The sequence below is a fragment of the Haliotis asinina genome, chromosome 1, assembly GCF_037392515.1.
Source record: "Haliotis asinina isolate JCU_RB_2024 chromosome 1, JCU_Hal_asi_v2, whole genome shotgun sequence".
Lineage (NCBI taxonomy): Eukaryota > Metazoa > Mollusca > Gastropoda > Lepetellida > Haliotidae > Haliotis > Haliotis asinina.
In genome coordinates, this window is record NC_090280.1 from 86,760,375 (window position 1) to 86,832,463 (window position 72,089).

The window sequence follows — 72,089 nt, forward strand, 5'->3', positions numbered from 1 at the left end:
GTTCGTTATACCTGACTTTTTGTATTTCAAAAACTCCGCTATAATCTATAACTCCTATCTTCATCCCTGTTATAACCAAAGTAACCCGGATGTCCATTATGTTAGATGCGCGCAATGTAAGCTATAAACTTGTTTTATTCTTTCTTTCGCCTCGAGACTACAGCCTTGTGTATATAAATACGGCTACCGGGGTTCGCAAAGGCCGGGAAGCACGTCGTCGCCAGCCAGTCCTGCAATAGGAGAGGCTTCGTATTCATACTTACACCATCAGCGAGACGGTGCAGGTCACGCCTGACAGCTAGATCACCTACTTGATCCGGGTCTCGGTGACATCAGGGTGGATATTGCTCAGGATGGATGTACACTTGGTCTTCGGAGCATTTATTACGTTCTTGGGTAAGTTGATTTATTTCAACTTATGTAGTGTGTCGTTGTTTTGTTGGATACGTATTGTGCATTTGCACGTTGAAGTTAAATATACGTATTAATGTGTGCTTGTATCGACAATAGGCTATAGAATGCAGTGTTCGGCAGATAATGGACAACCTTTGTCAATTTTTTTGTTTGTTTTGCGAAGAATTTCAGAATATTGAGTGTACGAAAAGAGGCATAAACATACTGCTCACAAACAGCGTGTATTCATTGTTGATATGAATGTGGAACATTCACGGGTGTAGAATATTCAAGAATGTTGAATAATGTGGAACATCCAAGAATGTAGATATATACGAATGCTCAGAATACACTAATGTTGAATATACAATAATGTATTACATACACGGATAGGAAATATTTTGGTGTACATACGGAAGTAGAACAGGTACACGAATGTGTAACAACGTAATATATAAACGGAGCTGTTTACACAAATACAATCTACATTCACTGTTCACACTAATAAACAACATATGCATTCACTGTTCACACCAATAAACAACCACATTCACTGTTCACACCAATAAACCACATTCACTGTTCACACCAATAAACAACCACATTCAATGTTCACACCAATAAACAAGAATTTCATTCACTGTTAACACTAGTAACAACATCAGCATTCACTATACACACCAGTAAACAACACCTACATTCATTGTTCACACCGATAGAAAAAACTCTATATTCATTGTTCACGTCAATAAACAACCTCTATATTGACTTCTCGGTGACATCAGGGTGGATATTGCTCAGGATGGATGTACACTTGGTCTTCGGAGCATTTATTACGTTCTTGGGTAAGTTGATTTATTTCAACTTATGTAGTGTGTCGTTGTTTTGTTGGATACGTATTGTGCATTTGCACGTTGAAGTTAAATATACGTATTAATGTGTGCTTGTATCGACAATAGGCTATAGAATGCAGTGTTCGGCAGATAATGGACAACCTTTGTCAATTTTTTTGTTTGTTTTGCGAAGAATTTCAGAATATTGAGTGTACGAAAAGAGGCATAAACATACTGCTCACAAACAGCGTGTATTCATTGTTGATATGAATGTGGAACATTCACGGGTGTAGAATATTCAAGAATGTTGAATAATGTGGAACATCCAAGAATGTAGATATATACGAATGCTCAGAATACACTAATGTTGAATATACAATAATGTATTACATACACGGATAGGAAATATTTTGGTGTACATACGGAAGTAGAACAGGTACACGAATGTGTAACAACGTAATATATAAACGGAGCTGTTTACACAAATACAATCTACATTCACTGTTCACACTAATAAACAACATATGCATTCACTGTTCACACCAATAAACAACCACATTCACTGTTCACACCAATAAACCACATTCACTGTTCACACCAATAAACAACCACATTCAATGTTCACACCAATAAACAAGAATTTCATTCACTGTTAACACTAGTAACAACATCAGCATTCACTATACACACCAGTAAACAACACCTACATTCATTGTTCACACCGATAGAAAAAACTCTATATTCATTGTTCACGTCAATAAACAACCTCTATATTGACTGTTCGCATACAAAAACCTCTATATTTCCCGTTCACATCAATAAACAACATCCATATTAATTGTTCACGTCAGTAAACAACCTCTATATTCACTGTTCACACCAATAAACCTCTATATTCACTGTTCACACCAATAAACAACGTATGTAATCATTGTTCACGTCAATAAACAACCTCTATATTCACTCTTCACATTAATAAACAACATCTAAATTCACTGTTCACACCAGTACATTAACAACTAGACTAACAACTTGTCTCTGAAACGAACATATTTTACAGAAAAAAGCTCATAGTAAAAAACACAATATATGTATAATGAACACGTCTCTAATAGCACTGACGACTGTTAACTCGTAATCAGTCTGAAACACCTCTGGAGAAAGTACTGAACCAGTTCTTGTTCCTACAGTGTCCCTACCTAAATCATCTAACGTACGTCTGTTTGATCTGTTTAGGAAGCTATACTGTCAGAGTTTATCATTTTACCACTGACAAGAAAACGATGACATTAACCATTTGATATATTGTAGGCGATATAAGGTGTTGTCGAAATGAAGGTAATCCCTATTCACTGTTCATACCAATCAACAACACCTGCACTCCTTTGTAAGCGTACTGTTATGCTGATGTTCATGTTTATGCAATATTTATTTTCAACGCATTGTATTCAAAGCCCCAGGGTGCCGTTGTTCAAAGCGACCTCAGCGCAGAGGTTGTTTTGTACAAAGGCGCACATGTTTGCATCTATTTGGGGAACATGAAACGGATGGACGGACGGAAAGACAGTTGATGTAGTACTTCAGGCTAAAGGCACCTGGTACAAACACAGATACAACATTTGCCACTTGTACATGCTGAAATCTGAATTGCTGAATTCAGCAACACTGTGGATCATATCTAAATCATCAGGGTTTAAAAAATGTAGCCGGTGATGTTTCAGTAGGAAGAAATTTATATATCAGAACATTAATATTCATCCTTGACGTCGCTCTAACACATCATGTAAAACGTACGTGGGTTTGGTTCAGGCATTCCACAACTCTCGTTTAAAGTGTAAATACTGTTTTCATTTCATGGATAAGGTCACGTGTACCTGTGTAAGGCCTTGTAATGGGCCTCTGAGGGAAGGGCATTGTAGCTCGGTCACTCGTGTTGATCTTTCGTCTCTGAAGTAAGACAGTGCGTGACAAGACAATGTTTACAGTGGAAAACCACCCGATTTTTTATTTACGCAAGCAGTAATGGAGAGTCAGATTGCAAGTCAACATACAGATGTCCCTTGGGAACTAATGATGTGTCAGGTGGTTTACACATTCCCACCCCAACCAGATACCTGGGTCAACGTGGACACCTAACTCAGACACTGCATACTGAGTCCTTAAACTATAAAGATCGGGTTAGAATTGGTCTTCAGCAATCCATGCTTGTTTTCGGAGGCGACTAACAGGATGACATTGTCGTAAGCGACTTACAGGATCTTGTGGTCAGCCTTGCTGACTTGGTTGACTCATGTAATCGTCTTTCGTAACTACTCGTCCCTTTCCGTTTCTGGTTACGAGTAGTTACGAATGATGTCATCGTATACCATATGTTTTCTCATTATGCAGCATCGGAAAGGTTAACACGGTGTTCAAACATTGGAACTAAAAAGTGTTACAGCTCACTGGAACTACTTCCATTTCATTTCAGCCTTCAGTCAGACATTCTAGAATGTTTTTTTATCATTCTGTATCTAAAGTGTGAACACAGAACTATGTCAAAATATGTTTTTCAAAGGGTAGCTTGGTTCTGAACTCTCTAGTTTCACACACGTGCCGTTTGTCTCGAGAAAGCTGTTCTGATTTGTCGATGCCTTGTTAGTTATTTCATTGGTCGGCCAAAGTTGCCAAAGTTAACACCACGTGGGTACGAGATACTGGGATTCCCTCAGTTTGTTGTTAACGTTTAGAAACAGACTAACCACTAGTCTCTGAAATGAAGGTTTTTTACTGACAATAAGTTCATAATAAAGAAGTAGACATAATGAAAACGAGCCCTGAGACTTTCTTCATTTTCAGAAACTGTGGAAATCTAGACTACCCTGAACTTCCTTGGATGTATTTGTTGCAGGGTCTGTATGACAGACTAGTTTAGAAACTAATATCTGATTTTGATGAGCATGAAAACCATGTTTATGGATAGTCAGCTCCTTTACAGCTATGAGTGTGATGTCGCGGTGTAGGTATTAACACCGTTATCATGCAGGTGAGCGGTGATAGTACCCGCACCTTTCCTTTCAATCACTGGATGTCCATCACAACTGCACATCGCATTTTCAAACTCCTTAGGGATCATAAACTTTCGCTGCCTACTAGAAGGCATCGAGTGAATCTGACTTTCCCATCCTTTCGAAGTATCCACAGCTGGGCGGTCCGGGACACATAGTCACAGTACTTGTCCGATTTCACGGACGTATCCGCAACTAGGTGTTTGCAGGTATTCATGTGGCTACCACCTGGTCATCTACTAATGGATCCGTGGGTTCTGCACAGGGTTGTGTACTGTACACTAGGGGTTGTGACAACAGTGAAAGAATCTGCCCACAAAGGTGACTCCAAGGTTTGTGACACTCAGTCATAGGTGGGCTCGATCCCAGCACCTCCAAGCTCGCTGGATTACTAGCCTGGCGCCTCAGACAGCTCGCACCACGAGGTATATTACTATGTGACTCGGATTCCAGCTAGAGTTATCCTTCCTGGATTGAGGTGACTGTAACACACACCCATTCCACAGAACAAAATGTTGTTTAATGTTCTAACTTGTTGGATTTCTTGACTGAAAACTATTTCTTGATGTATTCGTGGGATGCTTGTATTTCCAATCATGAACCATTGACTTTCCCCAAATTTGACAGGTTTTTGCTAAAGTGGGTTTCAACACTACGCCTGACAAACCACTTGACAAACGTCAGTCGTAAATGAACGAAGTTCCGACATGATCAAACAACGTTTCAGTTGTTATTGAGCTCTATGATATTGCATTTAAAAGATCTTAACAAACTGTGGATAAATTATTCCATAAAAACATATTTGTGGTGTATTTTAAAGCGATTTTACGATGTACTATTTTCTATACCGTAGTTATGTTACTAGAAATTAGGTTTAATACGCGCATGAACACGAATCAGCTGTTTGAGGTCACAACTGTTAAGCCTTGTCCCCGGATGTTTTTTATTTCGTGATTTCTTTTTGAACTACACTATGGGTAGCAACAGAGAATACTAAACTTTATCTTACCTCATACATGAATGTCGCTTTCTAACTGGCTAAGCGCTATTCTATTATTTTCAATGTACCCCGCTTACAGGCGTACACAGCTGGGAGTTCCGAACTCTTCTGGCGCTTCATGGTAGTACTTCTTTGTCTCGAATACCATTGAATCACGCATGAAGCACGGAAATTACCGATGTTTTGCGATTGAATATCAATGAAAGGGAGATAACTCTAAATCTGTTTGCCTTGTGTCGTCTGTAAAATGGCGAATCGCCTCCCATTCAACAGAGGTGCTTCAAACAGTTCAAAATTAAAATTCAGGTGTTCGGTAAGATATAAAGTTGTTCACTGGTCCCTCGGGGGCCATGGGCTCAAGGAACATAAACAAACCTCGAGGGTACATAAGCCCATGCCCCCCTCGTGCCCAGTGAACAACTTATAATGGTCATAGAAGGCGACTGTGCTTGTCGTAAGAGGCGACTAACGGGATCGGGTGGTCAGGCTCACTGACTTGGTTGACACATGTCATCGGTTCCCAATTGCGCAGATCGATGCTCATGTTGTTGATCACTGGATTGTCTGGTCCAGACTCGATTATTTACAGACCGCCGCCATATAGCTGGAATATTGCTGAGTGCGGCGTAAAACTCTACTCACTCACTCACTCACTCACCTGTAATACCATATTTATGAAACTCGTGAATGGTTTGGTATCGATACCGATACCATTCACTCGTTTCATAAATATGGTGTTACACGGGACATAGTTTCGTATTTTATTTATTACTCATACAACATTAGAAAACGCAAAAAAAAATTAGAAAGAGCAAAGTACTTCTTTCCTCTGACTTCAAATGGTGTGGTGACACGCACCTTTCCGCGAGTCAAACAAGGTCTAATACTATTGTGACAGATATTAGCATTGTGACGTCATAACTGTAAATCACTTTGACGTCATACGTGCGGCATCACGCGATGTTATTACACAATGTGTAATAACTTTGTAACATTACTAAACAGTGATATCTTCAGCGGATGAGTAATAAAATAGATAAACCATTGAGGTGATTACGGGAAATATGCCCTTGATCAAATAATGTTCAGTGCCTCGCCAAGGCTCGGCTCTGTGAACATTATTTCAACTGAGCACATATTATTTTTGCTTTGTAACTACTGTCTCTATGTCGTCCTCTGTGACATCATCAAACAACTGAACCTGACGCCAATGAACAGGAGAGTACAAACTTGCTTACCGTGTTTTACTGCACGTACATGTAAAAAGGGATAATAAAGAAAGCCACACGACTTATTCAAAGCGAATGTGCACCCGTTTCATATAACTTGTATCCTCGTGTAATAGTCTCCCTTCATACAACGCTGTTGATTATACCAAAACTGTATACAAACGGGATCAAAACGCTGTTGATTATACCAAAACTGTATACAAACGGGATCAATTAGAACTGATTGCACATTCAGAGCCATGCAAAAAGTATTCGGACACTTGACGTAACTTCCATGGACTTACATGTTATTTTAGTGTAGCCTAAATAAGTTCATGAATTTAATTTTCGTAAGACCCAAGTCAAATTATATTTTGTGGGAAATCATCTTACCTATAATCACATAATTTCTGTTTAATTTTCCGTTGCTTATTTATCGAATGGCAATTTACTCAACATGTGTACAGTGCCGTGAACTCCTTCAACATGGCGGCCTATGGGATTGTGCCTTGTTGAACCATACGTAAGTTGATAAATGTGATGTCATTAGTTAAACAGTGGTCGGAAAATTGAAGTGCGCAGAGTAGAGATGATTTCCAATTTGCCAGTCTCATTTTACAAAAATCCACCCAAAACTCACTTCATGAAAGTTATTTATGCTACAGTGAAATAACATGCAAGTCCATGGAAATTACGTCAAGTGTCAGAATACATTTTACACGGATCTGTACATATTCCTTACTTCTCGCTTACAAATATTGCCGTTTGGCCTCGCGTGGACTTTACAGTCATTTCTTTACAGAAATATGTGCCACAAGATGTCACATTCCTGTGCTGAACATTCTCACACGTCTCATTCCCAGCATCCGTCTGTGTGGCAAGATAACGTACCTCAGAGGATGCAATTTGATATCCATCTTTTTTGGTATACATATTTTTGACACAGATTACAGGGCGTGTTGTATGTGATTGAACAGGGGTCTGTTTCGTATTTTCGCTGATGTGACCATGAGTGAGTTTAGTTTTACGCCGCTTTTAGCAATATTCCAGCGATATCACTGCGGGACCACCAGAAATGGGCTTCACGCATTATAGCAAATCGATCCCCAAGGACATTTTTGTGTTAGCTGGGTGGTGGGGTAGCCTAGCGGTTAAAGCGTTCACTCGTCATGCAGGAGACCCAGGTTCGATTCCCTACATCAAGTAATGTGAAGCCCATCTCTCATGTCCGCTACCGTGATGTTGGAATGTTGCCAAAAGCAAAAGGGTGACTTGGCCCACTTTCAGCGTTAGGCATGCAGGTGGGTTGACGATCGCCTCCGAAGTACTGCTTGTCTGTTTCTGTATCACTATGTAGCTGTAGATCAGAAACGGGAGGTGGGGTAGCCTAGTGGTTAAAGCGTTGGCTCCTTACGTTGAAGGCACGGGTTCGATTCCCTACATGGGTACAACATTAGAAGCACATTTCTGTTGTCCCCTCCGAGATATTACTGAAAGATTATTCCTAAAAGTGGCGTAAAATTATTCTCACTAAATATTAGACATCGAATGCGTGAGTGAGTGAGTTTGGTTTACGCCGCTTTCACCAGTATTCCAGCAATATTACTGCGGCGGACACTAGAAATGGGTTTCATACAATGTACCCATGTGGGGAATCGAACCAAGATCTTAGGTATGAAGTGCGAAAGCCTTAACCACCCTGCCACCACAACCCCGAGACATCTGATAGTGAGTGAGTGAGTTTAGTTTTACGCCGCTTTTGGCAATATTCCTGCAATATCACGACTGGGGACAATAGAAAATGGGCTTCACAGATTGTACCCATCTGGGGAATCGAACCCGGGTCCCTGGCGTGACGGGCGAACGCTTTAACCACTAGGCTACCCCACCGCCCCAGACATCTGATAAAACACAGTGATGGATACTTGTGTTTGAGTGACTGAGTGAATATCGTTGTTAACGCTACTCCTCCAATATCATTGCGGGGAACACATGGGGTCCTGTGTTTAAAAAAACTGCGTGGCCATTATTCAAAATATCAAAATTGCCATCCGTCCAGATAGGTAATTTGATGTAGGATGGAACTGAAAAAAAAAGTTTTGTAACTTGCTTTGTCTACTCTACTGCTGAATGTCGTTGATGACATTATTGTAGATATGTGGAGGAGCTGTGCCGATATCATTTCCGAGGTCGGTGAACGCGGGCGGATGTTTGACTGAGATATGCAGATCTCTGATACTTGCCGTGTACATAACGCACGCAGAGACTGAATTGGATAACAATGGATATTACACACGTAATACGGACCAAGCTACAGTAAACTTTATAACTGGCACGATTATAACGGATATAACGAACTCCATTTTTGTTGTCGGCCACTTGCTACCTATTGCATATAACAAACCACGGTTATAAAGAACTAATATTTGCGGCCCTGTGAGTTCGTTTTAACAGTGGTTTTGTTGCATCATGTATGTACTTTGCAAGTGAACAGTTGCTCCACATAAGCAGGGAATCTTCTACGACCCGACATTGTTGTGTTTGACATAAAGGATATTATATAAGTGCACATGTCCTATAATGTTTACGGCACGGGTGCTCTCCACGGGAAAAACCGTTATTTGGGCACGAGTGTTGTAAACACAGTATGTGATGGGCACGAATGTAATAGTCTATTTATTACCGAAGTCGTTGCGTTGAGGAAAATAAACCCAAATCTACTTTCAACATGAGCTGAATACCCGTAGTCTCCGCACACATAGAGGACACTAGAGGATATGTTCCATGTAATACCATATTTAGAATCAGATACAATTCACGAGTTCAATAAATGTGGTGTTACACGGGACTTAGTTTAGTATACTCTTCAAAAAAGGTAGGGGAACTATACTTTCAATGTACGATTGTTGAAAATTGGATATGTGGGATTTAATCAATGTTGATACAGTAATAGTGAATGATTAGAGAATGCATCACCACATTGATATTATTCAAAGCAAAGCTGTTCGTTCAGTTATCCCCCTTGCCAGCGTTTAGTTCTAAGAGGTGTCATATTGTAAGTGACTGAAAATGGAATTATGTAGAAATAGTCTTTATGTTTTAGTCCAAATATGTTTTACCTATAACAAGTATCCAGTCAGTAGGGAATCACCACAAATAACAATAGTATACACAGGATGTATATATTGTACTTGCACGTGACTGTCAGTAATGGATAGTAACAATTCTAGTAACTAGTATTTCTGCATCCTCCTTAACTCTGGCAGGGGACTGTACATCGTATACCAGCATGACTGCATTTACACCTTGCCGTCCCTTCCCCTACAACAACTGTGTAGGAGGATAGAACAAGCTGCTGAAGCATCACTGGGGGTAGTCCATGGAGGTTGCCGGTTATTGCTGTCGTCTTTCTGCCAACCCCAATCACTGAAGACGGGGATCCTGATAAGCAATGGTTGCCTGCTCCCAAAAGAAACTCTTCTGCAGATCAAATTGTTTCAAATGTTGAAAAAACGCAGATTGAGTAAGCAGGAGGTTTTCCAGTGACCTGCTTCCGGTAGTAAAAAGGCGATGTCTTGCTTCATTCAGGCGTAGGGCTCCACAACTTCTGCTGCACTTCATACAACAAATCTTTCATTCTGTTGCATGTGTCTCGATTCAATCACGAAATGTTCAGGATCCTCTGTGAGGGCCACTAGTGTCTGGTAGACTTGTCACGTAGACTTGTCCAGGCTGTGAATGCAGGCTTCTTTCCACATGCAAGAACATGTGAAGTTGTGTTACAACCAGTAAGACTGTGGAAGATGGGTAATGCCAAGGACTTTGATGGACCAAGGTGAGAGTACATATCATGGATTGGGGTGACTCTGTACTTTTTACCAGTTCCAAATCCTACCCAGAGTTCACTTAGACTTGAGGTTTTAAAGCACTTTATTGCCAAAATCACAATATCAACAGCGCGAACATAGGCTGATGTTTGGCCGTGCTCTGCAGTAGGATATAGGACGATTCTTGTGTCAGCCGCGGTGTGGTTGCATGGCTGTAGTGTACCCAAGTCACACTGTTGGTTTGAAAGCACATTTTCTTCAGGAAGTTCAACCATGTTACGTACATGTACTGGAAGCCAGCGTGCATAGTTTGTGTGGTCCAATGCGTAAAACCAATCACAATGTTCGTCACATGATTGTGCATAAAGATGGAAGTCTCCATCCCCTAATGATCTCACAAAACGAGCAGTTTTAGTTCAGTGATAGTAGACAGTATTTGAACTGTGGAAAACTTCTGAGAACGTTGATGCCATGTGCTGAAAGATTCCGGTGGACCCATTCAGAGTATGCATTCTGCTTGAGGATGAAAACCAGGTGGGCATATCTTGTGCGCTTGATGTGATGCTCATTGAGAGTTGACTTAGCTCGACCAGATGTGAGAATCTCTGCTTGGGTTAGTACTGTTGTCCACCCTGAGTCACATAGCAGCTTCCCCATCATTAGATGCATCTTGCCTTCATAACAAAACCCTTGTCATCTACGTAAACATCTGGGGACCGCCATTGGAGGAGTTTTATAATGGCGTATAGAGGCTGATCTGCTCCAAGTACTGCGGTCTGGCCCTCGCTGGATACCCACAGCATGTTTTATAGAGGAAAGCAACAAAACGTAATCTGGAAAATAGTTCCTTCTCATGTGGAAAAAGGCACATTTAAATTGAGATTTCAGAACATAATTTAGCAATTCCGTGTGAACAACAATTAAATATTCAACAGATCTAGAGGCAATTATTTTATAAAATCCCCTTTGGGAAAAAGTGTTTGTCAAATATATTTAGTAGCTATCCATTTGAATCATATGTGTGTCCGAGAAAGTAGTATCTCAGTAACTGAGTTTCATGGAGGGAAACTGGAAAGTAGTGCATAGTTTAGATAATATATCACACTTTTTTATTATTTCTTCGTCATTTTGTATTTTTTCCTTTCCACGTGCACTTTATCTAGCAAAATAAGTACAAAATACCAAAATACCAATTCATCTCAAAATGATTGGTAAAGGTAAAATATCTATTACTATTAACAGTTGTGCTTGCACCGTCTCCATGGCAAAGATGGCCGACTACATACTACTTCCCATTATGATGGTACAACTTATTGCACTTAAGTAAAAATCAGAGCATGACTTGATATCATAGCAAGACCATGTTATATTTCTTTTTCCTAAAATGGCATTTTCATCATAAATCGATTTCAAACTATTAAAACAGATGTTTTTAGATAAAGAGAGAGGATATATTTCTTCGTTATTTTATTGACATTTTGATGTTTTGGGTCCTCTAGATCTTATTTTTCATCTAACTTCCTTATGACCATCCTCACAAATTTCATTTATATATCATTGTAAAGGTCATTTTATTGTCTTTTATTTTATATACCACATGATTATGTATAATTTATAACAAAAAAGTTCTTATATCGGGGTGGCGGCCAATTTGTTTTTTGTCCATTATGGCTCTTGTGGAGGGTGGGGCCTATGTCGTTGTCTAGGAGTCGCTTAAGAAGGACACGGTGTTGTCTCTGTAGTCGGGCAGTAGGGTCTTCCCTACTGAGAAAGGTGAGGTGGTTTCTGGTATGGAGGAGCTTCTTCTCTAGGTCATTTAGCTTGTTGATGGCAGTAACCGCCACGTCTCCTTGTAGTCGACGTATGACATCTTTGATAGGCATTCTAGAAGTTGAGTAGATGAAGAATGAGAACTATGATTTATAGATATACAGCTTCTTTTAGATCGAACCAGATTGAACCAGCGATCAACAGAGGTGAGGGCTACCAAATTCCACTCGCATATCATCACTTGTTAAAATAATTCTGTACTTCTATCTACTTTTTTATAACAACATATACCAATATATACCATACTCCTTATTAACTTCCCATCAGTTTGTGTACATCAACCCCATTAATTGTATAAACAGCTCCTCTTCCTCTCCTTCATTGTAACAACAATTCATGTATATATTCCTCCAAAATTATTACCCTGTAACATTTCCTTGACAACGACTTTAGTGTCTATGCCGAAACGTCGCACTCACTGAATAAAAGAAGTTGTATATCCATAAATCATAATCCTCATTCCTCATGATACTCGCAGATTAGTGTACGAATGACTGCGTTTAGTTTTACGCCACTATATGTAAATAATCGAGTCTGGGCCTGATAATCCAGTGATCAACAGCATGAGCACCTACAAGCGCAAATGGGAACCGATGAAATGTGTCGACCAAGTCAGCGAGCCTGACCACCCGATCCCGTTAGTCGCCGCTTACGACAAGCATGGGTACTGAAGATCAATATTTTAACCCGGATCTTCACGAGTCCAGTTTTGAGCTAATTGTGGACATCTGTCTATCTGTCTAGTTCTGTTTGTCCTCTGAGTGTACGTGTCTGTCTGTGTGTGTCCCCTGTCCATAGTGGTTTCAATGTGAGTGTGACATTTCGATGTGAGTTCGGGATTTCAATACTGTAAAATCTGTAGCGTTAATCACATGCCTTGGTCCATTTCATGTGTTATTGAAAAGGCATCACTATCAGATATTGATGCTGTTAATAGCTTTCAGTCAACGCTTCCTTTTGAACCGCAAGTGGCGTTGCGAGCAGATTTCCCCCTTCAATTCGCCTTCCGCACGGCAACGACGGTAACGTCGTTTGTGTGGACAGTGGGCGTATTGTAGGTCTTTAAAAATAACTTTTAAATTAGAGGTGTTGAATTTGTAGGTGTTGTAGGGTAGCTCAGTGGTTAACGAGTTGGCTCGATACGCCGAAGATCCGGGTTCGACACCCGAGTTCATCACATGGGTACAATGTGTGAAGTTCGGATTTGGTGTCCCCATCGTGATAACTCTGGTATATTGATATAGCAGTGTACAAAAAAATCCTACTTGTTTTTACCGGGGCGGTGGGTTAGACTAGTGGTTAAAGTCGTGATGTTGCTGGAATATTGATAAAGCAGCGTACAAAAATGCTACTTGTTGTTACAGGGGCGATGGGTTAGGCTAGTGGTTAAAGTCGTGATGTTGCTGGAATATTGATAAAGCAGCGTAAAAATGCTACTTGTTGTTACCGGGGCGGCGGGCTAGACTAGCGGTTAAAGTCATGATGTTACTGGAATATTGATAAAGCAGCGTACAAAAATGTTACTTGTTGTTACCGGGGCGGCGGGCTAGGCTAGTGGTTAAAGTCGTGATGTTGCTGGAATATTGCTACTCACTCCTGACGTTTAACTGTGATATGCGGTAGTACCCTCAAAAGAGCGGCATTATTCAGGACCATACATTCAGCCATGCACGTGCACATGCACGTGACTGCATCCGCGTTATTGACATTCAGAACTCGACGTTAAGAGTGTTTTATTTGACTTCAAGTCATTACGGTTATCTTGAACCAGCCCTTGCATAAGGTGCAAGGGAATGAAGAGCGATTCTTGGGGAATGTATAATTTGATAGCAAGTGGATGTCTTCGGGAATCCAAAGCGTGCAGCTTGACTGGAAACATTACCTCATTAACTTGACTCTTAACTTGAGGCGACGCGAGGCCCTTGTATTAACATAACTAACGTTAGCCTTTCCCAGTCCTGCATGAACAGAGTGCTTTACACTCGGAGTGGCCGGATCTCGTTAGTTCCTTCCCATTAACTCTCACTAGTTACATTACACACACGCGCGCACACAAAAACAAACACACCCGATCGTAAACACATAAACGCACGCACAAACACACATATAAACATGCACACATATACACGCATTCACATGCACAAACAGGCAGACACACACGCATTCTGGCTCACAACACGCAGACACACACACACACACACACACACACACACACACACACACACACATATATATATATATATATATATATATACAGTGTTCCCAGAAATTATTGAGAAAATCTTTGTTTTTTTCTAATGATGCTAAGATTGGAAAAAGGGCTTTCACTATGCACTAAGCATACTAAATAAGGGAGACAACTCTTGAAGGCTTAGAAGGCAGCTCATTACGTCAGGAGTTATCTCCCTTGTCTGAGCAGACGGCTTCCTGTGTTGACATGGCAGAATTTACAGCAAGAGAGAAAAGAAAGCTCATTCTAGATGATTTTGAAAGGGGTGAGGCTGATGCTAAAGTGTTAGCTTTTAGACATGGTATTCCTCTGTCTACAGTATACAGAACTTTGAAGAATATTCAAACAGGAACTGGGATAGAGCACAAAACAGGGGCAGGTCGGCCTAGGAAATTCAGTGTTGTGGATAGCCGAAGACTTGGGCACATTGTGAGTAGGGGCAAATTGAAAAGTGTTGAGAACATCAGAAATGAAATGATTAGCAGAGGAAGTCCTCAGGTATGCAATGAAACAGTTAGGCAGGAATTACAGAGACTTAATTGGGTGAAAAAACGTGGAATTCCCTCGCCGTTGATGAAAGATGCACAAAAGGAAAAACGTTTAAACTGGTGTCGGGCTCATGAAAATCAAGATTGGGATAATGTTTTCTTTTCGGATGAAAGTTCTGTTTGGCTTTTCCCTAATTGTGTGAAAATTTGGACCAAAGATACTGTCAAACCTATCTACCAGCGACCAAAACATAGCCCGCAGTTTCACATGTGGGGTGGCATATCGGCTCGCGGAGTGACGCCATTGTGTGTTTTCACGGGAAACTTGACAAAAGAAAGATACGTTGACATTCTAAATGGTCACCTGCTTCCGACAGCACAAACATTGTATGAAGATGATTGGATTTTCCAGCATGATAATGACCCAAAACACACTGCGCTCTACACAAAACAGTGGTTGTCGGGCGAAAATGTTCAAGTTTTAGACTGGCCCAGTTACAGCCCAGACCTGAACCCAATTGAGAATGTGTGGGGAGTCATGAAGGACAGAATAAACCAAAAGAGACTGAGAAATATTGAAGATATGAAGGCCGAGGTGGTCCAATATTGGGATACCCTGTCACACGATTACCTACAAACTTTGGTGGGTTGTGTGCCTAGGCGTATTCAGGCATGCATTGCTGAGCGAGGAGGTGTAACAAAGTACTAAAACAAGACTGAGACTGTAAAAGGATGATGTTTTAACATGTTTATGTAAGTAAAACGCCAGAAGTTAATAAACGTTATGAGTTACATGACGCAACATGATTCTCAATAATTTCTGGGAATACTATATATATATATATATATATATATATATATATATATATAGTATTCCCAGAAATTATATATATATATATATATATATATATATATATATATATATATATATATATATATATATATATATATATATATATATATATATATATACTTACACGCATAAACTCACATACAGACACAAAACACGTACAAACACACACATACTTTTTGTCACACATCTATCTATCTATCTATATATATATATATATATATATCTATAGCACACACATACATTCATCATACCGAAACATGAGTCTCATTACCTAGACAAGACCTACTTTTCACCCGATCACCCGATTTTCTCCTATGAAAGTGAAAATAAACACCACAAACAACTCTGGTTACACTGAATTCCGAGTTTCATAAGAAAATGGAATTTACAAATGAATTTGAATTTTGAGCTTTAATAACACCATATGTCTGAGTTTTACGCAACATACCTTAACTAAGAAATCACGGACCGCCTCTGTTTGATGAGGTCGTAAAATGATTAACGTTGCAGCTGGCTCACTGGTTACACTTGTTATGTGTTATTCAGTGTAACGCATTTTGTGATTGATATGATATCGTTTCCGTACCAAACAGAACCTTTCTAGTGGCAAAGCCTCGTTTTGAGATTTCCAGGTTTTCGTTTGTCAGAGCTCACTATACGACAGAGCCCGCTGTACGAAGTGTTTGCAATGATTAGAAGGAGCGTAATATCGCAATGTACAAATGCTTAGATGTATCGAATCATTCTGATTAATATTTATGTATCCAGGTAAATGAATTAGTCTAAAAATTCTGGACTGTTTATCGCACCAAGTTGCGCAAAAGGACGGAATCCAGTAAACAGGAAACGAGACTTTCTGTAATGCAAAAAACACACATGGATAAAACAAACACACACACACACACACACACACACACACACACACACACACACACACACACACACATACGCACAAACATAAATGCACACACACACACAGACCCTTAAACATACACACATAATCACAACCAGAAAGGGATATATGTAATTTTTTAAATCATTATTATTTGCTGTATTTATTCATTGATAAGATATCAATAATAAAATACCAATATCCTATCTTATTTTGTGTAGTATATATGATGTTTGTTGTATAGATGATGCTTGTTGCATATGGACTTAAACAGGCTATATGTCTCTACATATCGAGTCTGGACCAGACAAACCGGTGATTTGACATCATGGCATCGATCTGTGCATTTAACCGTCCAACCCATTTTTTAAGATATCAAGAGGTTAAATAGTCATTTATTTGCGACCATTCGTCACCAGCAGAAATGTGAGACACGGGATGGGCTATGGAGTAAAGGATTGATCCCAGACGTTCAGCACTCAAATGAAGCACATACGCACCGGATTGGCGCTAACACGCCTAGAAACATGACAGCGAATCTCGATTTGGGGTTTGGGATTATTGTTTCCTGACACGCCAAAGGGGCGTAACTGTGATAAACTAATTTCCAAGCCAGGGTCAACATGCACAACACATTCTTAGCTCTACTATGTACGAGTATGGGAGTTACGATGATCGTAACTCTAACTTTGTGCATATCGGGCCTGAACCGCCGAATTGCCCTACAACATGGCATTTGAGCGGAGATGGATTTTCCAAGTTTTCATGATTTATAGTTTTATGGAATCGTTTTTGGTCGAGGTCGTGATCAGGTTCAAAAATAAGGGTAAAAAAGTCCCGATGACCTCTCAAGCTTATATTTTGGACAAACTTCACCTTTACTCATACCCGTGAACATCTGGGTCAGAAGTGTTCTTGAGCAACCCATGCTTATCGTAAAGGGCGACTAACGGGATCGTGAGGTCCTCCTCACTAACACATATCATCTTATCCCAGTTGCGTAGACGATGCTCATGCTCTTGATCACTGGATTGTCTGGTTCAGACTCGCACTGGTTGAGTGTGACGTAAAACAAACAAGCAAACAGGTGAATATGGTACACTCAAATGCAGGAGAAAATGAAACCATCTAACAACTTATACATACTAACCATGTCACCTTCAGGACCCGTGAAGGTCGCGGGGTAGAATAGGCCTTCAGCAACCCATGCTTGCCTCAAAAGACGACGATGCTTGTCGTAAGAGGCGTCTAACGAGATCGGGTGGTCAGGCTTGCTGACTTGGTTGACACATGTCATCGGTTCCCAACTGCGCAGATCGATGCTCATGCTGTTGATCACTGGATGTCTGGTTCAGACTCGATTATTTACAGACCGCTGCCATATAGCTGGAATATTGCTGAGTGTGGCGTAAATCAAAACTCACTCACTCGCTGTCCTCAGGTATAAAGTGCTGGTTCTTGCAAACGAAAAACAGCTATGACGAAGTTGATGTATGTCATCAGTAGCATATGCCTGGCAACGTGTACGAAGGCTGCTTGTGTCAGTTCAAACAATAACATACTGATGTAAACATGCTTGTAGATTACTATACATTTGGCCACTTGTAAATTGACTTACACTCGAAATGTCAACAATGCCACAAATGTTTAAGATTCAAGCGTGTGGCTTAAAGCATTGTCGGAGATCGGTTATTTCCGACAGTTGCTCTGAGGGATCGGTTTACATGGCTGTCATTTCCGAGGCTCACGCACTGGCGCCAGATGTAAACGGAGATAACCGGATATGACGTCATTGGGTTTAAGATGAAGTTGTCAAATGAGCCTATTTTCGGTTGTCGTAACGAATAAGTGTTCATTACCAGCTATACAAGACCTCTGGTTAAATATTGCTAAATTGTTTCATGTGCTAAAGAATTTGCCAGTCACTGCTCGTTATTGAATACTAGGACGTACCTTGATTCTTGGTAAATGCCCCAAGTATTGATTTCATTATCACGCGAAAAGATCCGCTTGATATGATTATTCACTGATCATAGAATCCTAGCTCTATTAAGGGAGGCAACTCTTGAAAGCACATTTTCACCATTCTTGAAATATGTGGAACACACATAACAGTGATTAGTAACGCACTGTAACACACTCTCACTGTAAGGCTTGTGAAGTATTTATATGTGTACATATTATACATTCATCATGTCATTTTAAAAAAAATTATACAAACGTCATGCCCCTTTAAACACAATAGTCGTTATAACAACAATGCGTCGTCCTGACATTGGAGGAAAGCGTCCGTAAGGCATCTCTGAGACTTCTACCACTTCAGTTTACTCATTAACTAAGTGAGTGAGTGAGTGAGTTTAGTTTTACGCCGTACCCTGCAATATTCCAGCTACATGGCGGTGGTCTGTAAATAATCGAGTCTGGACCAGACAATCCAGTGACCAACAACATGAGCATTGATCTGCGCAATTGGGAACCAATGACATGTGACAACCAAGTCAGCGAGTCAACTAAAGAGTCGACAAACAGAATCGCCTTTATTTTATACATTAAGAGGGAACCGGGATTCGATGCTCATCGGTTTCTCTCACTCAAAAGGGAAGTAACCCTGGACAGCAAATTGCTGTACTTGAGCGAGTGAGTGAGTTTGGTTTTACTCCGCTTTTAGCAATATTCCAGCGATATCACGGCGGGGGACACCAGAAAATGAGCCTCACACATTGTACCCATGTGGGGAATCGAACCAGGGTCTTCGGCGTGAGGAGCGAACGCTTTAACCACTAGGCCCCAGTTGTACACGAGGCAACTCTGCATTGGAGTGATGACGTAGTACACAGGGGCGCATACAACTTTTTGAGAAGGAGGAGAGAGGTGGGGTAGGGGTGGGGGCGTGCACACTTCCACCCTTCATTTTCACGAGAGTTTTTCAAGGGTCATTTAATAAACTTTCAGGGCAAAGTGGGTGGGGATTGGGGTGGTGTACTCCACTCTAGAACCGTCTCTGCTACACCACGACAGGACATAGTACATCTATTTATGTCGCATTTTCGCCTCACTCGAGCTGTTATATTTTTGTAATCATATCTGTGGTTGTTTTACCTTACAGCGGTTGCCCCCCTTGTCTCGGGACAGGCGAGATGCAACCTTTTCAAGGCCAGTGATTGTATCGAGGAGCTGCAGTCGATCTTAAACGACACAAAGGACGAAGGAAGAACGGTTGAAGACCAGATTCGAATGTGCACGTGAGTTAGAAATCATCTGGGCCCCATTTCTCCAACCATTCGTAGCGCTAAGAACATCTTAAGTCTATGTTGGAGTATGGGACTTCAAAGCCAACCCCGGGCCCCGTCCGTTTCACAAACCTATCATAGCGCTACAACTGTCGTACCGTTACTGTGTAAGAGGTACGACAGTCGTAGGACCAAGGTGATCGAAGCTCCCATATTTTAACATAGACGTACGACTGTCGTCAGTCTAAGTAAACTTAGTCTCAGAACTTTTCGTTACACTCCACCACTGAGTTTAACAAAGCCTTATGGGAGGTCGCGTCAGGTAAACTTTGAGATTGACCAATCAGAACACAGCTTACCAAATCGCGAAATTGTACATTCGCACATACCTTTTGAACTTTTTATCTCCAAAAGGTTCGTACCCGAACGATTCCGAATGGTATTTAGCTTACGCTCACTTCCGGGTGATGCACACGGCTCACGTACAACCATGACAACGGTGAGTAAACAGTCGCTGAAAATGGCAATATTCAAGGATACCATCTTGCGGAAATATTAGCTAATGGTAACCATGTCAACAGAAACCCTAAAGCGTATATACTGCAGGTCAAATAATTGTGTTATATGCGGATTTTTGATTGTGGAGAAATCTGTGTCAGTGATCTGAATATTTTGAAGTCCCTCAGATCCTTAAATAATAGCCGTTGTCTGATTGGTTAAATCTATTTAACCGTCTCACGTTTGATTGGATGGTCACTGGTCGCTCAAAGGTTACCTGACGCGACCATCGACTAGGTTTTGTTAGGCTCAGTGGTGGAGTGTAACGAAATACACTGAGACTAAGTTTACTTAGACTTGACTGTCGTAGAGCTACGATCGCTTTGTGAAACGGTCCCTGACTACTTCTATCTTAGTGTTAAGGTGATCTTAAGTCATGCGACTGTCGTAGTTCTAAGGTGATCGTAACTCCCATACTTTAACACAGACGTACGACAGTCGTAGCGTTACGGATGCTTTGTGAAACGGGGCCCTGAGACCCGTTTCTGAAACCCATCATAGCGCTACGGTAGTCGTAACTCCCCAACATTTAACAGAGACTTGCGACTGTCGTTGCACTGCGATCGCTTTCACGAACGGAGCTCTGGACACGAAACACAAACCGGCCTTAGCATTAATACGAAGCACCTTCCATGCTGTACAAAGAGTAAAGACAGGAGCGCTTGGGCAATCGCAACTCCCTTGCTTCGAATTATTGCTTTAGCGAAGATCGTTTACGTTGCAAATGGATAGGAGTTAAAGATCGGTGCTGAAACGAATGCACGTTTATGTCGCACTGTTACGATCAATGGGTACGACTAAGGCGCACTGGTGGTTGATGGCAAGATAAACCATGAGGATATTACCAGCCTCGTCATGCATTGTGACCAAGCAATCCTTACTTTAGCCTCGCTTTAATCAATCCTCACACCCCCACACCACGGAATACCACTAGAAAAGTCATCAAACCCAAATCTCTTCCTACATGCTTATTCATCTGACAATAACATGAACATGACATGACTTGCTGCAGGTTGATGTTGCGGAACAATAACATCAGCACCTGTTACCTGATGAATACCGCCATGTGCCCCGACAGCACCGACAAACAAAGACAGGCGAGTCGATGGGATTCTGTCACAATGGCGATCGATGTGTTTTGTGATAATGGTATGTTCCTTGACTTTCCCAATCGTTTCCCCCGAAGATCAGGTTTAGAAGTGATCTTCAGTATCCGATGCTTGTCATAATAGGTAACTAACAGGATCGGGTGGTCAGACTCGCTGACTTGGTCGACACATTTCATCGGTTCCCAATTGCGCTTGTAGGTGATCATGCTGTTGATCACTGGATTGGAAAAAAGACCGTGTGTTAAGAGGCAACTAACAGACTCGGGTGGTCAGGCTCACTGATGTGGTAGACACATGTCGTTGTGTCCCAGTTGAGTTGAACGATGCTCATGCTGTTGATCTTTGGACACGATAACGTACGGGCTACCGCCATATAGCTGGAATATTGCTGAGTGCGGCGTAAAACAACGAACATACACAAAAACATTAAGGAAAAAGATTTCAAGTTTACGTATGTCTTCTCTCTAAATGAATGATCAAGATACAGTTAACAGTGCTGTGTTAGACTCTATATCAAGTTAAGTTCAGTTTATGATTTAAATCCAGTACAAAAATGGCCGCGAGAGGGGTACGAGTCGCTCTTCAGCCTGTCACGGAATAACACGAGTCGGTCACTAATGTAACTGTTCATGTGAACTGCATGACCGAGGAGAGCCGAATGCACACTTAGCTTCATTCCATTAGCTTGGCCACCTGGATATCTGTGACTTATTCTCCTCTCTCATATCAGAATGCCAGGACTACAGGGAAATAAAGACGTGCAAGGAGATGGTCGACATGGACGCCATAGAACAGGGAAGCCCCTCCAAGTTTTGCAGGTGAGTTATTTACAGTTGAACACTGTTGTGTCAGAGTGAAAGGAAACTAGGTAAAAACGTCGAATTATCTGAAGTTCCACACATCTTCATAATGACGATTAGATAAAGACGAAACGGAGACTATGTTTTTACTCTGACACAACCGTAAATTCGAGATCTCGAGGTTCGACACAACAGTATTTGTATGTAGAAATTAAGAATACACTCGAAGCTCTATGTCTCGACAAATTCCTGATTGTCTCGAAGCCATCTAGCGATCCCTGCTGATTTCATTATATTCATCTGTATTCTTACCCTGCTGTCTCGAACTAATGTGTCGAATTCCCGGTGACTTTAGAACTCATTGTAAGTACAAATTTACCATTTTGTCTCGAACTGTCAAAGTTGGCCATTCTCATACGAGGGGATATATTTTTTTATAATTATCGCCATGAATTTATTAAGAAATTGTGTTGAAAATTATAAGGCAACATCAGTGATCCTTATCTAGTTGATGGGCAAGAAACTACTTACTTCATTTATTCAGTCTTCTGGTAGTTGATCCTAAACTCGAGTAACCCCATGCTTGCAGAAGCTTGAGTCAAGCAGTGTTATCAAGTCTTTGGAAATGAAGGGTTGGACTGCTCGACAGAATCAAGAGGAGATGACATCTGTTTATGGTGAAGATAGTCCATCATGACACTGTTGTGGAATGGAAAATGAACTTTCAAACCGACCACATGTCCCTGAGTCAAGATAGGGACTCAGTTTTGACGATACCAGTGGGGTCATTAGAGAGGTTGATTTTCCATGAAATTAAGGGGTCTTTTCAAGCGGTCTGCACAAGGTCAAGAAATGTTGCAAGAAATGTGTCACTGTGGGTGGGGACTTTGTAGAAAGTCCTAAGGACAAGACATCAAAATAAAGGGTATACCCTGAAAAGGTCTTGGTGATAATTAGAACTTTGTGATATCCCCTCGTAAACATTCTACCAAAAGGCCAATGATGACGATGTGATGAAGAATAAACAGGGACTGTGGTTTGTTTTTCGAGACAAGCGTAAATTCGAGATATCAAGCTTCGACACAACGCTATTTGCATTCAGAAACCAAGATTTTGTTGAACACCTTCTTTGAATCAATACTTCGATACGCTGAATGTCTGAAGGGGTAGGTGGCCGCAGGGGTGGGTAGAAGGGTTTTTTTTATGAAAATGCTTGAAAACAAATATCTTGTATTCGTTTATACGTCAAAGTTAAATTGTTGGATGGATGGCCTGTTAAATGTGTAGACGGATCTTAAAATGTGAGGGATGCTCTGAGAGAAATAAGGGTTCAAGATCGGATGGCCAGGCACGCTGACTTAATCGTACCCCTTTGCGTGGAAAGATGCTCATGCTGTTGATCACTAGAATGTTTGGTCCAGACTCCATTATTTAAAAAAAACACCGCCATATAGCTGGAATATTGCTGAGTGCGGCGTGAAAAAACAACCAACTAACAAATCGCTACCCGGCTGCGCATGACGAATATAACACTGATAATTTAACATAGACTTACGACAATCGTAACGCTAACATTTATTCGCAAAACCAGGTCCTGATAGGTAATTTATTTCCATCTTTCTACGGCTGAAAAGCTGCGTATCTTCGTAACCATTTATTCATCAGTAAATCGTGTTTCACAGGACGTATGGTGAGAGTAGACAGTGTCTGGCCGACGACATTGACGGCGACAACTGCGAGTACAAGGAAGGCATCTACAACGCTCTGTTTGACGGGCCATACTTCAGGAACTACTACAACAACGTCTGCAGCATTGGTGAGCTACATCTTCCCTAAGCACAAGGAATTACCTTATCATAGCAACCCATAAAGCATAGTTTGTCATAAGATTATGTCTGGAGTAGTTCTGAATGTAAAATGTTTTTCGTTGGAATAGTACGTGAGGTACGAGAGAATTGGGGGTGTGGTGGGCTTCACACATTGTTCTGTTTGGAACAGAACCCAGACCTTCGGCGTGACGAGCGAACACTCTTTTAACCATTAGCTGGACTTTCACATGCAGGTGACATACCGTGTTCAAACTGAGAAACGTGTTTAACAGGACTTTAACTCATTCACTCATTCACCTCGCTTGTTTCACTTTTTCACTTTTCACTTTACAAAATACAAAATAAATACTGCATTTTTCTCAATATTACTAACAATCATTGTTCAGAGAACCCTGAATATGATATATTTTTAATTAAATACATATTTAGATTACAATGTTAAATTATGAAGTTCGAGTGAATTAATGCAACGTTTTTATTAATTGATTCTCGCGTCCTCTCCCGGCCGAACATTTTTAAGCGATTTATGTTCCTTGAAGCGCTCTTTACGAATATCATTTGGATAAAGAGCTCAATCCCAGATAAAAACAGAAGCGGCATGTTACTGAAACCAGTTCGGCTAACACCGACAGCACCGCGTGCGACAGTTTCGATGTACGGAGAAATTGTTTTCCTTCCATATATGGCACGTGGTATCTGTGACATATGCTATATTTGGGATTACACTATCTCAGTAAGGTACAGATTCTAGCACTTTTGTTGAGTTAAGTCCATTCCGAGTATTCGATCTCAAACTCCCAGAGTCAAGCACCTATAATTGCCAACACAGAGAGTCAGCTGCCCATCCCTCTCACAGTCTCAGCCGCCACGACTTCTACAAAAATGGAAATCGGATAACTGGTAGTCTCGACTGAAAAATATTGACGAAAATGTGTGAAATTACCCCTTTCAGTCATCCGTATATTTAATATATTTCTCATTTCCAACTCCACCCACATGAAAAAGAATACGTAAATTGAAAAAAAACCTGTTCTTCGATAAATGGAACTTTTTTTTTGAAATGTTAAATCTAGATCACGTGGTTATAGTTTTATAAGTGATGTATGATGTAGATAAATCGCTTTACTTCCGAATCAATCTCACAACAAATGCTAGACCCGTGGTTAACGCGTTAGCTCGTCACGCCGAAGACTTGGGTACAAAGCCCAGTTTGGGTGTCACCTTCCCTGATATTGCTAGAATATTGATAAATGCGGCGTAAAACTAGACGCTCTCAACAGATGTAGATGATGGCAAATCAAACTGTCCCGTATTTCAACGTGCAAGCGTAAATGTATTTGTTATCATACCAGGGCATACATTTCCGTGGCGGCGTGGAAAATTGAGATAAGAAAGATATTTTCTACGTCGGAATGAAAATTCTAGGCGGGCATGAAATGGGAAACAGAAAAAAATACTGACAGCCTTTGTTCAGAATATTACGTACGCCTATCTATGAAGGACGATCAGTGGAGTAGCCTGTAGTTCAGCGTTCACTCGTCACGCCTAAGGACCGATTCCAATTCTCTACATGCGTACAATGTGTGAAGCCCAGTTCTGGTGTCCCACGATATTTCTGGAATATTGCTAAAAGCGGTGTAAAACTAAACTCACTCACCCACTCTCCACATCTCAGAATGTCATGTCAGAATCCATCGTCCACACAATTTGAAAATAATCCAGGGCAGTGACATTAAGCAGGTTGGATGTCTGCCAGTCCACCTTTATAACAAATGTGTTGACACATTCAGTAAGAATAATGTTCATAAAATCTGTTGAGCTGTTTTAATTTGTCTTGCAGATTGTCCTAACCTGGATGAGACAGTGAACATTTTGAAAAACTGCTACTCTTTCTTGGAAAACCATAATGCATCTGATGTTTGCCCGTAAGCTGGTGAATTTGCATGGGGGGGTCATTTTGTAAATGTATCACTATCTCCGATTTCCAAGTTATATCGCAATGTTCCATCATGCAAGATAATGGCCTGATAAAAATGTTCATAATATCAGCCTAATAATGAGACCCTTTTAGTGTGTGTGTGTGTGTGTGTGTGAGAGAGAGAGAGAGAGAGAGAGAGAGAGGGAGAGAGTGTGTGTGTGTGAGTGATTGTGAGTGTGTATGTGTGAGTGTGTGTGAGAGAGTGTGTGTGTGTGTGAGAGAGAGAGTGTGTGAGAGAGAGAGAGAGTGTGTGTGTGTGTGTGTGAGAGTGTGTGTGTAAGTGTGAGTGAGTGAGTGCGCGCGCGCGCGCGTGTGTGTGTGTGTGTGTGTGGTGATTTTATTTTGTGGGCTTGTAGCTTTCAGGCTTAACTAGCCCGTTTGGCAAGGAACTTTGCAAGCTGTTTCACACATTAATTGACTCTACTACGCCGCTGTTATCAACAACATGAGTATCAATCTAAATTAATTGATCCCGTTAGTCGCCACCGACACACCTTGGTACGTCTGTGAAGACCAATTATAACCCTGATCTTCATGGTAACGCTATTCTTTAAAGAGTGACCTTCACTGTGAACTAAAACAAACAACATTATGCCATTGTTTTCCAATTTCAGGGCCCATCGCAACTTCAGCAAGTGTTTGAACAGCTTCCCGGACAAGCCATGTAAACAGTTCCACGCTCTCACCCCCATTCTCTTCCAATATGATTACCGGAACAACCAGAGGTTGTGCCAGGACCAGGCGTGTCACCGAGCCCGGATGTGCAAATCACAAGTCCAGAGACAGTATGACTCCACCCTCCGATATGTTGTCCAGTCAAGTGACTCGGTACAACTGGATGATTTGTGTTTGTAAGTATCCAGCTTTCTGATTGGTTCAGTACGTGATCGGCGAGAATGGACATGCTTTGGGGGTATTTAATATGCTATCATTCATTCAAAGTATATATGTTTGTGGAGAATGATGTTCTCAGATGATGATTACGATAATAAAGATGACTGTTTCTGTCCGTCTGCCTATCTGTACGTGCGTACACCAGCTTTTAAGATGCCGCTTAAAGAGAACTATATTGCATATCTGTCGTAAGATATGTGACTTCAGGGCTGTAACGATACACAGAACTATCAATGGATTGCAGTTTTTGAGTCTCCAATAACAACGACAGAAACGACTGAAAACAGAGAGCTTACCGTCCACTGAAAGGAAACAATTATTACCCTATATATTTCGATAATCTGTCAATGCATCGATAGTTTTTGGTGTCTACCATCCATTAATTGCTATCGGAGACTGAACAGTGGCATCGATAGTTTCGTTACAGTTCTACTTCTTAGCCTCAAATTTTCAATTCATTTTATGATTTCTATATCTCATTATAGATGGCACATTGACCTTTCAGAGTTGTGATCCGTGGCAATAAGCAAACAGACTGCTACAGTGAATACATTGCCGAATGTACCGATGTGCCTGAGCATCCACTCCGACAGCAGTGGGGAGAACTGGTGACGGACATACGACACCTGTGTGATGACGGTAAATTGCTAGCTGTAACTCTACCGGTGAACATCGTGGTTACAACCGGTCTTCGCCCGTGAATATTGTGGTTAGAACTGGTCTTCACCTGTGAACATCATATTTAGAACTGGGTTGGGGTCGGAGGGAATGGGTTGGTTATTGCACTTGGACATAAGCAATATGTAAACCCTTTGGGACTAAACTGCCTGACAAATGAAAGTGTGTGTGTGTGTGTGTGTGTGTGTGTGTGTGTGTGTGTGTGTGTGTGTGTGTGTGTGTGTGTGTGTGTGTGTGGCGGGGGCGGGGGCGGGGGTCTGTTTTAGACAAAAAAAGGGTGGGGGTGGGGGTGGCTTGGTGTTTAACGCGTTCGCTCGTCACGCCTCGATTCCCCACATGAGTACAATGTATGAAGCTCATTTCTGGTGTCCCTTGCCGCGGCATTGCTGGAATATTGCTATACGCGGCATAAAATCGTACTCATACATCGACACCTTAGTTTCCAACATTAACATAGACCTAGGAACAGCCGCCGTCGCGTAGCAGGGGAGTTTACTGACAATGTCCTGTTCCAGTCATCACCCGTGCCTCGGAAGATGATAAGCAAAGTATATGCTATTTTGTTACAATAATCCTCGCCATACTCGTGGAACTGTTTGGGTTTTGGAGAGTCGTTTGTTTCTTGTTTACTCATTTAAAATGACTTATGGATGACTGTTTGGGCACTTTATTCTCCTCCAGATTGCGCAAATGTCATGAACGGTATCCCACGTTGCCACGACGCCGTCCTTTACGAGAGCTTCAACGGCAACAGCTGGTCGCGGTTCTGCCAGTGAGTACGATAACCTAGATTACCCGGATGTACAGAGCAGGGGTATTGTACAGTAAAACATTGTTTATGTATCGGTATCACTTGGAGACGCCAGATGGACGGCGGGGTAGAATAGTGGTTAAAGCTTTCGCTCGTTACTCCGCAGACCCGGGTTCGATTCCTCACGGGGTACAATATATGATGTCCATTCCTGGTATCCTCCGCTGTGATTTTGCTGGGATATTGATAATAGCTGCAAGAAATTCCATTCACTCACTCACTCACTCACTCATACACTCACTCACTCACTCATACACTCACTACGTTGTCGGCAAAAGAAACTACATATCAGAAACTATCTGCAATGTCAGCCATGAAATCATCTCATTTAATACAATGGAAGCTGTGTAAACCGGCACTGGGACTGAAGAAATAATCCAGTTTAGACAAGGTAACAGATTGTAGAGCTGATGATAAATGTACGAGTCATGAATTGGACCGGTGTAGACAGCTTGCCGGATTAGACAGATGCCGTTTGTGACAGATTCCACTGTACTTCACTTCCAGGTCGCATAGCAATGCCACGTCGTGTGTGAGGAATTTGAACTGCGAGCTAGGTACAGCCATGTTTAACAAACTGCTCAGATCAGAAGTGGAGGGCTTTGTTGCCAGTGTTTGCACTAATGGTAAGTAGCGTGACCAGGGTCCCGAGCCACAACGCCTTCGTAGAGCTAGAACATTCGTAAGCCAATGCTGTAATGTAGAGTTAGGATATTTCGCAATGTTACGAACGCTTTGTGGATCGTGACCAAGAGTGTGGTAGTTGGTTTGCAAATATTTGCAGCAGCAGACGATACAACATTGATGTTTTCATCATCTTAGAAATGTTAACAGACATTTGCTCAAGGGGCGGCTGACGCGGGGTGGAGTAGCTAGTTTCGTGTTGCTCCTCTCACTGGGTTTTTCATTATGCGTGTGCGTGTCTTCGTGTGTTTGTACTTGTCACGTGTCATAGTACCAGCGTACCCGAGAATCCGTGTCACTGTTTACTTGACTACACTCACATCCAGTCTTTACCTTATTACGGAGCACATACGGCGTAGTCTGTCTCATAATATCTGAAATCCATCCTTCTCCCTAGTTCTTTCTGCAGTCTAGAACACTAGCAAGCAACACAAGATTTCCTCAGGTTTTCAATCTTCCTCCTCACTTGGACTCCTTTCAGATTAAAAGGAATTATTTATTTTTACCACAATTACATGTATTCAGAGACTGCACAATAAAATGTGGTATGGGGCAGTATAACCATGTCGATCAATGATTCGAACGCAATAACAGGATTCTGACGCGACTAAGGGACATAACTTATTAGCAGACTACTCCGCTTTTACCACTACAATTCATATGTTGTTGAAAAACAGTTGTGAGGTTAGAAAAACATACAGTTTGTTTTCGGTAACTTTAAAGATAATATGCTTTGTTAATTCATATTTCAGAATGCGCAAACCTTGATGATACTTTGCTGTCTTTGGAGAGATGTTTTCCCTTCCTGAGCAGACCAGGAACCCCGGGCGATGACTGCAAGTAAGTGTTGTCACAATATAGTGACTATAGACAGAAAATTTCAAGCATATCAAATTCCGACCGAAAAAATAATTTATTTGAAAACTTAATGAAAAAACTTTGTTCCTATTCAGACAATACTATGCCTTCGAGAACTGCATGGGCAGATCTACAGTCGCCCCTTGTAAAGAGGTGGACGGCATCCTGAACTTCCTGTCTCCAAACTTCACGTCACGAAAAGACAGATGCACAACCACTACTAGACCAAGTAAGCCTCCTTGTCGTCACATTAGAACGAGATTTTGAAATGGATATATGTTTTCGTATACTAGTATATGTGTTAAACTATGTATCTTATTACAGGATTTAACAACACACACACACACACACACACACACACACACACACACACACACACACACACACACACACAAAGCAGGGCAAACATTGTACCATGTGGATGAGGACCGAGGTTAGCTCTTCAGAATTACCCCCCTTATCCTTTCAAGATTCATTGATATTATTTAAATTCTTAATTTGCCATGATTATGATAATGTGTTGGTCGCGGGTCTGTTGTCTACACACAAACATATATTTCGACTCGCCCACCTGTGGTTCTTCTCCCACATAAACTGATATCTGAAACATTGTCCAGCATCTGTAGTTGGGCAATAAAAATTGTCAATTTGTCACGGAAATCCGTAAACAGCTCTTGTTTATAGCAACAACCTCAACAACAACAACAACAACAACGACTACTACAACGACGACAACAACACCTACAACTACAACAACAACGACGACTACGACAACGACTACGCCGTCCACTACTACTACTGAACTGACAACTATTTCATCTACGGAAGAAACGACCTCAACCAGTACAGTCTCCTCCTCCACCTCATCATCATCATCATCATCATCATCAACAACAACAACAACAACAACATCAACTACTACTACTACGACGACGACTTCTCCGGCCACGACACTGGAAACGACCATCGATGTCCCTGATATTTCAGTCTGTTTAACACTAAATCTTATGAAAGCTATTAACGCTTCCACACAAAGACACAACACCACATCACCTGAAGATAACTCCGGACTCTGCGTGTAAGTTCCCAAAGCTGGATGCATGAAAACTTCAACTCAACATTGGTAGCATTGCTCTGCTCGAGGAGCATGTGGAACGGTTTTCTGGAAAGTCGTGTGGTAAAACGCGCCCTCGTCTAAATACCAACGTTTGATTTCTCACGTTGGGTGTCCCCGCCACCATATTGCTTGCATATTGCCATACGTCATTTTCACTTCAATGTATTCCTGGATGAAAACAGGTTCCCCGTACCTCAGGTAAAAGACGCTACAATGAGAATTCGATGGTTGTCGTGTGTAACTATGACCTTTGTGCCTTACTGAACCTGATTCTGTAAGCCATTCTAGTGTTGCTGGATTTCTTCCCCGGCTCTAGTTTGTACAAAAGGCCACGTCATTTGCTTACAGTATAACACGGCTCACTCAAACTCACTCTACGTAACATGTCGCCTTTACCTTTCAAAGAGACAGAAGTCATGTACATGAACAAAGATATGAATATTATAGAAGCGCTTCATCTGATGCAGATCTCCACAGGAGTCTGCTGCACGCTGTATATTGGTTATATCTGGGTTAGAACAGGTGCCCGACAACAAATGCTTTTATTTAGGGTTGCTCATGATATTAATCATTGGTTCGTCTGTTCCGGTCGTTAATACTGTGTAAAGGTTGTCGTGATAAGGCTGCTATTGCACCCTGAATGCAATGGAGGCTGCTCATGATATTAATTACTGGTTTGTCTGTTCCGGTCGTTACTGCTGTTTAAAGGTTGTCGTGATATAAGTTTAGCATGGCACACTGAAGGCAAGAAGGGGTGGGGGTAGCTTATGATATTAATCATTGGTCTGTCTGTTCCAGTCGTAATTATTATTGAAAGGTTGTCGTGATGAAGGAGTACTAGTGTTGGCAAGGCAACGGAAGACTGATCGCCGTCAATATTGCGTTAATTATATTTCACTCACCTACTCCCCAGTCAATGGTTTTCCGAACGCTTGTCCCCAGGGAGATCGTTGGACTGGCATCATGCCTCACATCAAGGTGCCCCACCCTGAGGGTACTTTCCCGCTGTCTGCTGACCCTACCCCCCAGCGTTCGACGTCACGTGGACCGGACCCTTCCACACTGTCGGCCCCACATACAGAAGGTCCATGAGGAGATGGTGGACTACAGGGCGCTGTCCAGCAACACTCATAGACGATATTTTAACATTACTTGTAATCGAGGTGGGTAGGGACTACAGAGGGCGGAAGTACAGTTCGTCTGTCTGCATGACCTTCCAACTGCATGGCCACAGAGGATTTCAGCGTACTTCAACAGCGCATGCTTCGACCGCTAGTACTATGAAAGGATATCAACATACTCTGTGCATGCTCCATCTGTTTATTATCAGAAAGGATATCAACCTACTTAAACAATACTCCACCTGTCTATTGTCAGAAAGGATATCAACCTACTTAAACAATACTCCACCTGTCTATTGTCCAAAAAGATATCAACATACTTGAACAGTGCATGATCCTGTCCATTCACAGAAAGGATACTACCATATTTGAACAGTGCATGACCCTGTCCATTGTCAGAAAGGATGCTGACATATTTGAACAGTGCATGTTTCTGTCTATTGTCAGAAAGGATATCAACATACTTGAACAGTGCATGATCCTGTCCATTGTCAGAAAGGATATCAACATACAACAGATCATGTTCCTCTCTATTGTCAGAAAGGATATCGACATACTTGCATACCCCAACCATTTGCTATCATAAAAGGGTATCAACGTATGTGTGTGTGTGTGTGTGTGTATGTGTGTGTGTGTGTGTGTGTGTGTGTGTGTGTGTGAGTGAGGATGGATGGATGCATGCATGCATGCATACATGCACGAATGTATCTTCTACCTGTTCTACCTGTCCAGTTTGAACGAGTGCACGTTCGACCCGTTTGCTATTAGGAAGGATCTCAATAATTTATTACTGAATGCATGCTCCTACCGTTCATTGTCAAAGGATATCAACATATTTTAGCACAGAATGCTACGCCTGTATATTGTCAGAAGCTTTTAATCATACCCTGTTTTCTCTTTTACAGCATCCGGAGCCGAAAAGCTAGAGACGACAGCAGCTGTGCTCTTCGTAACGCTGATGACCTCATTCCTGATATTGGGTAGATTGTAAAAGTGGGATTTGGAGACAGTGGATACTCAGGAAAAGCTTACTCAGCAGTTTCTATCCCCGTTCTAGCTGACGCCAAACAAACGTACTTACCTCGTTTATGGTCATCGTTTCGTTTACTTCTTGGATGAATCACAAGTTTCCATACCCGTTTTAAAATTTACTTGATTTGGATCAATATGATTAATTTTGAAATGTTTATAAATTTGAAAATTGTCAATTGTACGTTTATTTCGTTATCGGTTTAAATGAGTAAGAGAACACGATTGGGGTTCTTAAAAGGGAAGCATTTGACGAGTGATGCAAAAGGGACACAACTCTGCAACCCTGTTCAGAGTTGCGTGACTTATTCAAGTCTTGATATTTCGTGTGTAGCGGGTAGCCTAGTGGTTAAAGCGTTGGCTCTTCACACCGAAGGCTCGAGTTCGATTCCCCTCATAGGTGCAATGCGTGAAGCCCATTTCTGGTGTCCCAAGCCATATTTCTAAAAGCAGCGTAAAAACTCACTCACTAACTAACTATTTCATCTGACATTGTGGCTGATGTGAGCAGTCAACTATTCACGGTTCGTTAGGAACAGTTAGCATAAGAATTTTACGTTTCCTTTTCTTCGAATTCGATTGATTATATGACATAGAATGTTTTGGCACAGAGGATTTGAATTTGTTAACATATATTTAAAGTAATATTTTTTTCTCAGGTTTTGCAGAAAAATATGTAGGGCGCTTGCTTTATTGAAAAAAATGTGTGTGTTTGGGGAAATAATGCTCGATCCCTGGCGTGCTGACACTTCAGTAAGTCACACCAGTGTACGAAATAACCACTGGCTCGCTCGCCCGTGGCTAGTAAAATATTACAGCTAAAGAGCCAAATCGAATCAACGAATGTGTCACCGGAAGTTCACTTCAGGGGCAAGTTGTGATAAGCTATACAGTATGAAGGGAATATTTAAATACTTTGAAGGAAAAATACTTTTAAAATGTCAATATTTATACGTGTGTTTCTTTATTCTTCTGGAGCGGTGGGGTAGCCCAGTGGTTAAAGTGTTCGTTCGTCACGCCGAAGACCCTAGCCCATTCCGTACAATGTGTACAATTCTGAAGCTCATTTCTAGTGTCCCCTGCCACGATGTTGCTGGAATATTGCTAAAAGTGGTGTAAAACTAAACTCACTAAACTCATTTTTGCGTTATTAGGAACTGTTATTTTTGTCTGCTCCACAAGACAATTTGTTTCTAGCTACAAAACATCAGTAAATGCGCCGTCGTATCACTGGATCATGTGGTCCATCACTTGATTTTGTGGTTTGTTTAGAGGCCGCTCTCCCATGACATCAGTACTGCTAAAAGGTTTCTGGAAACAAACGCGTGCTACTTTAAGGCAGCCTTTTCTGGAACATCCGGGGACATTATTTTTTTCAGTGATCCATTCAATTTCCAAACCTAATTTGTTTATTATTCCAATTGCAATCTGTTTCGGCGGATTATCGATAACATTTTTTTTCTCAAGTGTAGATGTTTAAAATTTAAAAAAAAAACAGCCATAATGTTGCAACAATAGATCGATGATATCTATCATATTTATTGGTCTTATAATAATCAGATAATGTATGTAACGTCATAACATTTTATGTGTTGTCTCTTTAAATGACCATGTACATGACTCCACGCTCTATACACCTGGAAGAAAGTTAGCACCACTAATGTAAATAGTCCTTATTATCGAAATAGTCTTTGTTAAAATGGTGTTATGAATTACCTCTGTTGATTCGGGATTTAAAGACATGTACAATGAATTACAAAAACCGTTATACATCACTCCAAGTTCGATAGGGATGTTAGTTTTCAGGGTGCACAAAACTGATTCTCATTATATGTCATGTGTACATTTAAATAGAATGTTATCCGATTATCCTTATCAAAAGTTGAACTGTATATATTAGTAAATGACATATTTTGCCGTATTTTCTTATCCTTGGAAGACCCAGTGGTTCCAGCTTGTTCACACCAACGGCCCGGGTTCGATTCCTCACATGGGTGGGATAGGCGGAGCCCACTTCCGGTGTCTAATGTCTTGAACATATTGCTCCATTGCCTTAAAGCATCGTGTGATTCGGGAGAGAAAGGTGTTCATGCTGTTAAACTGTTATTTTTCAGCTTTTCGTTGCCTTACATGCCACTCAACAACTGCCATGCAAATTTGTTTGAATATTACGAACGTCACACGGTCTGACGTCCTCGGGATGAAAACATCTGTCGAAACGCTGAAGATTAAAATTAAGATTAAAAACCAGCCAATCGCCTGTTTCATTTTCGCCTCCCTTAGACATTGTGTTGTACGCTGTCGTTTAACAGTGCTGAACCTTTTCCTGAGTTGTATGGTTCTTAGATTTACAATTTGTGATTTGATATCCTGCATAATGTATATTTTTGTAATAAAAAATGCTTCACACTGAGTGTTCTCGCATTAATTTCACACCATGTAATATCGACGCCATTGGTAGTTCATACTTTTAGATATTCGGATTAATATTGATCTTCAGCAACCCATCCTTGTCGTAAGAGGTGGCAAACTGGTTTGTCTGCACCAGACGCGATCAGCTACAGGTCGTCATTACAAAGCTGGAATATTGCTGAGTGCGGGTTTAAACAAACAAACAAACGAAAAATATAACACCACTGCTGTCCAGCCTTCCACAATAACCTACAAATAACGACAGCGTCACTGCAACGTTCTCCTGGACGCCTGCGTTCCCTTGCAGAATCATTAGAACTGTCCAGATGAAATTGGGGCTCATTTGTGAACAGTACATTGTCCACGGCCATTCGTGTCCAACTCTTGTTTTCCTGGACAAGCCGAATAGCGGCCCGTGACTTTCATTCAAGTCGCAACAACTCGTGTCATTCCGGCAAGCCGGATAGCGTCTTCTTGTAGGTCACGGAAAGAGACGAGTAGTTACGAATGCCCTGTAAATTGGTATGAATGTATAGAGTGGTTGCATTTAGTTAGCATGGGTGAGTGTACTGACAAGCCGAATAGCAACCCGTGCCCCTCATCCGTGATCAACTCGTGCTATTCCTCGGCAAACTGAATATCTTGGAGGTTACGGAAAGGGGCGAGTGGTGACGATTGTGTCCAAGGCTTCTCTCCCTGTCAGCATCATGATGAACGCTCCTGACGATGACGTGGGCGCAACATGGTGCTATCACTGGATGTCAGGGTTGGATGTTGTGCTTCATGATCCTGTTACTACCTGGTTTTAACACAGGAATAATGTCAGATATTAATTGATAGTTTGGTGAGGATGAGTTGATAACAGCAGCAGATGGGAGGCTTGAATGACGTCACACGCGGACAGCCGATCGGTAGCAAGTGATGTGTTGCGTTGTACATTGTCGTCACAGCAGATCATTTTGTGTTTGAGTGAACATTAAAATGTCTGACGACTTACTGTTCTGCGCCTTTCCTGTATCCAGAATACTCAATTTACGAATTACCTCGATTCCTTGCCTGCACTGACTTTGCGTAAGTGTTATTTACAGTATGACATAAAAGTACTTGATAATAAGCACACGGGTACGCTTGCACGGGCCCCTTTGCTAACCTCACACTCTGGGCGCCTTTGGCAACATTACACTGGCTTCACAAAGTGCCCTCGGGTTCATTCGTAGGGTTAGCTTCCCACAGCCGATAATAGCACGAACTGTACATTATGTGTTTCCCTTAGTTTGGGTGGTTTTATAGTTTTAGGGCGTCGTGGCCACAGAAGGAGGCCTATTCGCGCTCACTGTTTCCCTTAGTTACTAAAAGGGAGTTACCTCCCTTGCAGCAAGGCGCGCACGAACCCTTGGATAATCGAGCAGACGACAAGTGGTCGTAAAATATCTGTAAAGGAGTAAGGAAAAACAAATTCAGATTTAATTTCTGATTAGGTGAAGCTTCTTTGAAATGAGATACTCTGTTTTTGATACACACACACTTACGAACAATAAACTGGTATGAATACTTGTGAACATTCAGCGGAGTGGTCAATATGAGGTCTTTAGCAAATCCATGCTTGTCAGGCGCGTTGACATGGTTGACACATGTCATCGCTTCCCAGTTGCGCAGATCGATGTCATGGAGTTGATCACTGAATTGCCTGGTCCATACAGACCACCACAATGTAACTGGAATATTGGTGAGTGCGGCGAAAAACTGAGCTCACTCAGTTACTTCGAATTCCTTTTCTCAAAGATGGCTGCTTTTGCCTTGCTGTAGCTGGCGTTAAGATGAGTGCGTCTAGTTATGAAATCTGATTCATAAATGCTCTTTCTTCTTTAACTGGTTTCGGTTTCATTATGACGAATGAAGCCATGTTGTACGAGAATTGTTTTGACTACGTGTCATAGTCATAAAGTCCTTTCGTTGGAATTTCTTAACTGTTGAATTTCTTAACTGTTAACTAAATGTAACTCACTGCCAGGCTCTCTCAAAGACGTCACAGTTTAAGTGTCACTTAAAGACAAATCTGTGCTTGTACTTCTATACTGACCTTGTACTTCCACCAACTGTTTACTTTTCCTTGACCCTTGCATGCGCTATGAGCATGCCCCAGCGGAGTTTAGCGTCATGTAAATGGACATAATCACCATATTTGCCTTGTAAAAGAGGCTGGTTCCCTGACGTAGCCCAAAGGGCGACGTTCCGTCCGCCTGAGGCAAGGGGGGATCTGTCCTAGCGTCCCTGATAGCTAAACAATCACTTTGTGTTGGTAATACATATTGATCCGTGGGAATGTTATGTTGAAACTGCAGAACACCAGCTTGAAGTCGAGATGTTTTCTTTCATGTGTCCGCTTCATGTTCAAGGTGATAAAACCTGAGTTCACAACGCAAGTCTGTCTGCGGGTGCACAACAGTTTATTCAGGTGCCGGATGCAAGGGTTAGCTCTGAAATCTCAGTTTCAGACTGCCCAGCTATCACTGGTTCACAATCATAATACATACGTCTCACTAGCATACACATTAACATATAGCTCATTATTAGCGCCGGCAAAGCTGATATTCGTGTCCAGTTTCTTAAAACGGTGCCCTCAGTAGTACCTCGGCTGCAATTCCCATGTTTCTCATGAGGCGTTCATTAGAGATGTCTTTTCAGTATCCACCCCTTGGAATATCACTCAATACTTGAAAAAATACTATACAATCCTCACGCCATTTTTGGACGGTCTGTGAGTAACCAGAGTCAATCTTTGGCAAGGGTGAAGGTATATCTCCCACCCCTTCCCCCATCGGATGTCTGTCCCAAGGGGAGGGGTGTGTGAATAATGCAATGATTTATGTTTTGTGATATCTATTGTCTCAGAAATTGGAGGAGGAGGAGAAGAAGAAGTAAACTAGTGGTTAAAGCGTTCGCTCGTTCTACGAGACCCGGGTTCAATTCCCCACATGGGGACAATGTTACAAAGTGTGAAGTCAATTTCTGGTGTCCCTCGCTTTGATGTTGCTTGACTATTGCTAAAAGCGGCGTAAAACCATATTCGCTCTCGCACCATTACTGCATTATTCGAAAACCCTGAATTTACCCTGAAACCATCAAATCCCCTTTGGTTATATAAACGATTCAACTTTCGATAGATATACACAATGCCATTTCTAATCATAAAAGCACATAGGAGAATCGTGGGAATATACAAGTACCCGTATAAGATTGAGAGTAAACGTTGACACGCCATGTCAGTATTTCCTCTGTTGGTCCTGGTGTGAAGCTTGGAACATTTTGTTGTTTGGGTCGTATCCGGAATTTACAACACCTGTCAAAACATAAAAACAGGTACATCCATGGCATTGTCCTTGGAGATATAGAGAATCTCACCCAAGTGTCTACTAACATCAAATATATCAACGCGAGGTGATAAACTAACAAATATCCGATGATTGCCGATGTTATTTTCACCTTTATCAACGAGTATTGATATAATTGATATCAGAAGACGCGCGGGTGAGATTCTATTTATCATCCAAAACCATTGTTCATTAGTTTTCAATGAGAACTACAGATCTCTGAACACAGCACTGGCATTAGATTTGCAATGTCATAGCATTGTGACGTCATCAAGTTCATGACGCCATTGCATTGTCATGGCATTGTGCAAAATGTACTGTCTAAACGATATCTCCTAGGGGTTATATAGAGGATGCTAAACGACCTTCCGTGTAATACCATTTTTATTAAACGAGTTAATGATTTGGTATCAAACGAGCGAAAGCGAGTTTGATACTAAATCTTTAACGAGTTTAATGAAAATGGTATTTCACGGAAGCAAGTTTAGTATTCTGTTTATTTCTCGCCAACATAAATTGACAGAAACTGCGTCGAAATCGCCTATAGTGTGAGGACAAGCAAGGTCTAGTAAAATCGCGGCATCAACATTAGCACTGTGACGTCACAACTTTGAACCATTTTGACGTCATACGTCAAACGGTATTACACTAGTGTAATATTGAAGTGAAAATATTACACTGCAGTATCTTCAACGGCCGAGTAATAATGTCAGATCTCACACAAGCCATATCTCATAGAAAACAATTTTGGATGATAAATTGTTTTACGTGTGTATTACTGGTAAGATAATACATACTAATTAGTGTGATCACCGAGCTTGCTATGAAATTGTGTTTTATATTACCCTTTTCAGAGCAAACAAACAAACTATCTATTGTTTCATTTGATGTGTGGTGGTGAACAGGCGAAACGTTACAATGAACAGGTATGAAAAGTTACATTAGACAGGTATGAACACTCCATGTTACATTAGACAGGTATGAACTCTCCATGTTAATTATTAGACAGGTATGAACTCTCCATGTTACATTAGACAGGTATGAATAATCCATGGTACAACGAACATGTGGACAATGTAACTATAACAAGTATACAAAGTTATAGTGAACGGGCGTGAAATATTATTGTGAACAAACATGAAATGCTGCGATGAAAAGGTCTAAAATGGATGATGAAATGTATAAAATGTTACAATGAACTGGACCCATGAAGATCCAGGGTAGAATAGGTCCATAGCAACCCATGCTTGCCATAAACGGCGACTGTGCTTGTCGTAAGAAGCGACTAACAGGATCGGGTGGTCAGACTCGCTGGCTTGGTTGACACAAGACATCGTTTCCCAGTTGCGCAGATCGATGCTCATGCTGTTGATCACTGGACTATCTGGTCCAGACTCGATTATTTACAGACCGCCGCCATATAGCTGGAATACTGCCGAGTTCGGCGTAAAACTAAACTCACTCACTCACTCACTCACTACAATGAACTGATATAAAATGTTACAATGAACAAGTATGAAATGTTAGTATGTATAGGTATGAAATGTTAGTATGAACAGGTATGAAATGTTAGTATAGCGAGGGAAAAATAAGGGATCACATGAAAGCAAAAGTGTTAGTATGTATAGGTATGAAATGTTAGTATGAACAGGTATGAAATGTTAGTATAGCAAGGGAAAAATAAGGGATCACATGAAAGCAAAAGTGTCCCATTATTTTATTTTACTTTTTTTGTATCACATAGCTTGTGACGATACATGAAAAAAATAAAAGAACATTTGCCTTTTAATGCGATCCTTTACTTTTTCCTTCAGTATAATTATGAACCTGTATGAAAAGTTAGCATTTTACAGGTATGAAATTTGACAGAATCAAATGAGTATGACTTGTGTTAATGGAGACGTACGAAATGTGACAACGAACAGGTCTAAATGTTGAATACATGGTGATACACAGTGGAACTATAATTGAACTAAAATATCGAATTGCGCTACTTGATGAGCTAAACTCTTTTGGCAAGGAAGGTGAAATAACTCAAATGAGGGAAATTGGAAAGTAAACATGAATCTCTTTTTAATATAAAAGTAACTAATGTGATACCTTTAAATTCTGCTATTTACACTAATCTGTCTATTGCTCCATTGCAGTCTAAAGTCTATTTTCTACAATCAAGCCCTTTCACAGCTAGCTATGGAACTTGTATTTCTGTGAGCTGTAAAAGTCTTTTTATCAGTCTAACATCTTATTTTGATGAGCTGTCACATGACTCAAGTGAACCTGGGCCCGATTTCTCAATACAAACTTAAGTTTTAACTCAAATCTCGAACTGAGTTTGACAATTTGAAACAGCTGAATTTTTATCTCAACTGCATGTTCCTGCATTTTCTCATATTTGAGCAAAGACTTGAACTTAAGTCAAAACTCAGACTTAAGTTTGTTTCGACAAATCGGGGCCTGAACTCAATTTAAGTCCAATCTCAGCTGACCCCGATTCAATCGACCCCGATCCCACGTGGTCTGGCCATACTGGAAAAGTCATGTTCCTCGGTTTTGCGCGAAGCATGTTGCGTTTATGTGATCTGGGTGGCACTTGTCTGGGTGGCAGTTAGCCTAGACCCCATAACATAACATAAATTACATTGGCTTGAAAAAGTTTTTGATTGATGACTGTTGGCGGGCAGCAGAGTTATTATTTGCTGCTTGAAATTTTAATAACAGTCCCAGCTTTGCGATGTCGCCGGCATTTTCGAAGTGATAAATCAGATCTTCGATGTGAGATCTCACCTGGTGTGAAGTCAGTGTTTGCCGTATGAGTCCTGCATCCATGGGTTGGATATGTGCGGTTGTGTTCGGTACTACCCACCAACAGTATAGACCCACTAGTGCAAATACATCCATTTACTTCAGTCAGCTGATCTATACTAGATTTTGCAAAGTATTCAAAACTGTTTAAAGGTTATGTTTACAAATAAACAGATAAATTGTAAAACCATTTCGTACCGTTGAAAGGATTATTGTCATGATTTCAGTAAATGATGAAAATCGTTTAAAATTGGCAAATTGATATTTGAACAATGCTTTTTAGCAATTTGATGCATGATCCTCGAGCAATTTATCTGCATAAAGTTTGAAGTTGGTTTCCCGAAGTAAGTGGAGAAATTCTTCGATGTAAACCAGTGAGTGAGTGAGTGAGTGAGTTTAGTTTTACGCCGCACTCAGCAATATTCCAGCTATATGGCGGTGGTCTGTAAATAATCGAGTCTGGTCCAGACAATCCAGTGATCAACAACATGGAACCGATGACATGTGTCAACCAAGTCAGCCAGCCTGACCACCCGATCCCGTTAGTCGCCTCATACGACAAGCATACTCGCCTTTTATGGCAAGCATGGGTTGCTGAAGGTCTATTCTACCCCGGTACCTTCACGAGTCCGATGTAAACCATGCATATATACATAACATATAGTGAATGCTTTAAGTGAGTCTAAGTCAGTAAAATTAATGGTCTCCTGGCTGAGTAACGTGGTTGAGCAATTTATCTGCATAAAGTTTGAAGTTGGTTTCCCGAAGTAAGTGGAGAAATTCTTCGATGTAAACCATGCATATATACATAACATATAGTGAATGCTTTAAGTGAGTCTAAGTCAGTATAAATAATGGTCTCCTGGCTGAGTAAAGTGGTTGATATGGTGAGCGACATTCGAGCTGTCGATGTATGTTGACATACAATCAGCCAGACGTTTTGACCAATTATGGCCTAGTAGAATTCCCATTGTAACAGTTAATCACTGGATTGTCTGGTCGATTACTTACTGACTGCCGCCATAAAGTTGGAATGCTACTGCGGCGTAAAACATCATTGAGACAAATCATCATAACAAGGGAAAACGTCAAGGCGCTCCCTTGCGAAACTTCTGCTAGTGTATTGGAACAGTACGATTATACTCAAGGTTTTCTCCCCATACCTTTAAGTTTCAGTCAACATGTGAATTTCTTAGAGATGCATTACAACGAGCTTCCCCGGAGTACCGCCGAAAGCTGAGTTAAACCCACTCACCATCATACTTTTCCGCTATTTTGGATTCACACTGGGGTGCCTCGTGATCTTTAGGTACGGACGGTTGTGAACAGCACACGAAGTACAAGATGATGGTGGCGATGACAGTCACAACGACGACGCCACCAGAGAAGGCGCAGACGATCACCCACCTACTCACTGATGGTGCTGGTGTCGGCGTGGTCGTCGTAGACACGTTAATGTTTGCCCTGTGAATCAGTGAATACTGTTTCAGTGTTCTGTTTGTAAATAGTATGCTGAAGATCAATTCTAACCCAGGTCTTCCCGAGTCGGGACAAAAGACAACAACAGTTCGTTACATCCCTCCATTCGTAATAAGTGAGTGAGTTTTAGTTTAACGCCGCTTTTATTCATGTTCGAGTAGTATCACAACGGGGAACACCAGAAATAGACTTCACACATTTTATCCGAGTGGGGAATCGAACCCGGTATCAGCGTGACGAGCGGACGCTGTGACCATTAAGCTACCCGTCGTTGTATCCCTCACTCGGTGATCAGACAGTATTGACATACAGTGGGAACACTGATGCATGCGGCGTAAAACTAAACTCACTCACCATTATAAACACCTATGGAGTGAAAAGGAAATCGATCTCACGTGGTTGTTGAGTTGCAGCAGTGGGTGGTGTAGTTGCTGCCGCAACAGCCGCTGTAGCAGATGATAAAAGAGATGCTTGAGGGAGAATCCTGCCTCGTACACGCATAGATCTTGCTGTCTGAAGCTGACGGCCAGAAATTCATGGTTAGAAACGAACGGTGAGTCCCCCAACTGTATGGAACTGTTGACATGTAGGTTATAATGAATACAATATATAACTAACTTAAGTTAGGTTGTTATAGTTCGTAGTACGCATTCTAATATACCGCGTCGGGACAAAAAGTGAGTGAGTTTAGTTTTACGCCGCACTCAGCAATATTCCAGCTATACTGTGGTAGTCTGTAAATAATCGAGTCTGGACCAGGCAATCCGGTGATCAACAGCATCAGCATTGATTTACGCAGTTGAGTTACGATTATATGTGTCAACCATGTCAACCTGACCACCCTGATCTTGTTAGTCGAATCTGACGACAGGTATACGTTACTGAAGATCAGTTCTAACCCGAATCTTCACTGGTCTGGACAAAAACAACATCAGTTCGTTATAAACGAGTGAGTGAATTTTACGTCGCTTTTAGCAATAATCCAGCACTATCACGACAGGGAACACCTGAAATGGGCTTCACAGAATGTGCACATGAAGAGAATCGAACCCTGGTCTTCGGTGTGACGAACGAACACTTTAACCACTAGGCTACCCCACCGCCCCCTTCTTAAGGAGCACTCGCTATAAGAGTATTTGTTATAAGTTTAGTTTAACGTAAACTAACGTCCCAAAGAAACTTAGCAGTCAAAAACCTCCTCCATACACACACAAACAGCCGCAAAAATATTATAGTATATTTAAATAAGTGTAAATCATTATTCTTCCATCGTTCACCTAAATATACTGGACAAACATAGCTAGGAATATATTCAAATTTTGAAATTTTGAATATTGATCTATTTATTCAATGGCATACTGATAAAATATCAATAATAAAAATACCAATATCCTTAACTTATTTTGTCCAGTATAATGTACGCCCTATATCAGTCGACCACTTGGGTTTATTACAACAAATGCGATGCATCATAAGATTACTGTTATCTTCCTAACGGTACACAACCCAGGTGATTTTGTCCTAAACATGCCTTGTCCGCTGACAGGTAGACTTTTAGAGCAACTTACCTTGTATGAAAATACATAGCAACGCTGTTAGCAATGATATTTTCCACATGGTCGGGTAGATTCACTTCTCCTTCATGGAGAACTGTTGAGTCATGTGAGCACGTTGATGTGTAAAGCTGTTGATACTGATGACCTTTGACCCACATACCGTCGCCACTAGGCGAAAGTGTAGGTCAGGCCTGTAACTTGACCAGTCACGTTAACTGGTTAGTAGGTGAGAGTGAGTTCAGTTTCAAACCTTAACAGTCGAGCTGTATGGATGGCTATGGTCGGTAGATAATCGAATCCGGACCAGACAATCCAGTGATCAGCATCATGAGCATCAATCTCCGTAACTGGGACACGATGACATTCGTCAAGCAAGTCAGTCTAACCACTATATACCTGAAGTTACCTCTCAAGAAAAGCATGGATTGTTGAAAATCAATAATGTTTATAGTTAACGGAAACCATAACGGAGGCAGGCAGACAGACAGACAGACATCTCTGTTAACCTTCGCAAAATTCTGAACCCACTCAAAACCAACCTGTTTCATCAATCAATCACACCCTCTATTAAAACTGAACAATTGCAACAAAAAAATTAGACCTCTAAAACAGTAACCCACTTTGTAAGAGCAAACAGTATAGAACAACTCTGGTTTCATACCAACAAGGTAACAAATACCGCACTATAGACTGTATATAAGCATGAATGTATTAAAGCCTTAAGCCAAAACAACTCCTATATGATTCTAACATGTCAAACAGTGTTTTACACGTCACAAACGCAAATGATACTGAATAAAATCTCAGATTTCCAAATCTATTGAACTCAATGTTATCAAATGCTATTAAATCAGTATTAAATGCTAGAAGTAAAATCTGCAAGCCCATGTGCTTCTGGGTCTGAAAAAGGAGAAATGTCTTCCGACAACACGTACGACATAAAACAAACTTCACAAAACAGCTCCTTAATTTGGCATATTCTTTTAATAAGAATACACGTGGTCTCACAAACGAAAGTGTTAATGGTATGGCAGTAATTGATACAGACATTTGAAAATTTAACTATTCATCTTCATAGCCAGACACAATGGAGGGAAGCGCTTTCTGTATTAATTCAGAAATGTCATGGCCTGGAGCCAGTTGAGATTTCTTCCTGAGATTTCCAACAAGCTGAAATATTTTTTCTGACATACACTCAGTCCATCCTGGATTCCGCGGTTCATTCCAAGCAGAAAAACGTCTGGTCCGCGGAATTTGCTTATTTTAATAATTGAGTGAAAACTTACTGACAGCCAAAATGAAAAGTAGAGTTAATGTCAAAAGTAGGATCGGTTACACATAAAACGAAATGACATATTTATTGTGACATTTTCAAAATAATCATGACTGAGGATACTTCATTAATAAAGCAAATTTTGGGCATCTTTCAAATAATATTAGAAGAACTTGACACTGGAATTACGTGCTCAAAATCGATCATTTTGAAAACTGAAATTATTTCAGATTTGTTTTAAACATAAAACTGTCATTTGCATGAAACAGGAAGTTGCTGGCCTGCATCTAAGTTACGAATGAGAGGAGAGAAATAACTTTCAGCGAGTGTTTAATTCTCAAACACAGAAAAAGGTGTGGGTGCTTTGTCATCAAACTTACTCAAGACGTGATGTGGACTGTCGACTTAACTTTATATATGTGTTTGAGAATTGAACTATGAAGGTCTGTATAATGTTTTGTTGTTTTTCCTAAATGTTTTAACCGCAGAATATTTTGGAGAATATTGAAAAATAGGGTGCAGAAGTCGCTTAAATTTGCCGCGGAATTTAGGAGGGACTGATACACTGGAGTGAGTGACTGACTGAGTGAGTGAGTGAGTTTAGTTTTACGCAATATTCCAGCATCATCACAGCGGGGGACACCAGAAAATGGGCTGTACCCATGTGGTGAATCGAACCCGGGTCTTCGGCGTGACGAGCGAACGCTTTAATCATTAAGCTACCCCATCGCTCCCCTGATACAATGGAAACTGGAATACCAACAAGTAAATATGTTTCACTATTTTGTCGATCATAGGTTATAAATACTGCTTTCACTTTAGTGAGTTTAGTTTTACTCCGCACTCAGCATTATTCCAGCATTATGGCGGTGGTCTGTAAACAATCGAGCCTGGACCAGACAATCCAGTGATGAACAGCATGAGCATCGATTTGCGAAACTGGGAACCGATGTGTCAGCCAAGTCAGCGAGTCTGACCACCCGATCCCGATAGTCACCTCTTACGACAAGCATAGTCGACTTTTATGGCAAGCGTGGGTTGCTGAAGGCTTATTCTACCCCGGAACCTTCACGGGTCGACATGACGGGTACGTATGTAATGATTATAGTGTACGGTCATTTTCACTTGACCATGGAAGTAGTTTGATCAAAACAAGTAGGTCAAGTCATATTCTGCCTAGCCAATTTCGTCAGGATATCATTCTTGAGTCACGCCAACAGAGATGGTATCATCTAACTTACCAGAGCAGCCCAGTCTTTCTGTTCCGTAGTTTACCCTTCTTTCGGAAGTTGGCACCAATATCTGAACGACCATGGCTGTCTGAAATTATGCAGTCTCATTTGACTCTGGGCTAGCTTCTTTCGCAGTGTTTGTGTTGTTGATCCAGTAACATCACATAACAGATTAGGTTCATCTTCCATTTCTTCAGGTTCCTGTTGAACACTGGGTAGAAGAGGAGTTTACTTTATGCCTTCCCCAAAATAGTTCTTCCTCTCTCGCCTCTCTACTGCTTTCATGATGGCAAGTCCTTTGTTTGGCGCGAACTGAAAACCAACGAGAATGTGTTTCTCATGCATCGCATTCAATCAGTTGTGTGTCTATAGCTGGCTTTTCTTCTGGATTAGTTTTTGGGGTTTGTGTGTCTATGGCAGGTGTTTCTTCTGGATTCGTTTTTTGGGGTTTGTGTGTCTATGGCAGGTGTTTCTTCTGGATTCGTTTTTGGGGTTTGTGTGCCTATGACTCTCAACGGTCAACGTGCCTTACTTTTAGTATGTATTATAAGTTATGGGCAGTTGGATGATTTTGGAAATATGTCTGCTCTTTTTCCTTTCTAGTATTAAACCATGGCTTCCGTTTATGTACTGGAGAGGACTGTTGTATACATTAATCAGATATCTCATTTTAAATATCATGCAATACATGAATAGAATGAACCGTATAACAGAAACATTCGGCTCATACATAGTCATTGTGGACTGACATTTCAATTCGTTAAGGAGGTTAAAATCAGTAAGAGACAAACCTAGGCAGCAGAACGTGCCAGTAAGTTTTTGAAGTCATTGTTGCAGTCTTCCTTTACATGAGACGCCTCACTAGAGTGTTAAGGTCTTTCTGCAAGTGTTGACATCATGACTATATATTTGACATCTTTGAAAGGGATTCGGGGAAGAGAAAGTATAAAGATAAGTGTTAGTTGCAACAGTTTCGTTTCGTTTTTGTGTTTGTTTGTTTGTTTGTTGTTTTGTGTGTGTGTGTGTGTGTGTGTGTGTGTGTGTGTGTGTGTGTGTTTGCATATATATTGCTCCTTGGTCCTTCCTTTCATATTTATTGTCTTTTTTCTCTTTTCAGTCAATAAGCGTCCTTTGTTTTCAGTGACTGAAACAGGCATGCCCACAAATGGTTCAGTTGACAGCTGACAGTTGTGATGCTTGTTGTTTCTTGCTGTATTCAATTACTTGTGCACCTGAATGCAAGCATTTAATTGTTTTCGATGCCTTGCATGCTATTAGATACTGCAAATGTGGCCAGTGTCGACGGCGTATTCTCAGGAGTCACCATTACTTAGTTACGCGGCCAATAATTGATAGATGTCGGCAGCAGCTGTTCAACGTGGCTATCTAGTGGTCGTTTGGGTTTCTAAGTAGGTTTGTATAATGGTACCTGATCATCCAAACTCCGCACACACCACGGGGTATCGTGAAGACAATGCCAATAATAAACTGATTATCCGACTTGCAGCACTAAGGATACCCAGATTATACTCCGAAAGAAATTCTAAGAGATTACAGTGTCCACTAAATTGGTTATTGAGCCACCGCCTGCTGCGCAATGGACAGTCGACAAAACCAGGAAATACATATTTGTAATTGAAGTGGAATATCTTTGGGCCAAGACTTTTCACAAAGCAGGCTAATACGTAGGTGGAAGTGGTGTATTGAGTATCGGAACATATTGCCTGAAACTAGTGCCCTCAACAATCAGAATTCCTTACTTCAGCCACACGTAGGTTGAACAATATACGACCAGCAAAGAGTGCTGAGGACCTTTTCTGCCCCTGGGTCACTTTTAGATAGAGCTGATAGTGTTGCCCAGTACTAACTTGGGGGAGGTTATTCTTCACGAATGCCTCCAGCAGTGGGGTGCAGAGTCCATACGTGCTGGCATAATGACTTCCCGTTACATTGACTCTGTTATATGATCAGATCTTTGCAAGACAACAGCATTTCTTGTTAGTAGTTTCGATAAACAGAGGGTGATTAGATCTCTAGTTTTGATAAGCTCTAAATGACTACTGTAATATATGTCAGGGTCAAACATATCCACTTGGAAAGTCAGAATATCACAAAGAGAAAAATAAGTTACTGTGCCCCATATAAAATGGTTTAAATGGAGTTTTACTGAACATAGCTATCAGAACTTTACAAACAAGCCAAACTGTGAATAATGCATGAAGTAAAGTAAATTATTTGTAAATTAGAGACGATATTCACGATTCTTCGTTACACGAAAAAAGTTGCATTTTAAGTATTTTCTGGAAAGGCATACAACTTTAATCATCTCTTGGCACTTATCGTTAGAGAAACATATAAAATATATTCATTTTCTTTCTTGAGGTCATCATGACTTTTGACTCATACAGTATTAATGCAATTTGTACATGATTTTAACTGTTAGCCTTTTTATAATTCATGCTAGAAAATATCATGTGTATGTGAACATACAAAGAGTATCCAATCTGAAATATCGTTTTTGTTTCAAGAACAGTTCTTTAATACAACATAAAATATTTCTGTCTTTGTCGACGACAGCTGACATGACATATTCAAAACACAGCGATGACTACGTGAACTGAGTGTGTGAGTGAAGACTATAATTCACATCGGCAAATTTCAGCCATATCGGGATGTTGTTGAATATAGCTATCAGAAGTTTACAAAAAGCCAAATGTGTGCTGTAAAATATGTTATTATTGGCGTTTGATGCTAGAGAAACAGATATAATACACACTTCAAAAAGAAACGCAAAATGAAATTGAAAAATAATACTTTCAGTCGTGTACTCATATGTAAACTCAAACATTTTTTGCACATTGTTTCTGGAATGTTTTAGATGATTATGCTTGACCAAACGCAACCAAAATTATTTTGAACGGTTTTATCAGTCAGGATTGTCATGATGTGCGTGGATGTCATGCAGCACGAATATCAGGCACAATGCAAAGCATGAGTATAGCATGTGACTTTAAACGACCCAATGAATCTCACAGTTTCATCCACGATCTTTGCAAGTACTATGCACGAATATGGGACGTCTCAACGCTGCCGATCGATATCAGGCAATTGGACGATTGCAAGCTGGTGAATCAAAGAGTAAGGTGGCAATGATCTTCAACGTTCATCCCAGCACACTAACTTGATTGTGGGATCGATTTCGTCAAACAAATTCGACAAATTAACGTCCAAGATCAGGAAGAGCTAGAGTCACCACACCTGCCCAAGATCGGTACATCCGTGTAACCCACCTACGTGACCGGCATCGTACCGCCCGGGACACAGCACAAGGACAGTTTGGAGCCCGAAAAGTGTCCGATCAGATTATCAGGAACCGTCTCCGAGAAGTAGGAATACGTGCCAAAAGTCCAAAAGTTGCCCCCTCCATGACACGACTACATCGACGTCGACGAATGAGATCGTGTAACACGTTGCTGCTATGGAACCTGGCAAACTAGAGGCGCATATGGTTTAGCGATGAATCCCGTTATCTCCTCAGGCAACGTGACGGTAGAGGCCGTCAGACAGGTGTACAGATTCGGTGAGCGAAGTGTTATGGTGTGGGGAGAGATCTCGTACACCCGCAGATCGGAACTTGTGTTTGTGCAAATCGGTCAATCGATGCATCGACCAGATTCTCCGTCCGCACGTCCTTCACCTTGTTGACCGTCAACGACGGCTCTTGCAACAGCACAACGCCACCTGCCATCGTGGACTACCTGGCCAATAACAACATCAATACCCTCCCCTGGCCTTCCAGGTCCCCGGATCTAAACCCAATCGAACACCTTTGGGATCAGATCGATAAACGATCGATCGCTACGTCGTCGTGGTTATCCACCACAGAATCTTCAACAGTTGTTCCACATTTGCATGAGGCATGGAGAATGATTCCACAAAAAACATCCAATGACTGATTCGATCTGTACCTAGGAGGTGTCTGGCAGTGGTTGCAGCTGGAGGTGGTCATACAAGGTACTGACTTCAACACCACCTGTTGGACAGAAGTAATGACTGTGATGATTGTTATTCTCATGAAATATGGAGAAGATTTCATTCATGTATCTTTGTTTTTCGCTGATCAACACGGCCGTGAATAACACCAAATTTTCATTGATATTTGGGTTTTGCGTTTTTGGTGTTTTTTCATAGACCCGATCCCGTTGGTCGCTTCTTACGACAAGCATAGTTGCCTTTTGTGGCAATCATGGGTTGCTGAAGGCCTATTCTACCCCAGACCCTCACGGGTCGTCACGCACACAGACAGGTATTATGGATTTCTGAAGTTACTGAACATACACTCTGACCCAGTAGCAAAAAGTATTGATTTCCAAACGGTCGCTCAGTCTCAGTCGTGTTTCTAATCTAACTTGAGGGTATTCTCTTTCCTCTAAAACCACATTAAATATTTCTAACTTTTTGTCGACAGTGGCTGACATAGCACATAACGAGAAGTACTTAAACTGAATGAGAAGAAAATAGGTAATAACCTCCTGGAAATAGTATTACGTTGGTGATTTAATGTCTTCTACAAACGCTTCCTCTTGGATGGTAAATCTCCCAACTGAAAGATGTAAATGTAGCGGCAGAGTGAGTGAGGTTTTACGCCGCTTTTGGCAATATTCCAGCAATATCACGGCGGGAGACAACATAAATGGGCTTCACATGTTGCACCACTATGGGGAATCGAACCTGAGCCTTCGGGATGGCAGGGCAATGCTTTAACAACTAGGCCATACCCATCGCCGTCAAGTAGGAGAGACCCAAAGGAGCGTGGAGTATACAGATTAATGTAAACAGATAATGGTCATTGAAAAATAACCAATGTTTTGATTATCTGATAAACACACATATTATCCGTCATTACGGACCACAGTGATTCAAGTCATTGTGGTCAATCATGTACTGATTTACTTTACTGAGAATGTGTAATCCCAAATATAACATGTGTTTCATTTGACCACTGTCTTACTGTTTTTTTTGTATTGATGTCAGAATTCGACACCTTCCTCGACACCTTCCTCTTCAATGGTTTGCGTTTTATATCAAAATTCACTCATCAGAAATATTCTTGAACATGTTTATTCTTGTACATAAATTGAACACAAGTTGCAAGGCGCATAGCAAAGTCATATACTGAGTCAAAAAAAACCTTCACATTTTTTCTTCAGGACACCATAAATAAACAAGAGATGGAAAGATGGTACACTGACGGTGCTACAATCAGTTCCATTAGGCTACACAGCCGTTCCAAAACATGGGTATACGGAATGTCAAGTCACAATATGGACGTCGAGAATGGAGATTGGCAGCCCGCAACCTATTTTAAATGGTCTGTGAGGAGATGCGACCTCTAAACATCTCAGCCCTATCTGGTTCGTGCTGCCGGTAGAAAGCTGTCACGTAGGTGACGTTGGATGATATGACGGTCTTCTGCTCGTGACGTCACACATGGACGATCCGATCTTGGGCGATCAGAAGTGGTGCCAGTTTGTTACAGACGACCTCGCAAGTCATACAAAGTACGACGACTGCATCCCATTGCTCTTACGACATCAATAACTGATCTTCCAACAAAGCAGCATGCTAACGGCACGTTCACGTTGCACATTTGACAATCGTGGCATTTAAAGTACCGTTAGAACTATGGTTTAAAAGTGTGTTTTTTACAATTTTTGAGGCCAATGCAAACACGTGCAAATGAAGAAAACTTCGTGAAGATCACGAGATCGACTGCACGTGCAGACCCTGATTTCCCACTAACGTCATTTGCACGGGTTTGAGTAGGTTTTGGTAACGTTTTTCTAGAGTCAAATGATAGGGATCCCATTTCGGATACATAGATCAGAGAAAAATTATTCATTATTTTTAATAATTACATTTTGTGAAGTTTCTTTTTTGGAACTGTATTCAGAAATCATTAAGGGATTTCAGGTCTACTCTCATGTGCAAGTCAGATAGCATTAAGGGATTTCAGGTCTACTCTCATGTGCAAGTCAGATATCATTAAGGGATTTCAGGTCTACTCTCATGTGCAAGTCAGATAGCATTAAGGGATTTCAGGTCTACTCTCATGTGCAAGTCAGATAGCATTAAGGGATTTCAGGTCTACTCTCATGTGCAAGTCAGATAGCATTAAGGGATTTCAGGTCTACTCTCATGTGCAAGTCAGCATTAAGGGATTTCAGGTCTACTCTCATGTGCAAGTCAGATATCATTAAGGGATTTCAGGTCTACTCTCATGTGCAAGTCAGATAGCATTAAGGGATTTCAGGTCTACTCTCATGTGCAAGTCAGATATCATTAAGGGATTTCAGGTCTACTCTCATGTGCAAGTCAGATATCATTAAGGGATTTCAGGTCTACTCTCATGTGCAAGTCAGATATCATTAAGGGATTTCAGGTCTACTCTCATGTGCAAGTCAGATATCATTAAGGGATTTCAGGTCTACTCTCATGTGCAAGTCAGACATCATTAAGGGATTTCAGGTCTACTCTCATGTGCAAGTCAGATAGCATTAAGGGATTTCAGGTCTACTCTCATGTGCAAGTCAGATATCATTAAGGGATTTCAGGTCTACTCTCATGTGCAAGTCAGATATCATTAAGGGATTTCAGGTCTACTCTCATGTGCAAGTCAGATAGCATTAAGGGATTTCAGGTCTACTCTCATGTGCAAGTCAGATAGCATTAAGGGATTTCAGGTCTACTCTCATGTGCAAGTCAGATAGCATTAAGGGATTTCAGGTCTACTCTCATGTGCAAGTCAGATAGCATTAAGGGATTTCAGGTCTACTCTCATGTGCAAGTCAGATAGCATTAAGGGATTTCAGATCTACTCTCATGTGCACGTCAGATATCATTAAGGGATTTCAGGTCTACTCTCATGTGCACGTCAGATATCATTAAGGGATTTCAGGTCTACTCTCATGTGCAAGTCAGATATCATTAAGGGATTTCAGGTCTACTCTCATGTGCAAGTCAGATAGCATTAAGGGATTTCAGGTCTACTCTCATGTGCAAGTCAGATAGCATTAAGGGATTTCAGGTCTACTCTCATGTGCACGTCAGATATCATTAAGGGATTTCAGGTCTACTCTCATGTGCAAGTCAGATAGCATTAAGGGATTTCAGGTCTACTCTCATGTGCAAGTCAGATATCATTAAGGGATTTCAGGTCTACTCTCATGTGCAAGTCAGATAGCATTAAGGGATTTCAGGTCTACTCTCATGTGCAAGTCAGATAGAATTAAGGGATTTCAGGTCTACTCTCATGTGCAAGTCAGATATCATTAAGGGATTTCAGGTCTACTCTCATGTGCAAGTCAGATAGCATTAAGGGATTTCAGGTCTACTCTCATGTGCAAGTCAGATATCATTAAGGGATTTCAGGTCTACTCTCATGTGCAAGTCAGATAGCATTAAGGGATTTCAGGTCTACTCTCATGTGCAAGTCAGATATCATTAAGGGATTTCAGGTCTACTCTCATGTGCAAGTCAGATAGCATTAAGGGATTTCAGGTCTACTCTCATGTGCAAGTCAGATAGCATTAAGGGATTTCAGGTCTACTCTCATGTGCAAGTCAGATATCATTAAGGGATTTCAGGTCTACTCTCATGTGCAAGTCAGATAGCATTAAGGGATTTCAGGTCTACTCTCATGTTCAGGTCAGATAGCATTAAGGGATTTCAGGTCTACTCTCATGTGCAAGTCAGATATCATTAAGGGATTTCAGGTCTACTCTCATGTGCAAGTCAGATATCATTAAGGGATTTCAGGTCTACTCTCATGTGCAAGTCAGATATCATTAAGGGATTTCAGGTCTACTCTCATGTGCAAGTCAGATATCATTAAGGGATTTCAGGTCTACTCTCATGTGCAAGTCAGATAGCATTAAGGGATTTCAGGTCTACTCTCATGTGCAAGTCAGATATCATTAAGGGATTTCAGGTCTACTCTCATGTGCAAGTCAGATAGCATTAAGGGATTTCAGGTCTACTCTCATGTGCAAGTCAGATAGCATTAAGGGATTGCCCAACCTTTTCAGGTCTACTCTCATGTGCATTTCAGATAGCATTAAGGGATTTCAGGTCTACTCTCATGTGCAAGTCAGATAGCATTAAGGGATTTCAGGTCTACTCTCATGTGCAAGTCAGATATCATTAAGGGATTTCAGGTCTACTCTCATGTGCAAGTCAGATAGCATTAAGGGATTTCAGGTCTACTCTCATGTGCAAGTCAGATATCATTAAGGGATTTCAGGTCTACTCTCATGTGCAAGTCAGATGTCATTAAGGGATTTCAGGTCTACTCTCATGTGCAAGTCAGATAGCATTAAGGGATTTCAGGTCTACTCTCATGTGCAAGTCAGATAGCATTAAGGGATTTCAGGTCTACTCTCATGTGCAAGTCAGATAGCATTAAGGGATTTCAGGTCTACTCTCATGTGCAAGTCAGATAGCATTAAGGGATTTCAGGTCTACTCTCATGTGCAAGTCAGATAGCATTAAGGGATTTCAGGTCTACTCTCATGTGCAAGTCAGATAGCATTAAGGGATTTCAGGTCTACTCTCATGTGCAAGTCAGATATCATTAAGGGATTTCAGGTCTACTCTCATGTGCAAGTCAGACATCATAAAGGGATTTCAGGTCTACTCTCATGTGCAAGTCAGATATCATTAAGAGATTTCAGGTCTACTCTCATGTGCAAGTCAGATATCATTAAGGGATTTCAGGTCTACTCTCATGTGCAAGTCAGATAGCATTAAGGGATTTCAGGTCTACTCTCATGTGCAAGTCAGATAGCATTAAGGGATTTCAGGTCTACTCTCATGTGCAAGTCAGATATCATTAAGGGATTTCAGGTCTACTCTCATGTGCAAGTCAGATAGCATTAAGGGATTTCAGGTCTACTCTCATGTTCAGGTCAGATAGCATTAAGGGATTTCAGGTCTACTCTCATGTGCAAGTCAGATAGCATTAAGGGATTTCAGGTCTACTCTCATGTGCAAGTCAGATATCATTAAGGGATTTCAGGTCTACTCTCATGTGCAAGTCAGATATCATTAAGGGATTTCAGGTCTACTCTCATGTGCAAGTCAGATAGCATTAAGGGATTTCAGGTCTACTCTCATGTGCAAGTCAGATAGCATTAAGGGATTTCAGGTCTACTCTCATGTGCAAGTCAGATATCATTAAGGGATTGCCCAACCTTTTCAGGTCTACTCTCATGTGCAAGTCAGATAGCATTAAGGGATTTCAGGTCTACTCTCATGTGCAAGTCAGATATCATTAAGGGATTTCAGGTCTACTCTCATGTGCAAGTCAGATATCATTAAGGGATTTCAGGTCTACTCTCATGTGCAAGTCAGATAGCATTAAGGGATTTCAGGTCTACTCTCATGTGCAAGTCAGATAGCATTAAGGGATTTCAGGTCTACTCTCATGTGCAAGTCAGATAGCATTAAGGGATTTCAGGTCTACTCTCATGTGCAAGTCAGATATCATTAAGGGATTTCAGGTCTACTCTCATGTGCAAGTCAGATAGCATTAAGGGATTTCAGGTCTACTCTCATGTGCAAGTCAGATAGCATTAAGGGATTTCAGGTCTACTCTCATGTGCAAGTCAGATATCATTAAGGGATTTCAGGTCTACTCTCATGTGCAAGTCAGATATCATTAAGGGATTTCAGGTCTACTCTCATGTGCAAGTCAGATAGCATTAAGGGATTTCAGGTCTACTCTCATGTGCAAGTCAGATATCATTAAGGGATTTCAGGTCTACTCTCATGTGCAAGTCAGATAGCATTAAGGGATTTCAGGTCTACTCTCATGTGCAAGTCAGATAGCATTAAGGGATTGCCCAACCTTTTCAGGTCTACTCTCATGTGCATTTCAGATAGCATTAAGGGATTTCAGGTCTACTCTCATGTGCAAGTCAGATAGCATTAAGGGATTTCAGGTCTACTCTCATGTGCAAGTCAGATATCATTAAGGGATTTCAGGTCTACTCTCATGTGCAAGTCAGATAGCATTAAGGGATTTCAGGTCTACTCTCATGTGCAAGTCAGATATCATTAAGGGATTTCAGGTCTACTCTCATGTGCAAGTCAGATGTCATTAAGGGATTTCAGGTCTACTCTCATGTGCAAGTCAGATAGCATTAAGGGATTTCAGGTCTACTCTCATGTGCAAGTCAGATAGCATTAAGGGATTTCAGGTCTACTCTCATGTGCAAGTCAGATAGCATTAAGGGATTTCAGGTCTACTCTCATGTGCAAGTCAGATAGCATTAAGGGATTTCAGGTCTACTCTCATGTGCAAGTCAGATAGCATTAAGGGATTTCAGGTCTACTCTCATGTGCAAGTCAGATAGCATTAAGGGATTTCAGGTCTACTCTCATGTGCAAGTCAGATATCATTAAGGGATTTCAGGTCTACTCTCATGTGCAAGTCAGACATCATAAAGGGATTTCAGGTCTACTCTCATGTGCAAGTCAGATATCATTAAGAGATTTCAGGTCTACTCTCATGTGCAAGTCAGATATCATTAAGGGATTTCAGGTCTACTCTCATGTGCAAGTCAGATAGCATTAAGGGATTTCAGGTCTACTCTCATGTGCAAGTCAGATAGCATTAAGGGATTTCAGGTCTACTCTCATGTGCAAGTCAGATATCATTAAGGGATTTCAGGTCTACTCTCATGTGCAAGTCAGATAGCATTAAGGGATTTCAGGTCTACTCTCATGTTCAGGTCAGATAGCATTAAGGGATTTCAGGTCTACTCTCATGTGCAAGTCAGATAGCATTAAGGGATTTCAGGTCTACTCTCATGTGCAAGTCAGATATCATTAAGGGATTTCAGGTCTACTCTCATGTGCAAGTCAGATAGCATTAAGGGATTTCAGGTCTACTCTCATGTGCAAGTCAGATAGCATTAAGGGATTTCAGGTCTACTCTCATGTGCAAGTCAGATAGCATTAAGGGATTTCAGGTCTACTCTCATGTGCAAGTCAGATATCATTAAGGGATTGCCCAACCTTTTCAGGTCTACTCTCATGTGCAAGTCAGATAGCATTAAGGGATTTCAGGTCTACTCTCATGTGCAAGTCAGATATCATTAAGGGATTTCAGGTCTACTCTCATGTGCAAGTCAGATATCATTAAGGGATTTCAGGTCTACTCTCATGTGCAAGTCAGATAGCATTAAGGGATTTCAGGTCTACTCTCATGTGCAAGTCAGATAGCATTAAGGGATTTCAGGTCTACTCTCATGTGCAAGTCAGATAGCATTAAGGGATTTCAGGTCTACTCTCATGTGCAAGTCAGATATCATTAAGGGATTTCAGGTCTACTCTCATGTGCAAGTCAGATAGCATTAAGGGATTTCAGGTCTACTCTCATGTGCAAGTCAGATAGCATTAAGGGATTTCAGGTCTACTCTCATGTGCAAGTCAGATATCATTAAGGGATTGCCCAACCTTTTCAGGTCTACTCTCATGTGCAAGTCAGATAGCATTAAGGGATTTCAGGTCTACTCTCATGTGCAAGTCAGATATCATTAAGGGATTTCAGGTCTACTCTCATGTGCAAGTCAGATATCATTAAGGGATTTCAGGTCTACTCTCATGTGCAAGTCAGATATCATTAAGGGATTTCAGGTCTACTCTCATGTGCAAGTCAGATAGCATTAAGGGATTTCAGGTCTACTCTCATGTGCAAGTCAGATAGCATTAAGGGATTTCAGGTCTACTCTCATGTGCAAATCAGATATCATTAAGGGATTTCAGGTCTACTCTCATGTGCAAGTCAGATATCATTAAGGGATTTCAGGTCTACTCTCATGTGCAAGTCAGATAGCATTAAGGGATTTCAGGTCTACTCTCATGTGCAAGTCAGATATCATTAAGAGATTTCAGGTCTACTCTCATGTGCAAGTCAGATATCATTAAGGGATTTCAGGTCTACTCTCATGTGCAAGTCAGATAGCATTAAGGGATTTCAGGTCTACTCTCATGTGCAAGTCAGATAGCATTAAGGGATTTCAGGTCTACTCTCATGTGCAAGTCAGATATCATTAAGGGATTTCAGGTCTACTCTCATGTGCAAGTCAGATAGCATTAAGGGATTTCAGGTCTACTCTCATGTTCAGGTCAGATAGCATTAAGGGATTTCAGGTCTACTCTCATGTGCAAGTCAGATAGCATTAAGGGATTTCAGGTCTACTCTCATGTGCAAGTCAGATAGCATTAAGGGATTTCAGGTCTACTCTCATGTGCAAGTCAGATATCATTAAGGGATTTCAGGTCTACTCTCATGTGCAAGTCAGATAGCATTAAGGGATTTCAGGTCTACTCTCATGTGCAAGTCAGATATCATTAAGGGATTGCCCAACCTTTTCAGGTCTACTCTCATGTGCAAGTCCGTACTTTATCATAATGGTAGCTGCAGTCCTGGTTGCACATAATCTGACGCACAAATTGGGCAAAACGAAACACCATAAACTTGTGAATTGTTGAAAAGAACCCATCTGAACACACAATCTACCCCTTTGTGTAAGCTGAGTGGAAACGTCCCCTATTAGTTTCTAACTTGCAGCATTTTTATCGTTATCATGATATTGTTGTAGACAAGGTAACTGTTCCATACACCCTGGCATGTAATTTTAAACTTCTGTATCAAATGCTAACTTTGCGAGAATAAGTTAATTACTTTCAGATTAGATCTCCATACACTCATCCCTATGCTACATTGGAAACGTAAGGCCATTTGATTACATGACAGTTTTCTGCCGCCGTCTATGTACAACTTTGGTAACACACAAGCATGGCACTCTAGTAACCATGACAACAAAGGCACTTAGAAAGGAGATTTGTTGGTGAAAGGCTCAGGGAACAATCTCAGTACTGGTAGTCCATTCACAGTTTCATTTCTTGTTTCTTGTTTTAGAAAATAAAAAACTAGACAGATGATCAAAACCGGTATTCGCTTAAATATACTGGACAAAAAATAGTAACGGATGTATGTAAATTTTGAATTTCTGAATAATGATGTAGTTGTTCATTAACACACTGATAAGATATCAATCCTAATAATACCAACATTACCAGCTTATTTTGTTCAGTATATCTGTGTTGCATAAAGACCCGTGAAGATCCCGGGGTAGAATAGGCCTTCAGCAACCCATGCTTGTCATAAAAGGCGACTATGCTTATCGTAAGAAGCGACCAACGGGATGGGGTTGTCAGGCTCGCTGACTTGGTTGAAACGTCTTCGGTTCTCAATTACGTAGATCGATGCTCATGTTGTTGATCACAGGATTGTCTGATTCAGGCTTGATTATTTACAGACCGCTGCTATATAGCTGGAATATTGCTGAGTGCGGCGTAAAACTAAACTCACTCACTCACTATGTTGCATAAACCAAAGATATGGTTAAGCAAAGCTGAAGAAAAGACAGTCAGTCTATTTTGTTTCGAGACATATTCCAATTATTGTAAAATAAGCAACGACAAAACTGGACAACACCAGTTGTCAGAGGAACCGTCAGAAAAATCAACGCAGTGAAAAAATCTCAAATTTCGTCTGTGCCATCCCGACTTGTGAAGTGCACTTCATGAAGCACTTCATTCGCCTTCATGAATATTCATTGTGTTTTCTGATAATAAAATTTGTACCGATATTGCGCTTACTTTCATACACAAGATAACTTGAAAAGCGATGTGAATAAAAATGTCAACTCGCTAAATCATTTTTGTCTGACTACACCTTTCTGTGACTACACCATTCTCTGACTACACTCACTGCGTATATTTCAGTGATAGAAGCAGCAGATCTGTTAAGATCAGATGATGGACTGTGGAAAATTGATAAACTCACTAAATTATATCTTTGAAGGGCATATAGAACTGGAATTCTTAAGCAAAGCAAGACTTATACATGTCAACTTCTTCATTGTTAAATAACACGACGTATCGGAGCGCATGCGTGCTCCTTCACCAGGAATACAGGAGGCACCTCATCACTAAAACATTCTTCTGACTGCAACTATTGTGAATTGTTCAGTGTTGAAAGTGTGGATTTGTAGAAAATCGATAATGATTCTACTCTGAATAGGCGGCAGTGAAGCGGCAGCAGACATTGTCAGTTGTATTCAGTTTCTCTGCTCCAGGAACATGACAAATCTGATCTTGCTCATCAAAATAACGTTCATACAAACAGTTCATTTACTTTGCCTCAATGAAACAGGCATCACAGATGACCGCTACCTGGAAAACAACCTGTACGGCATCATTAAAGAAAAAGGTCTTGTTGCACGTGAGTGTGTAGCGGAATGCATGTCTCATTCCGAGTGTTTGTCACTTGGATTTGAACCTTCCACTGGGTTGTGCCATCTGCATATGGAAGACAGTAACACAGCGCTGACAGACCTTGTGGAAAAGACGGGTTGGAAACACAGTGATGTTTCGCAGTGGCCAAAGATATGTGTTCATAGTCCCCATGATCCTTAGAATGGTAATCTTCCTTCCGATGCTGGTGATCATTAGCCCGTGTTTAGATCGTATTGTTTAGTGATCTGATTTTAGAGTAGCATTCTAGTTTTAACTCAATATATACTGTGACATAGCACTTTTACTATCCATCGTCGACAGGTTTTATCTTAAGAATATATTATCTTAAGAATATTTTATCTTAAGAATACATTTATCTTTAATTTATAAAATCTGCTTGTCACGATATGGCTGAAATATTACCGATGTGACGACACGTATTAACTCACTCACTAACTCACTCACACAATACATAATAATGAGTGAGTGAGTTTGGTTTTATGCTGCAGTCAGCGATATTCCAGCTATATGGCTGCGGTTTGAAAATAATCTAGTCTTGACCAGATAATCCAGTGATCAACAGCATGAGCATCGATTTGCGCAAACAGAAACCCTAGACATGTGTCAAACAAATGAACTAGCCTGACCATCCGATCGCGTTAGTCGAATCTTACGACAAGCATGGGTTAGTGAAGGCCAATATTCTAATATATCTTTCACGGGTACATAATACTGGACAGACGGGTAGTCCAGTGGTTGATGCGTTAGCTTATCGGACTAAAAGCCAAACGTGTGAATGCCATTCACTGCATGTCTTGTCATACAGTATTGTGAGTAACGTTAGAGTAGGCGTACTTAGATCTCCATATGTCTGAAGTATTGAAATATTAAACTCACTCACTCACTCACTCACTCACTCACTTACATCTCCAGTGTCCCTTCTTAAAAATCTGATTATATTAAATTCTTTTTCTTTTCAAAAATCAAGGTCGTCACTAGCCGGACTTTTGGACAAAGGTGACCTACACATAATCGTTAATCATATTAAGCTACTTTTCTTCCTTAACTGAGACGAGGTTGCGAATTGGTCATTAGCAACCCATGTTTGGCACAAAAAGGGACTACGCTTGTCAGGCACATGTCATCGGTTCCCATTTGCGCAGATCAATGCTCATGTTGTTGATCACCGGATTTTCTGGTCCAGGCTCGATTGTTTACAGACGGCCGCCATATAGCAGGAATGTTGCGGTGTGCGGCGTAAAATTAAACTCACTCACTCACTGTTTGCTCATCTGGAACTCAGGTCGGAATGAACTTGTGACGTGGTTCGTTAATTAACTGACGTCGAACACATTAATGAGAAATCGGTATTTATTTACATGACCTCACATAATGTGAAATCCACTAGTTTTCTGAGAATCTGCATATATTTTGTTAAAAGGACCTGATGGGCCCCTGTGCAGATCTATCCTGTCTTCCTGGGAAGCGGTGTAGCATGCATCCTGTCACTAATGAGGCATTGTGCATGGAGGGTAAGTAACTTGATTAGTGAGACTCAAGAATGTTTGCATAATTATGGAATAATGAGGTAGTCGTACACACGAAGATCTGAAGGGCGTGAGAGGGCTTGGTCAAGCAATTTTAATGTGCAGTTATCAAGTAACTTGAAGAAATTAGGTACCATCACGTTTGTCACAGGGATATCAGTTAAACATGTATGCATGATGTTGTAATATTGAGTTAGCTGTACTTGCATTTGAAAATCTGCCTCCGTGTGTTTAGCCCAATTCGTTTAAAATCGTAAACATGGCAATTCACACTTCATCCACGCATGTTCGTTTAAGATATCTTTCGATTTAGTAATTTCGTCTTCATTTACAAGCTATAAGGGAAAGCAACTATCAGATAACTTCGAATTTAAACTTCTTTTAAAACGCAACAATGGAATGACTCCTAAAAATAATACAGTGCCTTTTATGGGTTGAATCTTTTAAATATTTATCCTTTTCGATGGAAAAGTCAAGCGGGACGTGCTTAGGGATAATAAGTGTAGGATGGTGTTAGTGAGTATATCTAAAATCACCAATACGTGTTCAGATCTGGATTGACAATCGAAGAAGGAGTAACTGATAATTGTTTTTATATAAAAGACAAGAAGCAAACGCTTTCGCTCGACACTACGTGATGACAACAGTGTGTAAAGCCTTAATGGGACAATATTGTTCAACGTATCGCCAAAACGCTGCACCCCCCACGTAAGTCAAACTGAATAAAAGTGTGATAGATGAAAAATCGTGAACTTGGCACTGGCACTTTCTCTTAACAACTATATACTGAGTAAAAAACAGAAACTTCACAAAATGTAATTTTTAAAAATAATGAATAATTTTTCTCTGATGATATGTCTATGTATCCGAAATGGGATCCCTATCTTTAGAAAAACGGGATCCCTATCTCTAGAAAAACGTTACCAAAACCCACTCAAACTCGTGCAAATGACGTTAGTGCGAAATCAGGTTTTGCACGTGCAGTCGATCTCGTGATCTTCACTTCGAAGTTTTCGTCGTAGCATTGGCCTCAATAATTGTAAAAAACACACTTTTAAACCATAGTTCTAACGGTACTTTAAATGCCACGATTGTCAGATGTGCAACGTGAACGTGCCGTTAGCATGCTGCTTTGTTGGAAGATCAGTTATTGATGTCGTAAGAGCAATGGGATGCAGTCGTCGTACTTTGTATGACTTGCGAGGTCGTCTACAACAAACTGGCACCACTTCTGATCGCCCAAGGCCGGGTCGTCCACGTGTGACGTCACGAGCAGAAGACCGTCATATCATCCTACGTCACCCACGTGACAGATTTCTGCCGGCAGCACGAACCAGGGCTGAGATATTTAGAGGTCGAGTGTCCTCACAGACCATTTAAAATCGGTTGCGGGCTGCCAATCTCCATTCTCGTGGCGCCAATATTGACGCCGTTTCATCAACGTCAACGTCTGGTGTGGGCCCAACACCACCTCCGATGGACCCAGAGAGACTGGAATTGAGTCGTCTTTAGCGATGAATCCAGGTTTTCCCTCAGACATCAGACATAGAGTCTGGTATGCCCAGTATTGTGTACAGGAAGTCGACGGATTCGGGGGCGGAAGTTGCATGGTGTGGGGTGATTTCTGTGAGAACAACCGTTCCCGACTTCTGGTCATCCGTGGAAACCTCACAGCTGCTGCTTACCGCAATCAGGTGCTCACCCCTAAACTCGTTCCTCTCACTCATCTTTTCCCAGGTCTACAGTTCCAGCAGTGATAATGTTCTACAGTGATAATGCTCGACCGCATACCGCGATGTTGAAACGAAATTTTCTTCAAAACGCTGAAATCAACGTTATGACTGGCCATCGAGGTCCCCTGACCTTAATCCAATAGAGCACGTTTGGGATGCACTTAGGAGAAGGCTTCGTGGTCTTAGGAACCATTCTCAGAATTTGAAGGAACTTGACGCTGCCTTGCAAGAGCAATGGCGCAGAATCCCCAACCACGTGTTCACAAGCATCAGGCAGACGATGAGGAGACGGTGTTTGGCAGTGGTGAATGCGCGGGGCGGTCATAAAATTTATTGAACTGAAAAAAATTCGAATATATTCTTGTGATTTGACATTCTGTGTGCCCATGCTTTGGAACGACGGTGTAGCCTAACGGAACTGACTGTGGCACTGTCATTGTATCGAGTACATCGAGTACAAAAAATTCGAATATATTCTTGTGATTTGACATTCTGTGTGCCCATGCTTTGGAACGACGGTGTAGCCTAACGGAACTGACTGTGGCACTGTCATTGTATCGAGTACATCACACAGAACTCAGCAATGAAATAACAACAATTTAACCATCTTACCATCTCTGGTTCTTTGATAGTGCCCTGAAGAAAGAATGAGAAGCTTCTTTTTGACTCAGTATATAAAGTGATCATGACACAACTAAATGAAGCACGTCGAAAGAATGCCGGAAGGACATGGAATCACTGCTACATGCCATAATGCAGACATTTCTCTTTAAAGGAAACATTTGCATCAAACAATGTGTGTTAGACCTTGTTAGAAAATTTGCACCTTCAAACCAAGAATGTTGCTCGTAACATGGCTTTGTTATTATTATGAATGATACATTATAATTCCCTCTGTAAGATACTCGTCATATGGGCTCCCCTACGTGGTGTAGTGGTTAGATCGTCCGCCCGGTGAGCGGAAGGTCGCGGGTTCGATTCCCGGTCATACCAAAAGACGTTAAAGGATGGTACTGGCGCTGTCTAGTAGTCAGTATAATGTGACTGACTGGGGTATTCATGCTTAATTCAAGTCCGACGTTAAACCCCATCTCACTTCACGTCACTGGGTCCAGCTTTAGATTATGAACAGGAGAACAAGTGAAACCCTTGAGTATTCTCCGAGATACCTGAGTCAATTAAAAAGTTGAACATGGAAACAATTATGGTGAACGTTCCAACAATAAATACATAAATACTTTACGAAGCAACGCCATTTCAGATCAGATCTCCGGCATTCAACTGCATCATTAACACTAATTAATCAACCCACTCTGGCCCCCAGTCTCAATTTATCCACTCAACTCACCCTGGCTTCCACCAATTAATCCACTCATCTCACTCTGGCTTCTGTCAACTCACCCGCTGGCTTCAGTCCTTAATCAGCTTACCTCAACACTTCTCTAATGTATTGTTACCTCAAATAGTTATTGTTAATCCTGTTATTGTTGTATTGTCATCACATGCTCATCTCTGCTGTATATATATTGTACTCCCCCTGCCATTCCCCACACGCTTGAAAACGGTATAAGAATCTATACCGAAACGTCGCTACCCTGCAATAAAGAAGTTGATCATCCATAAAAATTCTTGTCATCTTTATCTCAGCAACTTCTAGAATGCCTCTCAAACAGTTTAGCAGTTAACGATAGAATAAAACAGAGATTATCTTATCTGTCTATAAGTTTTGCAGCGCAATGTATATTGAAAAGATTTTGAACGTGTTAGTTAATTCTGCTAACGTGGAATGTTTAATACGGAGGAATTGCAGCCCATATGCCATATTCAGAGATACGTAGTAATTATTTTTAATAACTAATAACAAAAGCCATAGACGTGTATGGTATACAGACATATAGTTTCTGTATTTTATTATAAGAAAATACAAAAAAGTATCAAATAGCACCTTTAAGTAGTTATGCAAAATTTATCAAACAGGCTGAATGTCAGAAATACCAGAAATATTAGCGTATTTGATTTTTGCTTTTTCAATACTTATATTAGTGTGGGCGATATAGGTTTGATCCGCCTCCAGATTCCTGACACTCTCTACACTGGGATTCAGTCTACCAAGTGTAATTTGGTTGAGTGTTGTTCATTATCACTCATGTAGTGAATCATATATATCATTTGTATACATGTACACGTCACTTTTGCATGTCGGGGCGGTAGGGTAGCCTTGTGGTTGAAGGGCTCGCTCGTCACGCCGAAAACCCGGGTTCGATCCCCCACATGGATACAATGTGGGAAGCCCATTTTTGGTGATATTGCTGGAATATTGTTTCCGTGACGTCATTAAACAGTTGAACGTGACGTGGTTTAGGGGCATTCAGAAGTTGTAAAAAACATGACCAAGATATGTACTGGATTAATCTTCTTTCATCTTTTCCACACGTTTCGGTGTCATTACAGATCCCTTCATCAGGAGGACTGACAGTTGATACTATGAACGTGACGTCAATGAAGGCGGCCGTCACACTTGCTCACCATGTTTTACTGTATAAATGTACATGAATAACATGGATAAGATAGACATTATTACACCTGAGAAAATGTGTCATACGGTTTATACGAAACTCAAGGAAAATTATGTACTGACCTCGTTCTCTCTTGGGGAATACGAACTATCATGCTCGTTTAAGTCGTACGATGCGCTTGCTCGTGTAATAATCTCTATGTATCATACACTCGTCAAAATTTAATAATATATTTCTTCTCGCCAGCTGACGTGTATGTATGTTCAGAAGAATCCCTTCCACATGCAACCTGCAGTTATAAATCTATGCTGACGGGAGGAACTCGGTCTTGTACCTGCCACAGCAATTACCTAGATGTACCGCTGGACGTTCTCAGTGTCAACAACACCTGCATGAAGAACGGGAGTTGGACCACACCCACGATCACCTGTTCAGGTAAATCGTCTATACAGTGCATTCTGGCCACCTTATCGATCTTTCGTGACTCCCTGGCTAAATCTATAATTTGACAAAACATTTATCAAACTTTCCTTGGTTACTGTTTAACACCGGACTCAGCAATATTCCAGCTGCTTTGCGGCGGCCTGTAAATAATCGAGTCTGGACCAGTCAATCCAATGATCAACAACATGAGCATCGATTTGCGCAATAAGGATACGATAGAATGTGTGAGCGCGCCGAGAGCCACCACACGATCGCTTTAGTCACAAAAGAGTCGCTGAACATCAATTCTAATCCGGATCTTCACTGGTCTGGTGACCCAACACGTTAAGTCAAAAAAGTGATTACAAAACAGTCTCGTTTCCAGTTGACTGGGTTTCGTCCTACTGCGCATCCTAGTGCACGAACCAGTCCAGAATCTTTAGACTAACTCATTTAACTGGATACATAGTATTGCTCAGTATGATTTGATACATCTAAACGCTGGGTGTAGGTATATTGCAACACTAGACTCCTTCTAATCTTTGCAAACAAGTCGTACAGCGGGCTCTGACAAACGGAAACCAGGAAATACCGGAAATCTCAAAACGATGCTCTGACGCTGCAAACGTTTGGCGGTCTGGTACGGAATTGATATTATATCAGTCTAATTACACTGAATAAGCGTTAAAAAAAACATTTAACAGGTGTAACCAGTGAGGCAGATGCATTCTGATTCATTTTACGACCTCGCCAAACAGGAAACGTCCGTGACGCCTTAGTTAAGACCATGCTGTTCACACGTCGTCATAAAATATAGAACTGTGGTGTTATTACAGTTTAAAATTAAAATATATTTGTAAATACCATTTTGTTATTCAACAACTACAAAGAATTGCAGTTCAGAGTAACCAGAGTTGTGTCTGACATCTATTTCCACTTTCAAGTGAGAAAATTCTGATCGACTGAAAAGTGAAAGTTAATGAGACTCATGCTTGTTAACATGAATTATTGGTTAGAACATAGATACAGATGCCTGCTATAAGTGGGACTGTGTTGGGAGATGATTAAGTTCTTATCATAGGCGCTAAAAACAAAATACATTAAAGACGATACATGTCTAAATGTGTTTGTTGAGAGCTATAAGTGAATTATAGGGATAAACAGGACCGGTACAGTATCTGGCAATAGGTTCAGATTCTTCAGCATACGTTCTTTCTATCTTTTGGATTCATGTAAGTATACTACTCAATCCTTTCAGTTTTGTGAGTTTGAATGCCTTCTTTGAGTGGCATATTTGTGCAACAGATAAGGAGAAACGTTATGGATAAAGAGGTTTTTTTATCTTTTAATGTACGTGGCGCGACGCTTCGATACATATTAATGTATCCTTTCTTGATAACAATACAAGATCCTATATCGCAACGTCGAATCACAAGAATAAATGATTTGGCTATCCACTAAGTTTCTCCATATCGGGGTTTGGATGGTTTCATATGTCACATCTGGAAGAATTAGGTGGTTTGAAATAGAACAATTTTCTGTTTGGGTATATTAGTAGAGCATCTGGCTCCGGGTGACCATGTCACGATTTACAGTTTTGTTTGTTACATAATGGGACACATGTTATCAATTTATCATAAAGGCGTAAGTCTTACAAATGTTGTAGTACTGTATAATGAAATTCTAAAGCACACAGGGAAATAGATATAAAATGTTTTTGGCGTCTATTTCGTAGTATTGAAAACAACTAATTAATATATAGGGTTTGATTTTTAAATATGCCATGACTATTATTAAAACATTTTGTTTAATCATCCGAAATAGAAGAGTTTACAGGAGAGCAAATCGTGTCATTCTAACCTTTTAAAATTAAACTTAAATATTCGTTATGATGCAAGGTGTAGTTTGCAAACTGAGTGTATATGAGGTTCGTATACAACAGATTTTATGAAAAATGCTATAGACCATTCATCCTATGTGTATTTTATCCGGTACTAACTGACATATAAAATAACTGATATGAGAATTTTCTCAGTACATCTTTCATGCCTGTACTCTTATTAAAAGTTCACTTTTACGAATTCATTCACAGCTTTGTCTTACGCACAATCACCAGAATGCATCTTCCCGTCTAAAAAGTGATCTGAAGATCGTGTCATAATCTTACCTCTGTCTTTATGTTCGCCAAATGGTCTTGCAGTACTTGATTTAAATACTGCAGTACTTGATTTAAATATTGCAGGACTTGATTTAAAGATTGCAGTACTTGATTTAAAGATTGCAGTACTTGATTTTAAATATTCCATTTTAAGGTTACATAAAATGTTATTGATGTGTATATCACTGGCATACAGCCATACACAATGGGGACTGGATGCCAGAAAGTATGGCGTAACAGTAACTAAGGGAGTGATGTCACACGTAGTGTGAGTGAGTTGAATTTTACGCAACACTCAGCAATATTCCAGCTGTATGGCGGAGATTTGAAGGTAGTCGAGTCTGAACCAGTCAATCCAATGATCAACAGCATGAGCATCGATCTGCGCAATTGGGAACCAATGGCATTTGTCAACCAAGTCAGCGAGCCCGACCCCCCAGATCCCGTATGTCGCCTCTTACGGCAAGCATAGTCGCCCTTTATACAAAGCGTGGGTGGCTGAAAGCCTGCTCTGCTCCGGGACTTTCACGGGTCGTCACGCACAGAGAGGGATATTATGAACACATGATGTACGCAGCAATCTTCCAGTCAGTGTATCACAATATGTATTGCAATGTTTCAGAAATAACTGCAATATATTGCCATATGGAAAACATAGAAATAGCCATTCCTAGCTTTCTTCTCCTCCAGTTTGCCAGGAGTGTTTTATTGTTTCTATTAGTCTGTTTCTAGTATTTATGTCCCAGAGATTGTCCAATGGTGAAGACCCGTGAAAGTCCCGGTTTAGAACAGGCCTTCAGCAACCCATGCTTGCCATAAAAGTCGACCATGCTTGTCGTAATGGGATCGGGTGGTCAGGCTTGAGGACTTTGTTGACACGTCATCGGTTCCCAATTGCGCAGATCGATGATCATGTTGTTGATCACTGGATTGTCTGGTCCAGACTCGACTATTTACAGACCACTGCCATATAGCTAAACCCACTCACTCCAACTGTGAATTTAAAGTAAATTTAATTCCCAATACTTCAAAGTCAGAATTTATCCAATTTAATCTTCCATATTCACGTAACCTTGCTAGAGTTTACATTGGACCCTAGCCACATTGCGATGGTCTTCTTAATATTCCCTAGGAAGTTGGTTTTTGGGTGAATGTTCTAGGCAGCTATTACAATAGTTTCATCGAATGAACCTCTGGTGATACACGTCAAGACTCGTGGTGGAAGCAAGGAATTCCATTGCTATGTTAAGCATGTTAAGGCTGTTGGACAGAATCTGACATTGAGCTCGAGGTTGATTTTGTTGATGGCGATGTAGTGCTGGACGGTACAGCGATGGGTGTAAATCAGGTTAAGTCCTTCATCAAGTCTACCCAGAGTCGGTCATTTGTGGAGAAAAACGAAAAACCATTTCATCGTGCTTACATGCAGTGTGTGGAACAGACCAATAAACCTACCGACTCTATCGCCTGGGTGAAGTCAGCTGGTCTTAAATGGGAAACTGAGCGCTTTCTTTTTGCGGCCCAAGACCAGTCACATCCCACTCGCACTCGTCAAAATGTGATATTACTGAACAAACTATCATGATGAAATGTCAAAGTGACTGTCCAACACCTTGTCAGTGTATGCCTTTCTTTGCACAAACTGCATATCACAAAAGACTTGCTTGAACCTCCGTCTTCGCTATGCCTGTGGTTTGGATTCCGAGGTCCATTCATGGTATGACCCTGAACATGTCCAGGGCGTCATGGAAAGTCATGCTTTTAAACTTCTGGGAATAGGTCCATGAGAATAGGTCCAATTCCTGCCTACTGTATGTGTTACCGTCAAATTGGGAAATCAGTCATTTCGTAACATGACAAAAAAGGTCAGCCACTTCGCGTCATTTTGTGTAGCAACAATCAGTATACCTCAATCTTTTC

At 41.0% G+C, this 72,089-nt stretch overlaps 2 protein-coding genes across 3 annotated transcripts in view; both read left to right on the forward strand.

Moving 5' to 3' along the window:
• The first annotated feature begins 226 nt into the window (after positions 1-226).
• On the forward strand, positions 227-35,706 carry LOC137298878 (uncharacterized). 2 transcript variants are annotated; one of them, XM_067831238.1, is made up of 15 exons: positions 227-396; positions 19,708-19,843; positions 21,402-21,538; positions 22,229-22,316; positions 23,981-24,114; positions 25,968-26,052; positions 26,720-26,956; positions 27,505-27,638; positions 28,359-28,449; positions 28,996-29,114; positions 29,925-30,012; positions 30,126-30,259; positions 30,715-31,108; positions 32,090-32,310; positions 33,174-35,706. In XM_067831238.1, exons 1-15 carry the CDS (start codon positions 354-356, stop codon positions 33,257-33,259), a joined length of 2,127 nt encoding a protein of 708 aa, XP_067687339.1. In that variant the 5' UTR covers positions 227-353; the 3' UTR covers positions 33,260-35,706. The 2 variants fall into 2 exon arrangements, with proteins under 2 accessions (XP_067687339.1, XP_067687329.1); XM_067831228.1 differs by lacking the exon at positions 227-396 and adding an exon at positions 1,170-1,238.
• A 25,930-nt stretch (positions 35,707-61,636) lies between these two features.
• The window catches only part of LOC137276802 (uncharacterized), an 11,087-nt gene continuing 634 nt past the window's right edge, over positions 61,637-72,089 (forward strand). Inside the window, exons 1-3 of the mRNA XM_067808449.1 lie at positions 61,637-61,948; positions 63,234-63,324; positions 67,835-68,023. Of these exons, the coding sequence (XP_067664550.1) occupies positions 61,637-61,948; positions 63,234-63,324; positions 67,835-68,023 (592 nt within the window). The remainder of the gene's footprint in view (positions 61,949-63,233; positions 63,325-67,834; positions 68,024-72,089) is intronic.

What these genes read in the sequence shown, in the direction of transcription:
- LOC137298878 (XM_067831238.1), top strand. Translation starts at nt 354, where the DNA reads ATGGATGTACACTTGGTCTTCGGAGCATTTATTACGTTCTTGG. An exon ending in TGCCAGTGTTTGCACTAATG is followed by an intron (nt 29,115 to 29,924) that starts GTAAGTAGCGTG and finishes TTCATATTTCAG; the next exon opens with AATGCGCAAACCTTGATGAT. An exon ending in CACAACCACTACTAGACCAA is followed by an intron (nt 30,260 to 30,714) that starts GTAAGCCTCCTT and finishes TCTTGTTTATAG; the next exon opens with CAACAACCTCAACAACAACA.